Source organism: Erigeron canadensis, chromosome 2 (genome assembly GCF_010389155.1).
Source record: "Erigeron canadensis isolate Cc75 chromosome 2, C_canadensis_v1, whole genome shotgun sequence".
Lineage (NCBI taxonomy): Eukaryota > Viridiplantae > Streptophyta > Magnoliopsida > Asterales > Asteraceae > Erigeron > Erigeron canadensis.
In genome coordinates this window covers 11,695,736-11,767,824 of record NC_057762.1, presented here as the reverse complement: position 1 = coordinate 11,767,824, position 72,089 = coordinate 11,695,736, and the positions used below count along the sequence as shown (strand labels likewise).

General features: G+C 33.9%; 3 protein-coding genes and 1 long non-coding RNA gene across 6 annotated transcripts in view; 3 read left to right on the top strand and 1 right to left on the bottom strand.

Annotated features, from left to right (window-relative positions):
- The window catches only part of LOC122587713, a 2,255-nt gene extending 574 nt beyond the window's left edge, over nt 1–1,681 (top strand). Inside the window, exons 1-2 of the mRNA XM_043759877.1 lie at nt 1–867; nt 963–1,681. The exon at nt 1–867 is cut by the window's left edge and continues 574 nt beyond it. Of these exons, the coding sequence (XP_043615812.1) occupies nt 1–867; nt 963–1,681 (1,586 nt within the window). The remainder of the gene's footprint in view (nt 868–962) is intronic.
- A 22,695-nt stretch (nt 1,682–24,376) lies between these two features.
- Nucleotides 24,377–25,306, top strand: LOC122587711. The gene has a single exon (XM_043759876.1). It carries the CDS (start codon nt 24,377–24,379, stop codon nt 25,304–25,306), a length of 930 nt encoding a protein of 309 aa, XP_043615811.1.
- Nucleotides 25,307–38,096: 12,790 nt separating this feature from the next.
- Nucleotides 38,097–43,978, top strand: LOC122589463. 2 transcript variants are annotated; one of them, XR_006322274.1, is made up of 5 exons: nt 38,097–38,140; nt 41,251–41,491; nt 41,745–41,856; nt 42,045–42,294; nt 43,665–43,978. It is a non-coding gene; the product is annotated as an uncharacterized LOC122589463 (long non-coding RNA). The 2 variants fall into 2 exon arrangements; XR_006322273.1 differs by lacking the exon at nt 38,097–38,140 and having other exon boundaries at nt 41,244–41,491.
- A 562-nt stretch (nt 43,979–44,540) lies between these two features.
- LOC122586553 (protein ZINC INDUCED FACILITATOR-LIKE 1-like) lies at nt 44,541–56,298 on the bottom strand. Of its 2 annotated transcripts, XM_043758538.1 has the most exons (18): nt 55,947–56,298; nt 51,773–51,934; nt 49,725–49,765; nt 49,582–49,642; nt 49,083–49,185; nt 48,889–48,991; nt 48,709–48,762; nt 48,454–48,516; nt 48,168–48,217; nt 47,983–48,061; nt 47,266–47,445; nt 46,725–46,812; nt 46,425–46,510; nt 46,223–46,330; nt 45,649–45,693; nt 45,473–45,561; nt 45,329–45,372; nt 44,541–44,697 (listed from the first exon to the last, which is right to left on the bottom strand). In XM_043758538.1, the coding sequence occupies exons 1-18, from the start codon at nt 56,092–56,094 to the stop codon at nt 44,606–44,608; spliced, it is 1,596 nt and encodes a 531-aa protein (XP_043614473.1). In that variant the 5' UTR covers nt 56,095–56,298; the 3' UTR covers nt 44,541–44,605. The 2 variants fall into 2 exon arrangements, with proteins under 2 accessions (XP_043614473.1, XP_043614474.1); XM_043758539.1 differs by lacking the exon at nt 51,773–51,934 and having other exon boundaries at nt 55,947–56,296.
- Between the last annotated feature and the right edge of the window lie 15,791 nt (nt 56,299–72,089).

The window sequence follows — 72,089 nt, the reverse complement described above, 5'->3', positions numbered from 1 at the left end:
TGAACAATTCTAATAATTTTGCTGGATCTTTTGCTTTTACTAATCCATCGCAGGGACAAGGAGCAAATGATTACATCGCTAGAGAATTTCAGAAGATTAAAGACATGATTTTGAGCGTTCCTGGATTTTGCAATCCAATTCCTGAAGTCAACCCCGCGTCCTATCTAATCAACAGATATGGCGACAGGATTGCGAACGTAGAAATCCCGAAGAAATTCCAAGTTCCAAATATGAAACCATATGATGGAACCACTGACCAACAGGAGCATATCGCGCTATATCTGGAGAAAATGGAAACGGTGCCGATTCCATCAAACTTGAAAGAAGCTTGCTTATGCAGAAGCTTTGGATCGACACTATTTGGATCAGCCTTAAAATGGCTGCAGAGTTTGCCTCCTCTATCTATTAATTCTTTCGCTGATTTAACAAATTTATTTTATAGTCAATTTTCATGCAGTAGGACTTTTGAGAAATTGATTGATGATCTATATAAAATAATTCAAAAACCGCATGAATCACTTAGAGATTTTATGACTAGATTTACAAAAGAATCTCTTAATATTCCTAAATTAGATATGTTGACCGCTATTCAAGCTTTGCAGAGAGGTCTCCATAAAGGATCTAAATTCCAGGAAGATCTCATAATGACGCCATGCAGAAATTTAGATGAAGCAAAAGCAAGGGCAGGAAGATTTATAAGGCTCGAAGAAAATGAACTTACAACTTCGAAATTAGATGCCTTATCATATGATTGTCCAAATCGAAAGGCAGAAACCCCGGTGTTTAAACCGAGACACAAACCTTACTCAAGACATGTAGATGATCAAGTCAATGTCATTGAAGAAGATGATCAAGTCAAGACATGTGGTGTGCTTATCATGAAGACTTTGGCCATATCACCGAAGATTGCAAGATGTTAAGAAGAGAAATATCCACTTTATTAGCAAAAGGATATTTGACAGAACTCCTTGGAAGGAAGAAGGCCAAAGATGTTGAAGGCTTGGACTTTTCCAAACCAAAATCAACACAAAAAGCATATTCCCCACCAGCAAATGCAAAAGTAATTAATACCATCTCTGGGGGATCGGAAGTGTGCGGGATAACATATTCATCAGCAAAAAGACTTGCAAAGCAAAGCAAAGCAGATAAAGGAGAAAGAAGTGTGAAGAAAGCATCAATTTCGGACTCAGACATTATCTCCTTTGAAGAAGATTTTGATGATATCATGGAACCTCATCATGATGGGCTGGTAATTACTTTCTTTATCGCTAACCATTATGTTTGCAGGATTTTGATAGATAATGGGAGCTCAGTTAATATCATCAAGCTGGAGACATTACGAAGAATGGATATCTCGGAAGAAGATATCAATGGAAAGGCTTCTCCATTGTTTGGATTCAGTGGGGAAACTAAATATACAGTGGGTGAAATAAAATTACCAGTTTATGTTGGAGGGATGAATTCGATGCAGAAATTTTGTGTCGTAGATTCTCTCCCAGGATACAACATAATCTTGGGAAGACCCTGGATACACGAAATGAAGGCAATACCTTCAACATATCACCAATGTGTTAAACTTCCAACACCTTGTGGAGTAGTTACTGTCAAGGGAGATCAGCAAGAAGCAAGAGAATGCTACACATCGAGCATGAAGTCAGCTGCAAAGCCAATTTCACAATAGCAATTATAGAAAAGGGTCTTCGATGTAGACGAACCAGAAGAGCAAGATGTAAAGGAATCTGAAGGCATACAGAATCCCGTCTACTACGTAAGTAAAAGTTTAATTGATGTTGAAACCAAGTACTATCATCTCGAAAAACTCATACTTGCATTAGTCATGGCATCTACTAAACTTAGACATTATTTTGAAACGCATGCTATACATGTTAGGACAAATTACCCTATAAAATGTGTGCTTAGAAAACCTGAAGTATCAGGAAGAATGGCTAAATGGTCTGTAAAATTAAGTGCCTTTAACTTAGTATATGAACCTAGAAATGCTATAAAATCTCAAGCTTTAGCTGATTTTGTGGCTGATTTTAGTACTGACTTACAACAAGAAGTGGACTTAGAAGTTAAAATGCTAGAAGAAGCAACTGAAAAATGGATCCTATATACTGATGGTGCTGCTAATGTTAAAGGAATAGGATTAGGTATCGTACTACAATCGCCACAGGGGGATATCATACCCCAAGCAGTAAATTGTCATTTCATAGCTACTAATAATGAAGCAAAATACGAAGCTTTAATTTCTAGTATGCAATTGGCTAAAGATATGAATATTAGGAACCTTAAAGTATATGTAGATTCATTACTTTTAGCAAATCATTTTAATGGATCATACGCTGCGAAAGGAGAAAAAATAAAGCAATATCTAGATATAGTTAAAAAATTAGCTGAAAATTTTGACTTATTCGATATAGAACAAGTACCTAGAGAAGAAAATGTTGAAGCTGATGCCTTAGCAAACCTAGATTCAACATTTAAGATGTCGTCTGAAACTAGTATTCCTATAGTTCATGTTCTATATCCTGCCATAGATAAAGAGTCTCATAAAACTTTAGCTATTCAAGATAGTGAAACTGGAGAATCTGAAAACGATCAAACTTCATGTATGACACCTATAAAGGAATATATAAGCAATGGGACAATTCCTAAGGATGAAAACCCAAAGGCTTTTCGAATGAAAACTGCACATTATTCTATGATAAATGGTATCTTGTATAGAAAGTCTCTTGCAGGACCATATCTTAGGTGTTTAGAGGAACCTGAGATCAAAGAGGTTCTTAAAGATATTCACGAAGGAGAATGTGGGAACCACACAGCTGGAAGATCCTTACATTCGAAAATCTTAAGGACTGGTTATTATTGGCCAACCATGAAACAAGATGCTGAAGATTATGCTAGGAAGTGTGATGCTTGTCAAAGACATAGCAACATTCATCATCAACCAGCTGAACCTATGTATCCAGTTTTGTCACCATGGCCATTCATGAAGTGGGGAATGGATATTGTAGGACCAATGATAGAATATTCAGTAGGGAAGAAATATTTTTTGGCAATGATAGATTATTTTTCAAAATGGATTGAAGCTGAAGCATATTCCAAGATCCAGGAGTCTCATGTTATATCCTTCATCAAAAGGAATATATTGACCAGATTTGGGGTTCCAGCAGAGATACTTTGTGACAATGGTTCACAATTTATTGGAAAGAAAACCACAAATTTCTGTGAAAGATGGGGAATCAAGATGATCACTTCTACGCCTGTTCATCCTCATGCCAATGGTCAAGCGGAGTCAAGTAATAAGATTATTATGAACAATCTAAAGAAAAGACTGGGACAAGCCAAAGGAAAATGGGCTGATCGCACAACCTCTAAAAATGCAACTGGGCAAACCCCATTTTCGCTTGTTTTTGGAGCAGAAGCAGTATTGCCCACTGAAATGGACTTACCAACTGCTAGGATAAGTCTATTGACTTATGATAAAAACAAAGAATTAATGTTTGAAAGCTTGGAAGCTCTAGATGAATTACAAGAAAGAACCAGAATAAGAATAGCAGTTTATCAACAACGAATCGCCAAGTCTTATAATAAGAATTTAAGATTAAGACGATTTCAAGTTGGGGATTTGGTGTTAAAGAAAGCTTTGATCAAGCCTAATGGGAAATTGAACCCGAAATGGGAAGGACCTTATTTGATCGAGGCAGGATCTGGTAAAGGATCTTATTGGTTACAAGATCTAGAAGGTAAATTAGTTCCAAGAGCTTGGAACGCCATCCACCTTAAATTATATCATGTCTAATTAATTTTGTCTCATTGACAAAATCATGTATGATTTCTAAATCCTTTTTTATTTATTCATTTATTTATTTATTTGTTTATTCTTCAAAATGATGATACTGACTTGAGTGTCGTAGTGGCGTTAGCCAAATGGCTAACATCAGTTTCTAAGGATTTCAATTTGTAGGATCTCAAAAGATATTCAGCATCATACATAGCAACGTGGAACAAGGTCTTCACCTTTTGGCTTTCACGCCAACTTTTGGTTGGGGGTTTTCACCCTCTCTTACGATTTGCCCATGTCGCACGTTCATTAATTTCACAGCTGAAGGGTTAAATTCCAAGGTTGTCGAAATTAATTCTACCGATTATCGATGTCAACATCGATCTCCCGAAATGGCTAACCACGCCACCCATTATACAAACACATACGAAAAGGCTAACCACGCCTCCCAAGCATGTTCAAGATATTGAGACACCCTCATTATCTTGGACTCCAATGTCCCTACGAGAATATTAAAATTAAGAATTTCCTTCTTGATTTTAATCCCCTCCAAAGATCATATCGGTCCCATTTATATTTTATTGCTACAGGAATATAGTGGAATTGACAAACAATTAAGACGCTGGATGCTTGAAGATCACAATTTACAAGTGGATCTTAATTACATATCACAAAGCGCATGTATCTTACCCTATAATTATTACATTGATTTGATTTATTACTGTTGATATAGTCAAATAAGTCAAGGGTAATAATTAACTGACATGTGATATCATGCAAACGATTATTTAATTTTCCAATTTTAACCCCATTAACATCATTGATTTTTGGAATCTAAGCAATAAAGATCAAAAGATAAATATTTTTCATTCATAACGAAAATATTTACAAAAGATAAAAAATGCTTGATAGCAGTTACAATCAAAAGAGTTTAAAAATGGGCTCTGGCCTTTGCATCATATCCGTCATCGCCCATCAAAAACTTTACAGAAGAACGTCCCAGTAAAGCTCAGGGTTAATCTCCTTCAACTTATTCAAGATTGACCTAACCCTTTCTAATTCCTCTCGAGCCCCTCGGAGTTCTTCTTACATTGCGCCAAGTTCGCAACAAATGTCTCTCAAAGCATTGTTGAGAATCTTATTTTTTTGCTTCCAAACTCTTTTTCACCTCCAGACCCATTTCTTTTTCGGTCTCGATGGATTCCCTGTAAGATTTGAGTAGGCCTTCCATAGTTTGGATGATCTCATCGTTTATCTTGTCTTTGGTGATCTGTTGTTCTTCGAGATCAGCAAAAGACTGAAATATGAAATAAATAAGTTATAAATAACAAGCAAATAACTTAAGGAAAAAGAAGATTTAAATATACCTTTTAAAGGAAATCCCCAAGAGATTTTAGAGACATATTGAAAGTATGGATTTTAAAGAAAAGAAGATTTTTCGTGACTTCAAAAGACTGAGGGCACTCGCTTATATAATAGGGTAAAAGGACATGAATGAATCGTCGGGTAGTTACCTATCAAGTCAAGACTCTTGGTTATCTTATCTCCACGCGTCTTATCCTCGGGGTGAATTCAAAAGTTAACTCCTTGACTTTGGTCAAAGCGTACTCCGGAAGATTCAAAATTATTTTGAGCAAAGTTAATTTAAACAAAATTGATTTTTTATCAAAATAACTTTGGGAACAATTGTTATGGGTGAAATTTCAGGTTTTATTATCTTGGGACCTCAAGATCATGGACCTTCAGGATCTTGACACGCCTTGACGAATTACTAACGATAAACTTCAAGTATTGTTTCTATGAGAATATTATGCAGGTAACTTGATATTTATCACAAGGGAAATATCTCTAACGGTACAAAAGAGATTCAACACATGTCTTATTCGATCAACACGCAAAGAAGACTTAGTCCAGCATCATAATCGGACTTCAAGAGGAATTCAGCATGAGGAGAATATCTTCAAAAGGCTACAATATCAGTCAAGATATGCTCCAACGTTCACCAGATGAAGACCAGGAAGATCCCTATAATTTCAGAAAATTAGTTACTAGGCTGCTCTATATAAACGAGGACCTGATCGATCATAGGATATACAACGTTACACACACTCACATATTTACATGCTTATTTTCTCTGCTCATACTTGTAAACAACCAACACACTTTTCTTTACGTAGAAAGATCGATCAAGTCGCTCTATCATTGTAACCAATTTACACCATTAATAAAAGAACAAGGCAGGGACGATTGCTTCCTCCCGGGGTTTTTATGCCGGAAATCCATAAAGGATTAAGGGCTTTTCCTCGATAACAAATCTCGGTGTTCTTTGTTCCTTTCTCTTTATTTTCTGCATCTATTTACGTTTATCTTTCTTTATCTTGCTTAACTATCTTATATTTGATTATATAGTTATTTGCAAAATCTTTTGACTACCTTCTTTTGTTTAAGTCGACATAATCTTGATTTATCATATGTTAGAGCACATAAAGTGCACAATCTGTTGTCCGATGCAATAATTCTAAAAGGCTAAGAACTATTAAGTTAATAAGGCCCAGTCTGTTTGTACAGCCTATAAATATAAGTCTTAGGTCACGAATTTAGGTTGATGATTTAGTTGCAACATAGAGTCATTCACTAGGTTCTCGAGGTAGAGATCTATACCTCGAGATACCGCTCAAACTATCACGATTCATCTCAATGATTGTAATCCGTAATCATTGTAGATGTTGTTCATACGGATTCATCTTGTAATCATATGATTAATGATAGTATTTTTGTGTTTATATCCTGTTCTCATTATCTTCGTGTGTGTTTATCATTATAATCATTAATTAACCCTAAAGACGATTATAGATGGATTCCGCACATCTATGATTGTTAGATCTCGTGTTAATCGATCCGGGAACGTGCTAAAACACGTTTTTACATCATACTTATTTTAAACGCATCTTTAAATCTAAACCAATTTTACAAGCCCTTAACCTCACGAACGAAAGTTTGATTACATAATTGATCTAAGTCTTCAAGGTTGATTATCTTGGATAATATTTGACCAAAACAATGTCAAAATCCTTAGCGTCAATATCTTGAGCTTTAAGATCTTGAACTCTAAGATCCTGAGCTTTAAGATCCGGAGCCTTAAAATCCTGAGTGACGTCCTGATTTCGATTTGGTAAGATCTTGAGAGCTCCAAATGGCTTTCTGGTCCTTGATCTTTGCATTTCTGTCATCATTTGTACATGTTCTTTAAATTGAAAAGTCGAAGAAACAAGATCTTGGTTAGAATCAACAACATAATCCAACATAGTTAACCTGGATGTCAATATCTTGGATGAATCGCCATCTTCCTTATGAGATGATAGGATATGAAGAGGAGAGTCATTTGTCCCTGAAATTGAAGATGATAAAAATGAAGAGGAAGATCTGGATTGAAATGACATTTTCGCAATACATTTTGTAAGATAAGAAAATCGCAAAGATAAAGAAAAATTTGAGAAAAGGACCACTTGCCCCACGGTGGGCGCCAAATTGTTTTGGTCAAAAGTTACCTAAGATAATCTACGTTGAAGACCTAGATTAAATATGTAACCAAACTTTTGTTCGTGAGGTTGTGTGCTTAAAGATCTTAAAAGGTCAGTATACTATACTGAGGTGTCAACATAATTTCGAAAATGTAACGTATTTGCTAGATATTGAATAATCACGTAAAATAATGCTTAGAAGAATGTTTTTATCAAGATAGGACTATAAAAGTAAAGATTTACTAGTAAAATCTAATAAATGAACATTTAAAGTGCCAATATCTTAAATAAAAAAAAGTTAAAACGTGATAATTCCTAAGAATTCGTTAAGAAACACTATAAAAGCATAAAATATGATTAATCAAAATACTTGAATGTAAATAAAAAGATTACTTTGTAAAAGTTGATCAGAAGTACGCAAAATGGTAAGATATTAGCGATAATCGTAAGTAAAACGTTATATAAAATATATGTTAGGACCAGCTTGCTGAAAACTGGATCTCTCCAGTTACATCTGGAGAGCATGAAGAATTGTCCGAAATATTTGAAGTCCAGTTGTAATGTACAGTTTATGCAACTGATGACTTCCTCCAATTGAGATCTGAAGACATATACCTGAAGATTCCAATTGAAGTTGAAGACAATAAGTGGAAGAAAGAGAATGGCAATGGCAGCGAAGCCCAGCTGACATTCTACCAGATCAATCAACTGGAGAATCCTCCAGTGTAAATGCCTTTACAAAGCTTTACACTAATTACGAGGAGGACCTTTTACACTACATCCTTTTAACCGGACAATAATCTTGTTTGTGGATAAAAGTGCAAAGATGTAGAGTGGTTGAATAAAGCAACCTTTTGTCTTACTTTATTTAGTACACACAGAGGATTATTTACTAATACTTTTGTGTGCTGTCAACCATATTTGTACGTCGAAGTTGAGATCCCTATGCTCATACTTCGACTATAAATAGAGGTCCTTGCCCAAGCATTTCAACAACTTTGCAAACACATACACTCTGCAATATTGGTGAACTTGTGCAATATTTTCTCAATCATAAAAAGTGAACATTTCACAACTTTAAGTGTTTCGATTGTTAGGAGAATTTCCAAGTATAGATCAATTGTATTTCATAGGTTGTTAGGATATTTACATCTTTGTATTATCTTGGTTCCGCAATATTTTATTTAACTGTCAATAAATAAAATACACTTGAAAAATACATATTGTCTCACCATATTTACTTACTTGTCATTTATATAATTGCATTGTATTTACTTATTCAAACTTGTCACCTTAATAAGTAACATTCCAGTTAACCTGGTACACTACTCAGTCTAAACTGGTCACGTCCAGATTAAGTGATAGTGTTGCAAAGTACACTCACCATTGACATAGAGGTGTCTTCAGCACCCATCTAGTAATAGTTAGGACTTACAATATATATAAAGTAAAATGCATAAAAGGAGTAAGAACACTGTGATTTGTTGATGAGAAAAAGCCCTTAATCCTTCTGGATTGCCGGCATAAAAACCCTGGGAGGAAGCAATCGTCCCTGCATTTGTTCTCTTATTAATTATGTTTAAATTAATTACAATGATGAAGTAGGTTGATCGATCTTTCTAAGTGTAAAAATAAAAGTAACGAAAACTGTGTGTGTTTACAAGTGTTTATGGGCATAAGTGATAATGAGAAAAATTGATTGCCTATGATCGATCAGCCCCTTCGTTTATATAGAGCTAGGAGCTAACTAACTATACAAAAAATCTGGGATCTTGGAGCTGACTATCATGAAAATCTGGGATCCTGAGCAGATTCTTCTCTTTAACTTGATTACTTGGTAAATGGACATTGTGGAGTCATTTCTACACGTTTTCAACCATAAATTCCGACTTTAGGGGCAAGTCTTCCGTTTTACCTGTTCTTATACTACTAAGTCAAAGTAATAACGGTAAGATATCTTAGAGCCCCAAGATCTTGGACCACGAAGATCTTGGAACCTCAAGATCGTGGAAGCTAAAGATCTTGGAACCTGAAGATCTTGGAGGTGAAAATCTCAGGCATAACAGTATAGATGAATTATCATAGTATAGACAATATTGTCTTATATCACTGTTGCATAGAATCCATATATAATCACTGTTTCAATACAAAGACTTGATAATCAAAAAAATAAAACAACTAATCAAATCTACGTTGCTGTTGTCACATCAAGTTGCACTTACAGACTCCCCATTGACATCAACGACTACATTTCTTTAGTCTTCAAGTCTTCACTTAAACTTAAGACTATCATCATGTATGTCTTCTTTTAAGCATAATCTGATCATCTTGAGATATTTCTCCAACTCAAGTCTCATTAAGTCATTACTATAACTTTTAGCTCTTTTCAACCTTCTTAGATCCTTTCTTGAAAAATTAACAAGTTGTAATGGATCATGAATTCTCAGATAATCTTTAAATTTCATAATCTCTTTAGCTTGAATGTACATTTCACTAGTTTTAGCATCAATACCCAATCTTTCATTTCTTTTAACATATTCTGTGGCCATTTCTTCAAAGGAACTCTCTGTAACACTCCCACCTTAGGCCAATATGTTGTCTTTTTGTGATCATCATTGGATCTGACTCCTGGAATCTTGATTGTCTTAACATTTATTGGTTGAAAAAATAATTTCTCATTATTTGGATTTCCCTTTCTTCTCAAATAACGATCATTCCTGATTTCCTTTTCCAAAGTATAAGCATGTGAAAAACCTAAGTAATTCACCAAATCATTAGCTGCTAAGCCATCAAAATCAGCCGGAGGTAAAGCATTAAATCATTCTTTCCTTGGTAGAATGTATTGACATTCATCCTTCCTTTTGATGATAAACAAGTTGAATGCTTCATCATAAAACCAACTTAAGATCAAATGTCCAAGTCTTAGAGAGTTTGGATCTTTTATCTGCAAGAAATATCTGGTTGGTAATGTCCTAGTTCTTTTATACCAACTAGGATTTTTATCATAATTTGGATTAGCTTCTATTCTGGAATCAATATGAGCTTCATCATTATAACCTGAGCCAGAATCGCTCTCAATATCTTCATCTTCTCTAACATCAAAGTCATAACCCTTACCTTCAGCATTATAAATTCTAAAACGCAATCTTAGATCAACTCTAATATTTTCTTTACTTTTCCCAGCTTGATATGCAAAAAGATCTGGATTCAACTTCAATTCAGCTTCATAAGAATATTTAAGTCCATCTCGAACAAAAGCATTCTAATCAAGAGCAGGAATAAATTCCCCATCTTCAAGATCACTAGTGTCATTTTCATCTTCAACAACTTTATCTGCAAATGAACTTGACAAATCTTGATCTTTCATTCCTGAACTGTCATCTGAATCTTCAATACTAGCTTGGTGATCAGCAAAATGCATATCTTGATCAGCATCTTGAGCCCCAAAAGTACTAGCACCAGCTGTACCAGCCTTCTCTGGCTCCCCTGAACTGTAGCACCAGCAGTTGTAAAATTCAATGGCTTACAATTATCTCGAGCTACATCAGAATCATCATTTGGATCATCATCACCCCTATTCTTAGCCAATTGATTTCCCTTGCAGCCATCTTCTGTTAGGTCCCGTTAACCCTTGAACATCGAGATCTGTATGAATCCAGGTGTGCGGAATCCACCTGAATCCATTCTTGAGGCTTTCAATATAATCACACGCATATATATCATAAGAACAGAAGATAGACAATAATAATTCCTTTGTTATTTAAGTGATATGATTACAATTCGTATTGATTACATCAAAATAGGAACGAATTACAACCTATCAAGATGACTCTAATTATAATGAATAATATGGACTTACGGACTGAGGTTTGCGCATACCTCAGCCTGCCGTGAATGAAATCTGTCTAGACTCAAATCATTAACTGAAACCATAGACCTATAAAACATATATATATATACTGACACATAATATGGGCTGGGCTTGGGCTTCAAGGCTGCATGTCACGTACACTAAGATTAGTGTAGTATAGATAACATCTCATAGAGATTAATGTAGTATAGACATCATCTCATACATAATATAGTATAGATAATGTCTCATACACAACATTTCATACAACAGCCTCTTGTCTTGAATTGCATTGCAGCGGACAATAATAAGTGCACAGAAATTGCACCAACAATGTTAACATTGAATAAAATATGATATAGTGAATTTTTTTCCTTTTCATAATTTGAAATTTTGAAGATATTATTTTACTAGTTTGTTATTAAATAAAATTTCAATCTCTTATTCGAATTCAATAAATTAATCTTTACATACTTCCATCTCAAAAACAAGTAAAAAATATTTATATCAAATCATTATCTAATTAAATCTCAAAAGCTAGTTAAAAAGTGTTAACAAATAGTTTTCTATATTTTCTTGCCTTGCCAGCAAAATATCACGAGCAACATCGCCAACCCTGCACTGTGAGTGATAGAAGGATTGTTAGCGTCAACCCAAGTGAGCGGAAATTGATGATTAACGTGTGTTAATGCTTCACCCTAGGAAGTGATCTTATAACAATGTTTGAGTGTTTAGTGACCCGTTGACCGGCACATGAAATTCAAGACTCACCTGAAATACCCAATTAGACCCATTCTTTGAATTCAAAGGATGCCCATGTTTGCCCAAGTTACCCAAATTTATCCATTCTTTTATGTGTGGATAACTTTTGCGAGACCTATATATAATATTTGCTTCGAAACTTCCCATATAGAATCATTATTGATTGTAGCTCCCTCCTTTTGTAGTAAGCCTCTATCAACAGCTGCGCAAAATTTCTCATTTAGACATAGTGTGCTTAGGCGTGATCTACAAATCTTAACTTCATTCATCTTTAAATTTTGGTCTATTTGTAATTACTAATCATATGCCCACGTGATGCAATGATATGGTGATGGTAACAACGGCGGCGGCGGGTGGTGGTGAAGGCGGCTACGACGGTGATCGTAATAGTGTTGTTATTAATGTAATAGTGTTGTTATAAATGTAAAAAGTGATAGTGTATTTATTTTAAAGGTTGATTGATTTATGTCATAATTTAATTTCATTAAGGATATTCCTGATATTTCAAGTAAAAACGTTTAAAATAATGAATAAAAAGAGGAATATTTTAAGGTTAAGAATAACGTAGTTGAAATACTAAAAGAAATAAATGCTTTATCTATACTCCTTTATAAAAATTATCACACCCTCCATTTTTAGAAATAACTACACAATAGTTACATACGAAATTACCAAGTTGCCATTAATAAATACACACTATGGAAACTTTTTTTATAAAACATCAAATTTGTCCTTAATGAATTTACATTTTAAACCTTTATATTAATATTTAATACTCTTAAACCATTATATTTTAAAAAAATTTCTCTATCACATGACACCCCTACCATCACCAATAGTACCATCACTGACACCACTAAACCATCTTCCCTACCACTAGTACAAGTATCATGCTCGTATTATAAATTATAAATATAGATATAGATGGAGATATAGCCCATCACAGTTCTAATAAATCTCTAAGGACCAAAAAGTATAACCAATGCCTAGAGTATAGTAAATGCGTATGGTCTAATAAATCTAAAAAATCTATAGGGACCAAAAAGTGTAATAAATGTATACGCGTTGCTGGTCTCGATTTGTTCACCCCAACAATCATTATGTTAGACCACAAATTATAGTAAATGCGTACGAATAGAACAATTTTGGTGCGCCCACATCAAATTCGAATCTTGAATTCGAATCTTGATAACGTCTTAATACGTTTACTTTTTCATGTGTAAATGAGTATAATATTAACAAAGTTTTGTCACCATATTCATGTTGTATGTGATCAGATAAGCGCATGTCTGAAAATAATTTAAGTCTACATGTTTATACGAAATAACACGGTAACTCTATATTATTAATTAATATATTATGTAATATATTAATTAAAATATAATCACGAATTACTTAATTATGGATTTAACTAATTAAAGAGAGGATAGAAAAATGAAATTAAAAAATTAGTATTGTTTCCTAATATTACTAAAGGGGGCCGAAATTTTAAGGGCTTAAAAGCTTTTGAGATTGTTTGGTCACCAAGTTAAAAACCCTATTAATTAAACGGGCTTAGACTTAACAATTTTACATACAATCTCACAATACATTCTATTGTCTCTCCTCTCTCTAGGTTCGGCCGTAAGAAAAACCAAGAGGTTTTGGTTTTGTGCCATTCGAAAATATCATATGCATCATACATATACATATTTAATACTTGGCATCATATGGCATTAATTATGGGTTTGATTGGTTTAGTCGACAAACAAGGGGTTTACCGTTCATGGGGTTTTCGATATTAGGGAGATAAACAACGAGTTTGTGAGTTCGTGATCGGGTACTAGCATACGGTATATGGGTGTCTAGTGTGTGATCGTAGATGGGTTTTACTTTAAAGCATACAATAATAATAATCTTTTTATTAATAATTATTGGAAGCTTTGCGCAAAGGTACATGTTTCAATTCCTTTCTTTGTTAATTAATGTGATTGCATATTTGATTATTCCGTTGTGCTTACTCGTGAATTGTTACATGTTTATGTGCCCATATTCTAACAATTTACATGTGTCAGGGTTCTAACCTCACAATGTGTATGTGTTGCTTTTCTCAGTTTGCTCACCTCAACAATCATTCTCTTTATCATCACTTGTATGAGTTTAATAAAAAATCAAGAACCGTGACCAATCAACAAGAAATTCATCATGTTAACAATGTCATTTTTTAGTGTAAGGTATAGTACATAATTTCAGGAACCCGAATATACAACAAGCTGATTCAAATCTCTTAAAGAGTATAACTTGAGTTAAATCGCACAACCATATATGGATGTAACATTGATAGGTCCCAAACGATTATCAAGACTTGTTTCTACAAGTCAGTTCAGAGTTGTAGATGGGGTTTAATAAAACCATGTCACTCTTTTGAACATTTTAAGCAATATTGTTTATCTTTGAAAATTTGTTAACAAGTTCTTCAACGGTTTTATAATAAGGCACAGAAACAACAGATGAAAGTAACATTGACATCCAATAACACAAGTTATAATTTTCAAACAGATTCTTTTATAGATTATGAATAATAAAAAAATTACAAACAGTTGTGGAACATAAACGCCTATGGAATCTAACTACTTCATTAAAACAAGTTACAACTATGTTTATCTAATTCTCTTAGCCTAAGCTGAGTATAAGAACACAATTCGGATCTAAGCTGATAGCTTTAATCGTTGTGAGGATTATAGATAGGCATAAAGTAATAAATTCCTTACAGATGAAGAGATATATGAACTTTTTATAAATCTTCATATAAGACAATAATAGTCCATTATTGGAATTATAGAATATCTATCGCTTTAGAAGTATTTAAAAAGGTCTTGTGAGATATATGCTATATTATCCAGACACCTTGTTGTGATAATCATTTAAGAAATCATATCTACGAGACACTTATGACACACTTGAGAGAGAGATCGCTTGGATATTCTAAATGTATCGATACAAGTGATCGATTAAGCAAAGGAAAGACATTTTCTTAGTAAATATAAGATTGACTAAGAATTAGGGCTAATATTTGCTAATTGATCACGTTGTGATTTAGTTTTAGTATTTGAATATTGGACCCAATCAGAATTTTTGAAAAAATAAAAGTAACACGTTATGAGTTCTATATTTGCATGTTTAACACTATCCATGAGTCATACGAATTGTTCTAAAACATTACCCTTTACCGCTCATTGATTACGGGAGTAATAATGAATAAAGGTAATTGTGAAAGATGATTATTTGCATTATGTAAATAATGTGTATAGAGGTACATTCATTTCACAAGTATTCAAGAGAAAGAGTTAAATATTAGGATGAGACTCATCCCTCGAGATATCATGTGGATCATGTTGTCTTACATGAGTCTTGGGTAGTGGTAGCATCTTGTCCTTTGACTTGAGACACATAGGCGCGTCCCGGAGTACGTAGTCTCATGCTTTGATTCAATACCGAATCTGGAACTTACCGATAGTAGTATGAGTTATTTTGGGGTGTGATATAAAATACGGAATGACCTATGTAGTCAATAAAGGATTTGTTCGCCAAAGTATTCGAAAGATATCACGCCGCCCCTCGATGAAAAAACTGAATAAAGTGCATGGCCATGCCCCAAGTGTATTACTAGAATGTGTTTCTAAGTAATTGTATTTTGGATAATATCACTTCATTTTCATAAAATTGGGCAACATGTCGAGCCATATGATCGAGCATCATTTGATTTCTGCCTCATGGTTGATATGATATCGGAAACATATAGGGCCGATATGCCATTGTACCAAAACGTACATTATAAGTTTAGTGTAAAACATCTGGAAGCTGATGTTGGCTCCCGTCACATAAACTATATTCGTACATATTTAGGGCCATCGTTGTGTTGCTAGACGAATGTTGATGTCAGTATTTCTTGTTGTATATTGAGATATCCTCAAGTGGGAGTGTTGAAATTATGAGAACGTTCAAATATATTTATACGACCATTTATCTATGAACTTCGTATAAATAAGAAAAGACTCATTATAAATGAAAATAACTAAAAGTTTCCAAAAATAGATTTTAAAAAACTGAGCTGGTCAAACCGGGCAGGTATCATCGCATTATGGCCAACCCATTTGACCATGGGTCATTCAAGTTGACTCGTGCCCCCCCCCCCCCCCAAAGTCAACGGCGAGAAGAAAGAAAAAGGGGAGAAGAAATTAGAATTTTTTCTTTGTCACACATTGATAGATGTAGAAAAGTTTATGCCTTGTATTCATAATAGATACTATGCACTTTTCTCTATTCCATCTTGCACCAAACCTTATTCTCTTTTCCTCTTTTCTTTCGGAGTTTAACATCTATGTTATGGATGAAGAGTAAATCAACTATTTATTTTTTCGGTGGGTATTTTGTTATAATTTGAAGTTATAGCTAGCACTTAACTAAGTGTCAAAGGTCCGTTCGTGTGTAAGGTACTAATGAGGGGCACAATTTTGGGTTCTATTACGTGACGGGTGGTTCTTGGGTTTTTTACTAAGAGGTTAGTGTTTCCTTTTAAATATTTATCTATTTAGTAGTTGATTTATATTGCATGCATGTAGATTTTGTATTGGGAAATAAGTAGTTTAATTGTTTTATTAACTTGCTTTCGCTTTATATTAATTACGTTAATTATTTAGTTCAATAAGTTAACTAAATTATTTTATTCACTTGTTGACTAATTGGAATAATATATAATGTTCATATTTTTAAGGGTTAAGTCGCTGTATGATCATCGTATTTTCCTTCTTGTACATGGTTGCCCATCAAACCAGAAAACTAAGCCGTATGACTAACATACTTTTCAAATTTGTACACGGTTGACCAAAAGTTGACCGGTTGACCGGTGATAGCTGGTTAAACGTATTTTCTTTTAGGGTTAAGTCACTAGATGACCATCGTACTTTCCTTCTTGTATATGGTTGCCCATCAAACCAGAAAACTAAGTTGTATGACCAACATACTTTTCAAATTTGTACACGGTTGACCAAAAGTTGACCGGTTGACCGGTGATAGCTGGTTAAACGTATTTTCTTTTAGGGTTAAGTCACTAGATGACCATCGTACTTTCCTTCTTGTATATGGTTGCCCATCAAACCAAAAGTTACCTTTTTACCGGCTACATTATTTTTTGATGATGTAGCAATGAAGTGGATTATTTTTAACGATGACTTGGATGTCCAGTCAGCAATTATGTGTATAAAAGCGAATTCCTAATAATAATAATAATAATAATAATAATAATAATAATAATAATAATATATTGAATTAACACCAGCAGATTCCGGGCAGAAGTACCAGACTCTAAAAAAGTTAACCAAACATAAATTCTCATATATTGAAAACGAATTCATACATGCTAATATATGGAAAATGAATTCATTTCGCTAATTGTCAAATAAATCTAGAGTTTTCAAAACCCCCAATTCCAAACTAAATTCAAAACAAATAAATCTGTTATACATGCAACGGATCTGTAAATTTATTTTCTAATTCCAAACTAGGGTTTTCAAAACCCCAAATCCAAACAAAATTCAAATACATGTACAAATTTTGGTCAACCAGTCAACTTTTGGTCAACCGTATACAAATTTGAAAAGTATGTTGGTCATACAACTTAGTTTTCTGGTTTGATGGGCAACCATTATAAGAAGGAAAGTACGATGGTCATCCAATGACTTTTCAAATTGCAACGTCATTACCACGTCATCAAAAATTAATGTAACCGGTAAAAAGGTAAACTTTTGGTCAACCGTGCAAAAATTTGAAAAATATGTTGGTCATACAGCTTAGTTTTCTGGTTTGATGGGCAACCATGTACAAGAAAGAAAATACGATGGTCATCCAGTGACTTAACCCTATTTTTAATTATTCCTATATATAATTAAAGATATTTTTAATTATATACGCTTTCAACCCCTTGAATTTTCAAAAAATATAATACAAACTTTATAAATGATAAACATCCAACTTTGATACAAACTAGTTGTATAGTTAATAAAAACCCAACATGATTTAAGAGCCTCTTCAACTTTTGTTGCTTAATCTTGTTCACAAATTTTTCAAACATGCAAAAATTGCTTCTTGTATTTCTTTTAGTCTGAACTCTTGAAGTGGGATCACCAATGATTTGATTGATTGGGTGACTTCCGGTTCACTTTGTAGCATGAACTGCAACACTTTGAGCTTCTTAGACAGTGTCATCTTTAAAATCATGCTGATCAGCTTGAGAGATTGAATCTAATCAGGGTAATTCCTTTTACCTGAGCTTGAGAGATTGAATGATTAGCCTGATTATTTTTTAAGTCTTGAACTAGTGAGTTTGTTGTAACATCTTAAATGTTTTCTCGATGTTGACATGGCAGTTAGTCAAACTAAGTTTTTCGATAAGTCGTATTATGTGAGTAAATATGTGGGTTAATGTGTGCCAACTAAGTGGAGTAATTGGTTCCATTTACATAGGTTAATGTCGTGTGTATTTCTGTTAGAGTGTGTAGTAGTTAACGGAAATGTATGTGTCATTAAATATGTCTGAGAGGTCTACGTGCGAAGTTAATAAAAGTATAAAACCCTATTCCTAATTATTATTATAAGATATATATATACACTCTATCTTTGTTGCCGTCAAAAACATAACAAAGATATAACAAGAATGGAAGATTGATGGTGTTTTCCATCGCCCATCGGGTTGTTCCAGCCCTCAAGCTAAGCTGGACTCAAGGAGGCTTCAAAGCCAGATCTTCGTCTTTCATATAGAAAGGAGACCTCTAATTCTCATCATTATCAAAACGAATTTGTTTGTATCTTTGCCTTGTGTCGTCTACTCTCAAGAAAAAATAAAGAATAGGGAATCAAGATGGTGCAGCCGTAATACTCAAAAGAAATTGATTTCTTGTTACCAAGATGAGTAAACGAAAATATATATAGTGTGCACTAAACATTACAATAATAATAATAAATAATAATAAAGATCCTTGGATTATTGAGATTGATTGTCGCCTAGATCAAAGAAACATGATCTGTTTCTTTTATTGCTTCATGGTCTGTTACATGATCTAGTACATAATAAATATATCTCTTTGGTTGTTGCAGTTAGTGGATCGAACCAAGGAAACAATAATATAGTTTTCTTTTGTTTCTTGCGAACAAAGAGGAGACAAGTTGTAGGGAATAGCCATTGATCAAACTTACTTTTGTGAGCATATAAATCAATCACGTAATAACCTGTTGTGAGAGAGATACGTGAGCTGCGACGGATCTGAGCGTACAGATATGGTTTTCGTAGTATCTCCAAGTTGCAATCAGTGATCGATGGCGGTAATGAGGCTCTCGAGTTGTAGTAGCGTGGAACTAGGAAGAGCAATCGGCTGGTTCATGTTCGAGTTTCTGGTTATATGCTTTTATCTCCCATGGAAGCCGTAGTGATTATGGAGACACACACCCCGCCGTCACCAAGACAACAAGTGTTGAGCGAGATAGCGGGAGATTTAAAAGGAAAGCTGCGATGGTGTGACATTCTCTAGTTTCGCCGATATGTTTACGGGATGGATCAAATAGATAGATGCATGTGTAAAGGCTGTCGATGTTATGGCGTAGAAGAACAAGTTTTCATTTGAGTTTAGGTGGTGCAACGTATGGGATCAAGCTCAATATAGCTCCTTCATAGTTTCAAAAGTAGATACCGTATTATTGTTGACATTAATTAGGAAGTGCAAGTGGAACTAGGCTGGTCGAGTTTCAAACTAGATATGGCGTTTTCTTTCGGAATTGTATAAATACTTCTAGTAGAGAATAAAATACCTTGTTGAATCTAATGATGATGGAGTAGCCATCAAACATAAATAAAATACCTTGTTAATTGAATCTAATGATGATGGAGTAGCCATCAAACATAAAGCTGCTTGCAAGGACATGGAGACGTACTTTGCACCTAGAGCACAAAAAGCTGGTTGGAATTTACAAGAGCAACAAGTTAGATTAAATTTCATATGGAATAATGTAAAATAACTTACTTTTTACATACGAGGATTAAAAAAAACTTAGTTTTGATAATTACTCCCTTTTATGTTGATATATTATCTTATGCATATGTTGGGTATGAGATACATTTCGGAGGTATTTATGGGTGTTATTTATGTATAGTTTTGTAGATATGCATTTTATAAGTGTGTTGTGGTGTGATTGTTGATTATTGTTGACGGCTTGTACACATAGTACACTAGACTTATTTAAGTTGTCATGTCACAGTCCACGTTAAGGACCCTAATGATGTAAAGCAGAAATATCGTGAGTTAATGTGGATTTAATAAGTGTGCAAAGTCTCGAGCATTACGTGAGCTAAGTAGAAAAGTGTTAATTAAACTTAACCTACTATTAGTCTATTTAGACGGTAGTGCACGTGATATCATATGGGGGTAGTCATGATACCTTTGTGTGAGCAAATCAATGGGAGACACGAGTTGATCCGGGTGGTGTGATTTACCACTTCGAGAGTTTAACAGATTACTCATGGATTTGGTTATGCCTATCCATAACGACGTCGATGAACCACCGAGAGGTTTACCCATCATGTCGGGTGTAAGGTTTCCTGTGAGGTCTTATGACCACCTACACACAAAACCTTTACTTTTGATTTCAATGGCATAACTATACGCAGATTACATGAGATAATAAAGTGTGATAAAGTAGATACAGTGGATGTAGTGTGATATTGTGGGTTGCGGAGGATTGCTAGGCACATTATAGGATTTGATAATCCTTGTGTTGTTTATAATGTGTATGTATGATTAATGCCTTTATGTATGCGTGAGATACTTTATATTAAAATGTTTTAATTGGCAATTCTTGTTTTGTACTAACATGTTATCTTACTCGGCTTTTAAGCTAACACTTGTTTTGTGGAAAAAATGTTGTGCCCTTAGGTTAGGACTTGAAGCTGATCGATAGATGCTGAGATGGGTAGCTACTAATGGAGCTTGAGGATTGTGGCTTTAGTCACCCATAGTTGCATTTACTTACGTAGACATTTGTTTAGCAGTTTGGCCATTATTATGTTGGTTATGTTGTCTTTTAAGTTGATTGTGGATTTCATTTAGGTTATTGTGATAATACTGTTGGTAACACTTTTTAAAACATTTATTATATTTTATTGATTCCGATAGGGATCAAATGGGGTTTAAAACGTCGCTTCCACACTTTACTTAATGGAGGTATGTTTTATGTTGAAAAAAATTTGAAATCCGCGTTTTTACAAAGTAGGGTGTTACAAGAAAGCATACATCCTAATATACAAGGGGGGTCCTGAATATAAGTGACATCATTGGCCTTACATAACACAACGTGTTTTGGGCGTATAGGCTATGGATGAGAGGAGAAATCTACAGTTAAGTGTGCTCTGGTGGCAGTAATGCCAAATGAGTGACCCTTCTGGGAAGGCTACCCGAGCAACAAAAACAAAACCATAACGAATTACTTCATTTTCTTGTTGAGGCTGTGTCTTAGTTGGAACATGAGGCTGACTAGCTTGTCCATCAAGATCATGAATGTAACAACCTCCTTTATAAATATGTAAATTTCAAAAAAATTTCAACATAAACATAACTTTGTTAAATAAAGTGCGGAAACGACCTTTAAAAATCTCATTTGATTCCTAACGGAATCAATAAAACACATTAAATGTTTCAAAAGGGTGTTACCAAAAATATCATCGCAATATTTCTTTATGAAATCCACAATCAACATAAAAATGTCAAACAACTAAATAGTGTCTACTTAAATAAATGCAACTATGGGTAACTAAAGTCAACGTCCATAAGCTCTAGTAAAAGCTACTCATCTCACAAGCAAACTACCAAGCTACTCAACAACCCCTAACCGCTGGGCAACACATTTCGACAATACACAAGTGTCAGCTTAAAAATCCGAGTAAGATAACAGGTTAGTACAACAAAATGATTGTCAATTAAAACAATTTAGCAAAAAGTATCTCACGCATACATATGGGCAATAATCACACATACACATTATAAACAATATAAGGATTATCAAATCCTATAATGTGCCTAGCAATCCTCCACAATCTACAATATCACACTAAATCCACTGCTTATGTCATCTACTTTAACACACTTTATTAGCTCATGTAATTAGTGTATAGTTATGCCATTTTAATCAACAATAAAGGTTTTGTGTGTAGGCAGTCATAAGACCTCACAGGAAACCTCACAGCCGACATGATGGGTAAACCTCTCGGTGGTCCATCGGCGTCGTTATGGATAGGCATAACCAAATCCATGAGTAACCCGTTAAACTTTCGAAGTGGTAAATCACGCCACCCGGATAAACTCTTGTCTCTCATTGTGTAACACCCCATAGATTTTAAGGTGCCAGCCCAGAGCTTGTTTCTCTAGCATTTTCAGCTGGATTAATAAAGTTCATATATCCTTCTCCTAACTTGCTAGAAATTAGCTTACTACCAGAAGGAATGAACAAAGCTATTAAAAACTTTCGAAAAAAGATTGCAGCTGCAAAAGATGCAAACATCTTTATCAAGTGTAATTCTACACTACCAGATTGGTCACATGGAGAATCCTTCCAGAGTTACCATCATCTAGAAATTGGCATTGCCCAAGCAAGAAAAGTTGATTCGTCCAAAGTAATGGATGAAGACTACAATGACCCAGAAAACTGGGTTGATATTAGAGCAAGAGGATTTATAAAAATCCTAAATAATCTACAAGGATTAAAAGCAGGTAGCTTTAACAAAGTGAATTATTGCAGCAACCATTGCATTATCACTAGTTATTGTGGGACCCCACTATCAATGCACGAAAAAGAAGCTTTAGAGAAAATGGAGCAACAAATTGCCTTCAATACAATTGAAGCAAGCCCAATCAGTAAAGAAAAACTTTGCAAAAGGTTAAAGGCTATGACTAAAAATCATAACTGCGATTATTGCAAAGAATCTTCAACAGAAGAAAATAATTCAAGTGGTCCCTCCACTAGTAAAGAATCTCTTTATACGGACGAAGAGAGATAAACCCAGCACATGTAGCTGTCGATCAAGAAACGTCATGGATGACGAAAGAAGAAAACTCAACACATGCGGTTGTCGAGCAAAAAACGTCAGAGATGACGACCTTTTAATTTGTCTTGTAATAAGCCACTTCAATTACATAAGGAAGATGGATCATTTAGTTTAAATCATCCCATCTTGTAATCCCATTCTCAACTTCGTATCCCATCCTTCACACACCTTTCTCTCATTGTATAATATTATGATTATAAGTGAGTAGTTTCTCCATTAAGGAGAAATAATGTAAATTATCAAGAAGTTTCTTATCTTCGGATAAGAGACAGTTATGAAATAAGACTATCTTTTCTAGTTATCTATCTTTTTCTCTAAATAATTGTTATTGTTAAACCTGGAGACCCTGAAGCCATGATGAAGTACCGTTTAGGCAGGAGGCCGCTAGGGAAATATTGGTTGGGTTTGGTCACTAGCAGAAACAGAATTCAGAAGAATCAGAAGATATCAAGAAAAGGTACGTTACTCATAACTGATAAAACAACTTTATATGGTAATTTACTTATTCTCCTTAAGACTAAAAACTTGAAAAAGAAATCAAAACATATAAAATTGATATGCAGACAAACATGTCCATGTTGAATTTGCAACTCATAAATTTGGCTATGCCAATAATTAAAGGTTACCCTCAAGATATGACTAAAAGTCTATCATTAAGTATGTGGTTCACCACAATTACGACTAACTCAATCTTTATGATTGTTTACGTCAAATTAAAGAAAGGCTTTATTGCCAATAAAGACTAGAAATTGTAAGACTTTGATTAAAAATGGTCTTATACTTAAAATTCCTTAAAAAGGAAATATATCGTGTTAATCAAGAGATTATTCGAAAGAAAAATATGATTAAAAGGTTATATGAATCTATTCATAAACAACCAATTGATAGACATGTTGATATATGTCAAATAATTAATTTAAAACTCCATGTAGTTTTATTAAATGAAGAAATGAGACGCTTGTCTCTAAGAGTCTTTTAAAGATCTTTTTATAATCAATTATAATGAGTCCATACATTAATTTCTTGAAACAAGAAATTAAAAGAATTAATCATCAGATTATTCTTAATAAACAACGGATCCGATTGTTATCAAATTCTGTTACCCAACATCCAGCCAACTGGCGTAAAGATGTATCTCAAATACGAGAGTTAAAACTCTATCTAGTCGAACTAGAACTAGAACAAGAACTGAGACTGTTGTCTCTACATATCTTTTAATTAAGACCATTCCGCACTTTCAATGGTATCAGAGCCATTTTGTTTTTTAAAATAAGGGGGAGATGGAGAATAAATCCATTTTAATAAACGATTCTGAATAATCTAAAGAAAGCATGACTGAAATTTTAAATTTCAATGAAAATGAAAAAGGTTTTGTATCAGATTACATGATTAATTCTGATCAACTTACAAAAATTAACAAGCTTAAATTCAAGCTTGATTCAAGACAGGTTTTTAACCAGTCTGAATATTTACAGAGTTTAGTTTCAAAAGCTTTTACTCGAAAAAATAAAATCTTTTACTGTTTTAATACTGAAGAACTTTCAGTAGATATAAAAGATACTTCCGGAGAAGTTTATTTACCACTTTTAACCAAAGGTGAAATAGCAAAAAGGCTATTAAGTGTTAGACCAGATTTAAGAAAGTCTCTCAATATGGTTCATATAGGAGCTGTAAAAATTCTCCTAAAAGCACAATTCAAAGATGGAATTAACTTTCCAATAAAAATGGCACTCATTGACAATAGAATTGTTAACAGACAAGATGCTCTATTAGGGGCAGTACAAGGAAATTTAGCATACGGTAAATTTATGTTTACTGTTTATCCTAAATTCGCATTACATAAAGAGTCTAGAGATTTTGATAAGTCTTTAAGCTTTATACACCAATGTGAAAGAACTGACCTTATGGAACCAGGTAATAAAGTATTTAAGGTTAATTATTTAATCGCATATGCTATTACAAATACTACTCATTCAATAGAGTATAAAGAAAAAGAGAATATCACAATGGAAGATATATTCTCAGAAATTGGAACTGTAGAAGGCAGTAAATTTACTGAACCATCACAGTTACAAGAAAATTGGGCAATGAATATTGCACGAAATAAAAAGGTTTTACACCAAAGGCCTAGATATAATTTCTCTAATTCGTTAAGATTAAGTGAACCTAGTTCATCTGAAATCTCTTCTGATTTAATGAGATCAATGTCCGAAAGGATAGATAAATATGGAGAAATCCTCAAAGAGGCAGTAGGAATTTAATATGTCCTATTATTCCTAAAAAATGAGTTCTATTACTGAGAAGTTAGAAAAAATCTTTTTTGATAACTTAGAAAAAGATGATCTAGATCAAGTCAATGAACTAGTGCAACTTTTATCCTTAAGCGATGAAGAATGTGAACAAAGGTTCTCAGAAAATAAAGAATTGAAAAATAAATATTTTCCCTATCAAGAGAAGATTTTTACTATTCAAAAACCAAAAATCGAAGAACCAGAAACCGAAGACGATTCTTTTGATGACATGGAGGTTGAAGAAGAAGAAGAGCCAATAGAGCACAAAATAAATAGGAATCAAACTCAAGCTAGTAGTAGTAAAAGGTCTTCCTATAGTAATACTAAATCGGAATTCTCTATGCCATATCATAAAGGCATACCAAATTCAAATAACAATGGAAATTCACAACCCATTGACACTATAAAAATTGATTGCATCTTTGACTTCGAAAGAAGAAAAGAAATAATTGATAAATGGAATACTGAAATAAGTTTAATTATTCAGTCAAATCCTAATGAGTTTTCTCATGCAAGAACTGTTTTACTTTGGGTAGAACATAAATCTTCTGGCATAATTCAAAATATGATCAAAGGAACTAATTGGAATATAGATCTACATGGAGGAGATTTATATTATCAAATTATTGGTGCCATATACATGATGTTCTTAGGACTTGATTTTGTTACCAATAGAGATCAAGAAAATGGCAGAATACAAGAAAAGGCAAGACAAGCCTTAACAAAAGCTCAAATTTGCGATATATGTCTTTTAGAAGACTTTACTTGTTTATTTGAACAAAATCTATATAAATTATCCACAAGTGAATATCATAATTGGATAGAGATATATTTAATGAAAATTCCTATCGTTGGAGTAAAAGCCAAAGAAAGATGGAATAAAAGAAAAAATGATTTAACAAAGCACTCCCTTGGATTTGCTACAAAAATTGTTAAAGACGAAATTGCAATTATTTGTGATCTTGCAAATACGCAAAAACAATTAAAAAGGTTTAATAAAAATTGTTGTACAAATTTGATTGATATACCACCATTATCATATGGTTGTAACATAGTTAAAGACAAGAAATATTTCAAAAATAAATATAAAAAGAAATATGATAAACCTACCAATAATAGAAGGTTTTGGAAGCCAAAGAAGAAAACATTTACCCCAGGTAAATACTTTTTAAAACTAAAACCTAAGGTATATCCTCAAGGTAAAAAAGACTGTCGGTGCTGGATATGCTCCGAAGAAGGGCATTATGCAAATGAATGTCCAAATAGGCAAAATTTTCCTAACAAAGTAAAGCTTATTTTAGAAGCAAAAAAAGATGGATATTTTCCCTCAGAAGACAATTTTAAAGGAGTAACAAAGGTATACTCATTAAAAATTGAATACTCTTCGTCAGAAGAATCTAGTGAAGAATAAATATTATTTTAAACAGATGCTTCTAATAAATTTTAAAGTGCAGGTTTTGAAGACAAAAACTGCAGGAAAAGAAGAAATTTACTCATGGTAAAAAAGATTATCTATCCAGATAACAAGTGATGTCTTGTCAAAAGACAAATGCAGATTTCAAGATATTCCATTAAAACATCTTGACAAAAATGATACTGTTTATTGCTTGACCCACTATTTTCATAAACGAAAGCAATAACACAATCAAAAATTTTGCTATAAATAGCATTCAAAGAGTCTTTGAAAAAAGGAAAAAGACATCTAATTTTCCATTTAAAGAAAGGGAATAATGGATGAGCTTAAGGCATTTCGCCTCAAAGAAAAAATTCTTTTGATTGAGTTAAAAGCTATTCAAGAAAATTAGCTCTCTATGACGAAAGTCTAACAACTGTTAATTCAAAACAGGAATCCGCAAGGATAAAATCTGAGTCTATTCCCTCTCAAACGGTAAAGGGTAAAGAAAAAGAAAATCCGTTGACTCCTGTTGCTTTGGAAAAAAGCAAAAAGAAAGTTAATGAAGAACTACAATCTTCATCTAGTCCAGCAGCAAACGGCTCTGGTAAAGACACAAAAAATCCGTTGATGGCTGACAGTTTGCCAGAAATTGAAACGGTCTCTCTCAGACCAAGTTACGCTCAAGTGATACATGAGCCCACAAACACAAATTCCAAATATTTTGTCATTTTCGAAGGCGAAAATAGAGGAATTTACGAAGATTGGGGAGTTGTCTCCAAATATGTAAATGGAAACCCATTTCCATACAAGAAATATAAAACGTTGTTACAAGCACAGCAAGAAGCTTCTCATTATTCAGCACAGGTTGGAAAGAAAGAAATACCTTTAAAGGTAACCTTTTTTACTGAGCCATTGAAAAGCAAGAAGAAAGAAAGAATCATCGAATTCAAGCAACCTTTCTCAAGACCAACAGTTATTGAAGAAAAGGAAGAAAGAGATTTAATCTCTCTAGACGAATTTAGAATGATGTGGTCCAAAGCCAGATCCCTAAGTCAAAAAGACTTTGAGGTCGAACATATCTATTCACAAGATAAAACTACTAAAAGTTTAATTATCTTATGTCCAGGTGCCAGCCCAGAGCTTGTTTCTGTAGCATTTTCAGCTGGATTAATAAAGTTCATATATCCTTCTCCTAACATGCTAGAAATTAGCTTACTACCAGAAGGAATGAACAAAGCTATTAAAAACTTTCGAAAAAAGATTGCAGCTGCAAAAGATGCAAACATCTTTATCAAGTGTAATTCTACACTACCAGATTGGTCACATGGAGAATCCTTCCAGAGTTACCATCATCTAGAAATTGGCATTGCCCAAGCAAGAAAAGTTGATCCGTCCAAAGTAATGGATGAAGACTACAATGACCCAGAAAACTGGGTTGATATTAGAGCAAGAGGATTTATAAAAATCCTAAATAATCTACAAGGATTAAAAGCAGGTAGCTTTAACAAAGTGAATTATTGCAGCAACCATTGCATTATCACTAGTTATTGTGGGACCCCACTATCAATGCACGAAAAAGAAGCTTTAGAGAAAATGGAGCAACAAATTGCCTTCAATACAATTGAAGCAAGCCCAATCAGTAAAGAAAAACTTTGCAAAAGGTTAAAGGCTATGACTAAAAATCATAACTGCGATTATTGCAAAGAATCTTCAACAGAAGAAAATAATTCAAGTGGTCCCTCCACTAGTAAAGAATCTCTTTATACGGACGAAGAGAGATAAACCCAGCACATGTAGCTGTCGATCAAGAAACGTCATGGATGACGAAAGAAGAAAACTCAACACATGCGGTTGTCGAGCAAAAAACGTCAGAGATGACGACCTTTTAATTTGTCTTGTAATAAGCCACTTCAATTACATAAGGAAGATGGATCATTTAGTTTAAATCATCCCATCTTGTAATCCCATTCTCAACTTCGTATCCCATCCTTCACACACCTTTCTCTCATTGTATAATATTATGATTATAAGTGAGTAGTTTCTCCATTAAGGAGAAATAATGTAAATTATCAAGAAGTTTCTTATCTTCGGATAAGAGACAGTTATGAAATAAGACTATCTTTTCTAGTTATCTATCTTTTTCTCTAAATAATTGTTATTGTTAAACCTGGAGACCCTGAAGCCATGATGAAGTACCGTTTAGGCAGGAGGCCGCTAGGGAAATATTGGTTGGGTTTGGTCACTAGCAGAAACAGAATTCAGAAGAATCAGAAGATATCAAGAAAAGGTACGTTACTCATAACTGATAAAACAACTTTATATGGTAATTTACTTATTCTCCTTAAGACTAAAAACTTGAAAAAGAAATCAAAACATATAAAATTGATATGCAGACAAACATGTCCATGTTGAATTTGCAACTCATAAATTTGGCTATGCCAATAATTAAAGGTTACCCTCAAGATATGACTAAAAGTCTATCATTAAGTATGTGGTTCACCACAATTACGACTAACTCAATCTTTATGATTGTTTACGTCAAATTAAAGAAAGGCTTTATTGCCAATAAAGACTAGAAATTGTAAGACTTTGATTAAAAATGGTCTTATACTTAAAATTCCTTAAAAAGGAAATATATCGTGTTAATCAAGAGATTATTCGAAAGAAAAATATGATTAAAAGGTTATATGAATCTATTCATAAACAACCAATTGATAGACATGTTGATATATGTCAAATAATTAATTTAAAACTCCATGTAGTTTTATTAAATGAAGAAATGAGACGCTTGTCTCTAAGAGTCTTTTAAAGATCTTTTTATAATCAATTATAATGAGTCCATACATTAATTTCTTGAAACAAGAAATTAAAAGAATTAATCATCAGATTATTCTTAATAAACAACGGATCCGATTGTTATCAAATTCTGTTACCCAACATCCAGCCAACTGGCGTAAAGATGTATCTCAAATACGAGAGTTAAAACTCTATCTAGTCGAACTAGAACTAGAACAAGAACTGAGACTGTTGTCTCTACATATCTTTTAATTAAGACCATTCCGCACTTTCTATGGAACCCGTTATGGATAGGCATAACCAAATCCATGAGTAACCCGTTAAACTCTCGAAGTGGTAAATCACGCCACCCGGATCAACTCTTGTCTCTCATTGTGTAACACACCATAGATTTTAAGGTAAAAGAAATTAACCCCTTTTCGCAGTTTTGACATTAAATTAATTTCCTAATATTTTATTTTTGGATATGGGGTTAATTTAGTTGGAATTTTAGCGGATAGCGGGTATTTGTACCACCAAAAATAGACAAGGGGCATGGCACTCATAGGAAGTGCCAGCCATTTTCCCATTCTATGACTCATACTCCCACTTTGTTCTCCATCATTTCTCCATGCAATCTTCTTCCCATTTCTTTCAAAATCAAATATTAAACTCCTTCAATCTAAGGACAAAAATCATAATATTAATCATCACCATCAAATAATCTTCATTCAAGAATTGAAAAGCTAGGGTTTATGGGTTTTATGGTGGTGGCTGAATTTCAAAGAGAAAATAAAGGAAGAAGAATTTCCAACTTAAGTCTAGCATTAACTTATTGTTTGTTGAGGTATTGAATTCCCCTAATTTAGTTTTCATCTTTCTTTTGAAATTAGGGTTCATGGAGTGAACCAATTTGGGGGTTTTTGCTAGAATATGAATTATGGTTAATTTTCCCCAATTCCTTAGTTAACCTAGTTGTCATTGAGCTGTATAATGTGTTTGATTATGAAATTGATAAGTTCATGTGAAAATTTTAGTTAATGAGAAAAGATGAATTTTACTAATTATTGAAATGTGGATGAAAATGGTAGGTTGAACTACCTAATGTTGTTGTTAAAGATGAAAGTAACTCAATGACAAATGGGTTGGGTTTTGGGTTTAGAAAAGGCTAGTGATTGAGAATGGCTAGGTTGAGCTAGTCAAGTTGTGAATATAAGCTTATTTACTTTATGTGATGATCATAGGTTGAAGCTTGTTGTGCATTATCATTTTAGCTTTATTTTTCCAAGTTGCAGAGTGGTAAGTATATTTGCATACCTTTATGTATATGTTGGATCAATTGACCGCATCATGTTGAAGCCTTTTGTCCATGTGTGGTGTTGACCACATCATGTTGAAGTTTATTTATCCATGTGTGGTAATTGATGCGGCATAAGCCCATGTGGGGCATTGTGATTATGAGGCGTAAGAACCTCCGGGGCCTAAGAATCCCGATAGATGTGATTGTTGATTGTTTAGCTTATATGGATCCATATATATGTTGTTAGTGTGCAAGGTGAGCATGTAAATGTGGCATGACGGTGTCATAGGCTACATGTGAAAGTCCTTGCACTTCCCCCTCCTTCGTATTCGTAAATGTATGCAAGTATATTCACTAAGTCTTTGCTTATATTTTAGTTGTTTACCATTTTTATAGGTAGTTCCGGAAGAATGAACTAGTGTGATTGAATTGAAAGGGTTGATTAGAGCTTGAAGTTGGTTTTGCAAGACTTGAAGGTATTAGGTCATTTTTGGATGAATGACTAACTTTTGGTTTAGAGGCCTAGAAATCCCCCTCCTCATGGCTCATGGTACATTTTGATTTGATGGTCATACTTTTGTTATAATTATGTAAATGATCAGGTGTAAAGCTTTTAGAAAGTTTGTGAAGTTGCATTTTAGACGAAAATGGTGTCAAAATGAGTAAATGACCCATATGATGGTGTTCATGGGATTTGAAACAAGTTGATGTTGTAATTATGTTAAAATGTGTCTATGTTGTTGTCAATTTCTGGAATGTGTTTTTAGATATTTGTTTTGACCACATCATGTTGAAGTTTATTTATCCATGTTGATGCGGCATTAGCCCATGTGGGGCATTGTGATTATGAGGCCTAAGAACCTCCGGGGCCTAAGAATCCCGATAGATGTGATTGTTATGATTGTTTAGCTTATATGGATCCATATATGTGTGGTTAGTGTGCAAGGTGAGCATGTACATGTGGCATGATGGTGTCATAGGCTACATGTGAAAGTCCTTGCACTTCCCCCTCCTTCGTATTCGTAAATGTATGCAAGTATATTCACTAAGTCTTTGCTTATATTTTAGTTGTTTACCATTTTTATAGGTAGTTCCGGAAGAATGAACTAGTGTGATTGAATTGAAAGGGTTGATTAGAGCTTGAAGTTGGTGTTGCAAGACTTGAAGGTATTAGGTCATTCTTGGATGAATGACTAACTTTTGGTTTAGAGACCTAGAAATCCCCCTCCTCATGGCTCTTGGTACATTTTGATTTTATGGTCATACTTTTGTTATAATTATGTAAATGATCAGGTGTAAAGCTTTTAGAAAGTTTATGAAGTTGCATTTTGGACGAAAATGGTGTCAAAATGGGTAAATGACCCATATGATGGTGTTCATGGGATTTGAAATAAGTTGATGTTGTAATTATGTTAAAATGTGTCTATGTTGTTGTTGTCAATCTCTGGAATGTGTTTTTAGATATTTGTTTTGAAATTTGAAGGTTACAAGTTTGATCATGTGTTGAAATGGTTTTAGGGTTGCTGAACTGATGCTCACTGCGGCGCAGTGGCAACCCACGGCCAAAAATTTTTTTTTCCCACTGCGGCGCAGTGGGAGTGTGTCAAACCCACTGCGGCGCAGTGGGGCTTTTCCAGTCTCGAGCCCGAGATTTCCCACTACGGCGCAGTGGGGAGTGCTCAACCCACTGCGGCGCAATGGGGTATAAAAAAATGTGTCGTGTTTTCGATTATCGAGTCTAGTCCTTTCAAGTTGGTATCAGAGCCGAGGTTTAAGGGATTTAGGTATTCCCTCGTGTAGAGAGTGCCTAGACTTAAACCTTAGTTGAGACTCGACCTTAGGTGACCGAAATTTTATATAGGACCGAAAGATGCGTTTGATGATGCTAGTTTATCCACTTGCTAGTATTTAAAGCACAATAAAAAGCCGGCCTTATTGTGGTTGAAGTACTAACAATTTTATAAACTGACGGCATCAAATCTTAAGACGGTTTAGTATAAAGTTATAGGTTTTGACTTTTAGCTCGTACAGAGATAGGTTGTATATTTAAATCAGTTTGTTACTCTTATTATAGTTGGTCGATCATCATAATGACGAAAATGAGTACCATAGACAAAATGAAGAAGAAGAGCCTGTGTTTGATGAGGATAGCATGGATATATCGGATCAAATAAGGAGAGCGTTAGAAAAGTACACTCCTGTTTTACTCAAAAGGTTGAACGCAACGATGGAAGGGGCTATGAATAACCATATAGCTCAAATGATCAAAGAAGAGGTTGCAATTAACGTGCAACGGTAATTTGAGAAGCGTGATGCCAAAGATAAAGGCAAGAAGAATGAGGTGGAGGTGAAGGGAGAAAGAAATTACAAGAAGAGATTCGCTTTTCGAGACTTTGAAGTGTGCCACCCACCGGAGTATCACGGTGATCGTGATCCCATCGTTTGTACTCGGTGGATATCAGAGATCGAAGGGGCATTCCGTACTAGTCAGTCCCTCACATTTGAAAGTGGTATTCGCAGTTGGGATGTTAAGGAATAGCAGAAAGAGGTGGTGGGATGGATTGTTGGCAATAAAGAAGGGGACTTGGATAATATTGAATGACCCAAGTTCAAAACTTTGTTCTTTAGGGAGTTCCGGTCGGAGGCCGAAGTTACTAAGTTGAGAAGTGAATTCCTCAACGATTGTCAAGGCAATATGAGCTTAAATGAATTCCGAGCTCAATTTTTGAACAAAGCACAACCTTGTCAGGAATTTCTAGAAAATGATCAATTGCTTAAAGAGCAATTCTATTTGAAGTTGAGGAAGAATTTACGAGAGAAGATTAACCTATGCCAAATGGAGTCTTTTTCCATGTTGGCGGATGTGGCTAGGGATCATGAGATTGAGTTGTCAAGGGTGGATGAAGGTGAATTGAAGAGGAAGCACGAAGAAACGAACTCTCCTAACAAGCGGCCTAGACAAGAGGGTAGTTCTGATAATCATTCTAATAGGAGGAATGTTCCTTTTTGCCGTCAATGCAAGAAGAATCATTCGGGGGTATGTAGGGCGGCGAAGAAGGGTTGCTATACATGCGGAAAACCGAGACACACAAGTCAGGAATGTAAGTCGAAACCGCATAAACCAGTTATATGTTTTAAGTGCTATGAAGAGGGGCATATGAAAAGCTCATGCCCTAAGTTGACCGAAGAAAAAAGACTTGAAGAGAGAAGGAGGGAGGCGGAGAGAAAGAATGCCCAAGCTTATGGGAATCAACGGGGGAGATCGTTCCAACTAACGGTGGAACAAGCTAGGAATGCGGATGATGTCGTTACAGGTACATTTCTTGTATATAATGTGCCTATGCGAATTCTCTTTGATTCAGGGGCGAATAGATCATTTGTTGCAACTAGAGTAATTCATGTTATTCCCGTGTCTCAGTCATGTCTATAAAATACTTTGCAAGTGGAGGTTGGTAATGGTAGGATAGAATTAGTGAAGGATGTGTATAAAGGGTGTGCAAAGGCCTTTATATTGCAAAGTGTAAAAAATGCAAAGACTAGTTATTGTGTTGTGCAAAGGCCTCTATTTATAGGCAAAGGTTGACATTGGGAATGTCAACTTTTCCGTACAAATATGGTTGGGAGCATTTAAGGATGTGTGAACTTTTCCTTGAAAATGCTATATAAAGTATGTCAGAGTACATACTTTATCCAACCTGCTTTGTACTTTATACTAACATAATATCTATTATCCGGGTAATAGTACATAAAGCAATAAAGGCAATTTTCTCGTAATCAGTGTAAAGCTTTGTAAGTGTTTTACACTGATGCTCTCCAGTCTTGATCTGGTTAGATGGCCACTGGGCTTCGCTGCCATGGCCAGTCTCTTTCTTCCATTTGATGTCTTCGACTTCAACTGGACCGTTTTCAGGTTTGGTCAGATCTTCAACTGGAGGAAGTCACCAGTTGCATAAACTGTACGATGCAGCTTGACTTCTCATATTTTTGGACAAATCTTAATGTCTCCAGATGCAACTGGAGACTGGCCAGTTTTGCTAAAACTGGATCTAACAAGTTCTGGCCGTGGGTTTCCACTGCGCCGCAGTGGACAAAACCTCCTCCACTACGCCGCAGTGGCCCATAGTTCAGAAACATCAAAGTTTGTCCACTTTAAGATTAAACCAAAACCTTCAAACCTCAAACCAAATAATAGGCAAATTACTTTCCAGAATTGAAAGCAAGGGAGTTAACCTGTAAACAATCATATTGTCAAATTCGTTGTTCCACGATCAACTACACAACCATATGGGTCGATTACCCATTTTGACATTTTACAACCAAACAAACCATCTTTATCAACTCCAAAAAACATGAACATGACCATTTACAAAACATACCAAAACATGACAATTAACAACCAAAATGTACCATGAGCCAAAGTCAAGAGGGACAACTAGGTTTCTAACCAAAAAAAGCTATTCTTCCAAGAATAGCCAAAATACCTTCCAAGTATCTACAATTACTAGCAACTTCAATATCTATTCTTCAAGACAAGCAAACCTAGTTCCTTCTTCCGGAACTACTTATAATCAAAGGGTAAACATCTGAAAGGTAAGCGAATGCTTAGTGAATATGCTTGCATATAATCATATAAACGAAGGAGGGCAATGCTCAAGAGACTGTTGCATATGGACTATGACACTGTCGTGTCATATCCATAATACTCACCCTTGGGCTAGGCATTACATGGATCCATATAAGCAAATGATTACAATAACAATCAATATAAATCCATCCTTGATTGCCATCGATATTTCGTCCAATGCTCCACATGAGCCACGACCACCAATTAGGCTTGTAATCAAACTTAACCACAAAGGTGGGACTTAACGCCAAATCAATTACCACCAATAGACACACTCGACATCGAATGGTAATTGACCCAACGATTATACCAAGATAGCTTTCAACCTATCATATATCATAATGCATACATAAGAAGATCTTCACTTTCCTAGCTATCTTAACATAGCTAAACAACCCTTTCACTAGCATTCTAACCTCTAACCCATTCCATTAAGTCATTGAGTTGCTTACTTAACAAACTTTTCATATAAATTCCAAGATTTCATCATCATCATCATTATTTCAATTACTAGTAAAATCACCATTTTTCATAGTTAGAGCTTTTCTACCAACATTCTCATTTAAATCAAAATTAACATAAGCAACTCAATAACTAACTCATAATATCCAATAACTTGGGGGAAATTCATACTTGGGCTCATCACTAGCAAAAACCCCCAATTCTTATTTTCAAGAACCCTAATTTCTAGTAAGGAAAGGAAATTAAGTTAGGGAGTAATTACCTCAAAGAATGCAAAACAAATTTAATACTTGAAATCACTAAGTTCTTCTTTCCCCTTTTCCCTTGATGAATTCGACTACCACCACAAGCAATTAACCCAAACCTTAACTTTTTAATCTTGAAAGATGGAATGATAAATTGTTCTTGATGATTATTATTATTGATTTTAGCTTTGGATTAAAGATTACAAATTTGATTTTTGATGGAATGCATGGTGAAAGGAGAATAAGGGTGGCAGTGGAATAAGGTGAGTCAATAAGCAAAATGGCTGGCATCCTTAGGTGATGCCACGCCCCATACCTCCTTTTGGGTAAAATTTACCCGCTATCCGCCAAAGTTCCAACTAAATTAACCCCCTTTTCAGAAACAAAATACTAGGAACTTATTTAATGTCAAAACTACAAAAAGGGTTAATTTATTACCTTAAAATTATCGGGGTGTTACATTACCTTTACACGCTTTTATCCGGATAATATTTTGTCCCTTGTTAAAAGTCTTGCATGCGTGTAAAGGTGGTTGATTAAAGTATGAAAGGTCACATCAATGTGACTTTATCGTTATACTTTAATCAATACATTTAAGGTATAAATATTATATCCTTAAATGTATGAAATTTTATTTGTACGACAAAAAGAATATTATATTATTCTTTTTGCCTATAAATACCAAGTCATTTCACTCGTCCAAATCACTTTTGCAATTTGGTGTGTTTGCCTAAATACTTTCGTTCTTAACAGTTATACTTCACAACTTTAAGTATTTCGATCAAGGAGTTTATTTAGCAAATATAGATCACTTGTAGTTCATAGGGTTGTTTAGATACTTACTTTGTAATATCTTGGTTCCGCAACAACCTTGTATTTTATTTAACATCAATAAATAAAATACACTTGAAAATTACATTTGTGTTCCACCATTTACATACTTGTTTACTTATTTATTGTTTAAGTCATTATTGCTTTATTTATATACTTGCATTTGTATTATAAGCAATACTAGTCCAATCTAGTGCATACTTGACCTTGTTATTCTACACTTGTGGGTTAAACCATCGAGTGAGGGACTTCACACCCCTTATTAGGATTTTTGGATAAAAATGTTACCTTTTTATGTATTTTTCCCTAAATTTAATTATTAATTATTATTTAAATTTTTGTATTTTTCATATATTTATTCTCTGCTTGTAACAAACGACGGAATCTATTCTCTTTCCAAATACTTATTCTCTTTCCCACTGTATTCATTCTCTATTATATTTCTATTCTCTTTGATTCACTCCTACCATACACCCCCTAAAGTAAAAGACCCCTTTTTATTTTAGGTAATTCTGTCTTTAAGTTACCAGAATTGCCCTTGACATTTTTTGCTTTTTTATACTACTATATAAAAATTATAATCTCATGTCGAAAGTTTAGAAAAATGTGATATGCGAATTGACCAAAATACCCTTGATGAATTAAATCACAACCCTTAATATTAAATTACACTATTAGTCCATTATATTATAAAATATCTTTACTAACCTTCTTTAAATCAAATACTTTTACCTATACCAATTGATGCCGCCACCACCATCACCATCACCATCTGTCGCCGCATCACACCGCCGTCATTACCGACTCGCCGCCGCGTTGTGTCAGTACCATGCTCGATTATACGTAATTGATTGTATTAAGCTATGTTTCCATATAATTGTGAAGTACCAAGTGTAATACTATCAAATTTTTGTAATCAAATTTTATTTCACAAGAATCTGATGTTTGTTAAAGCAGGTTTGTTTCTTATAGATTATTATTATTTTTTTGATTTATTTTTCATTGATATAGAATTTTATGGGATGTGTTGATTATATTATATTGATTAAAATTGCTGTTAAATTTGTATAGTTGATATAAAAAGGGTACTTAGATAAGATTGTTGTTTTAAGATATAAATATTGATAGAAAGATATTCCATTCAACCCGGTTCGTCTCTACAACTTTGAAGGTAATGCGCACCAAATGTTTGATAAATTGTCTTATTGTGTTTTCTTTTTTAACTTCTGGATATACTTTATCATGTTTATGGTCTTTTGATTCACTCAACTTTTTGAAAATTCTTGATATATTTGATATTTATATAATTAATAGTCTCAAGAATCATTTTTTCTTTCCTTTTTATATCTATGTTTACGTCTTTACTTTTTGTGTAAAGGGGTTCTCATTATTCATGTATCATTTTCTAATTCAGTCATGTTTTGGAGTCATGTTTTTGAAGAAAACTGTAACTTGAATTTTTCTCACCTGTTTACACGATACCGAGTACTCTTTTCGGATTTAGATAACAATATAAACAAATCATGAAATTTGACTTAAAGAATGTGTTTAGAGCATTCGTAGACATAGAAAGGGTTTTACATTAGAGAAACGAACCTACTAGATATGGCATTTGATTTGTTTGGATTGAGGGAGTGGGTATTCCATATATATTTGGCCCACCAGATTGTAAAATCAGTTGACCAGACGGTGCATAGCTATGCAAGGGTGCATAATTATGACCATTTTGAGTAGCTTGACTTATTTGATTGTATGGAAATCCTTGTGTCTTAACTGTGCTCGGTACCCTTTACATGTTTAGATGTCGTTGACCCGCCCGCATGCGGCTTGTAATTACCCTATCAGAAAGGAAATAACTTTTTGTTTAAGGAAAGAATTTCATTTGTGTTTTTACACAATGCTAAACTGGAATTGATATGTAACATGTTTTGTGTTTCAAGGTTAGTAGCAGCAAATTTAGAGCACTATTAACCTGTGGGTGGACATACTTTGGGCAATAGGCTCCATACTTTCATACCTGCACAAATCATATAACTACATGTACACATTAAGACTTGCATAAAACTCAAATAATACAACTTGGGTTTGCAAATTCTTAAAGAAAAACAATGCATTCGTACCATTGTAAACTAGATCTATACCCGGTCGTTGATCGGGTTAGAGACAATATATATAAATCGATCACAAGTGATTATTCGTGCACACGTGATCAAGAATCCAAATCTCCACATAATTGTATAACGGATGATAATCCATGCTCCACACAATTATAAACATCAAAATTACACATAAGTTATTCATAAAACAATTAAAAAACAATTTTCATGTAAAGAACAATCATCGGTTGGGCTTAATTTGAAAAGTTCTCAAAGGTTCTCTCAAAAAAAGGGTTCTCAAAATAACTTTTCACTATATATGGATAATATATATATATAGTTAGGACTTAGGAGTACACAAAACATGTTGAACTTTATATACAAAACTAAAATAAATTAGAAAAAGTGTAAATATCCAATTTTTATTAGTAAAACGTAACATATACCCGATAGGATAACGACGGGTTGAATTTTGTTTCATTGTCGGGTGTCGGGTCTTGCACGGCTCTGGCCGGGTTTTGACCCATGCTCATGCCTAACAACGCTATCGCCACCGCAGCCTTCCGTTATGACGCCACCGCTGCGACCCATTACCAATGCCGCATTGCATGGGTGCCCCGTTAGTATAATAATAACAATGCATATATGACTTAAAATATTTTTACTTTTGATTTGAAATTATATGTTTAAAACCTCATTTTATGAATCTTTCTTTCTTTCTATATGTCTCTACCGGAAATCCCACACGACAAAACTTATTCACACTTGACACAAAGATTTTTAGATGAAAAGTACTTTAAGCTTTTTTGAATTCTTTCCTTTTTATAGGTTCTTCAAATCTAACACCATTTTAATTTCATTAGCTATGTATAATATTTAAATTTAAATTGAAAACAGTAAATACATGTCATAATTAGAAAATGTATATATATATATAACATTAAAAAGTTACCATGTTTAACAAAAGACTGACTTTTAATTTTAAGGGCTAGGATTGTTTTGTGTATTATTTTAAATGACCTAGATCAAAACTTGAATTTAGTAAAATGGTGTTGATATGTTGAGTATGATGATAACAAATACAACGTTGATAATAGATCGACCCATTAACTCATTTGATCCAACAACCTACAACCCATTTAATTTAATCTTAAACTTAAGAGTAAACCTCACTTTTTACACAATGGATGACCAAATAAAAAAAGTTTATATATGTATCACACATTCGACCGGCAAACCCACATTACTCAAAACAATCCATTTGATCCAAAACCAGCCAATTTGACATGTCAACGAAAAATAACTCATTGGCCTAAAACAACTCATTTGACGTGTCAACTCATGTATTAATTGGGTCGAACATATATCATAAATCGCTCAACATATTTAAAAACTAAAAAAAAAAATAAACACAAAAATGTATTCATTCCGTTCCTCTCATGAGGGTCTTGGGCTTGGGAGATCCAAGTTCTAGTCCTGACTCCTAAGTAGGCAAGATTTACTCTCATTAATCGTCGTGTTGTTTGACGAATTAATAGGCGGTTTTTCTCACTATGTGGTTCCCGGAATAAAACTTAATCTGTATTTTTTATAATAAATAAAAAGTTAAAAGTTAAAGTAACATATAAGTATGTACACGAACTTTAAAAAAAATGCTTTAAATTTAGACATCATGACTATCTTGTTCAGTTAATAAAATTACCCTTAAAATATGGGTGTAGATTAATAAAAAGTAATATGCATGGGCTTTTAATTAGTTCTTCTCTATATTAATTAAATAGTATATAAAAAGTAAGTGTTTCATCTTACATTGATTAGTCTATCAATTAATTAAATTAGATTATGCATGAGAGTTTTTGTAAACTCCATATTGTATATGTTATAATTTTAGAAACACATTACGTTCTTAGACTCCTACCCATTTTACTTCTATGTTAGTTGTAGACTTTTATGAAGTATTAATTGTAGTTTGACTTTTAATTTTAAGGGTTAAGATTGTTTTGTTTATGAATTTTAATGGTCTAGATCAATAGTTAAAATTATTTTTTTCTCTTAGTTGTGGTGGCCATATACATATATAATATTACTATTCATAAAATCTTATCCTTTAAATAATTTAGTATGCGTCAAATATGGTACACATGTAGAGGTTATAATGACTAAAGTCGATATTTATAAAATGCAGGGCGGTGGGGCTCTATGATTTTGGGGATCGTCAAGATACATTTTGTCTCTATGTTTGTATACCTCACCCAGGTAACCAAAGTCGATATTCATGAAATGCAGGGCGACTGAGTTTTGTATCTTTTTCAGAAAGTGACGACATTAAGTGCTACCCAGTCGTCTTTTATTTTTCATTGCTATGCTATAAGCTTTATTGAAAAGCTACACATCGTTATCAAATTCATGTGGGAGACATTCAAGAGGTGTGTTGTCTAATATTGTGTTACTCACTTAAGACTGTATCTTTCGTATTTTATAGGTAGATGTGAGTCGAATCTGGTTATCTAAAAATGGTTCTGCTCTTAACGATATCTGTATTTTAATAAGGAATCCTAAATCAGATTAATATGCAATTAACTTGAAGAATTGAATATATATTCTCAGTTTCTTTTGGTTCATGATCTAATTTCTAGAAAGGAGATAGTTAACTAATGGAAGTATTGATGTCCTGCGCAGCCTGAAGGTTGTAAGACGAGTTGAGAAAGATATGCAGAACATCATGAATGGTTGAACAACTCAAAATTATGGTATCTTGCCACATGGTGCAAGCTGCTAAATTTTCCAAATGGTATGCCTATTATCTTCACTATTACTTTAAGTTTTAACGGGTTAGTACGATGTTACATTCACCAGGTTGATCCATAACTTTATAAGCTTATTTATTTGGCCCGTTTAAGATTGACAACAACTCCAATCGACCGTTGATGTAACCGGCTAAAGCTTCTAACGCTAATATCAACTTCATTTAATTGGAAGGTCTTGTGGGTTCCTTCGCAAGTCGCAACTAAATCTGTTCTTCCATGATGATGATTCAGACAATGACAATGATGATGAAGATCTTGAAATTGACAGTGTAGCTACTGAATACAAGAGTTCAATCGACATACATGCTGGAAAGGGAAAGGATGATTTAGATGGAAAGGCTAAAAGTGGATACTAATAAGGTTAGATGTCTTAGCTTAAGTGAACACAATCTTGAGAAGGCAGCACAAACTCATATTGTCAGGTATTAGATACTTTGTCAATCATTGTTGGTACATACATGATACTAGGAGCATTTCGATGTATAGTAACTTCTAAATTTTTATGATTTAAGGAACTATATGATTCAAGTAATACATTCTTTAGTGGTAGAAACTGAAAATTTATTGGTAAGCAAGTAAAAGAACCATGAATCTGTGTTCTATTAAAGTATATTTTCATGTTATGTTGTTACCGTTAGATATGACTGGGGTATGTATAGGGATGCCTTAGGAAAGCCAGAGGTGGTTAAAATAGTTGTGTGTTGGGAATTGGATGTGTTAAAACGTGTAACTTCAACTTTGAGTCTTTTAAATTCTACGATTAAATATTGTGCTAAAGACAATTAAAAATCTCTCCACAAAAAGCAATTTAGGTCATCTCAACCTGACCCGCTTTAACCCATAAACTTTACACCTATTTTTACAAGAACCCCTTTGACCTATATCCTGCCTGGGCCATTTTGCTACCTTTAGATTATCTATGTGTTGTTGTGTTGTGCTTTTTCTATTGTGTTATAATATAATTTCTTTTTTATAGTAAAGTTTAAATCAACAAAAACAGGTTTGTCGAGATTAAAAATGGCTAGATGAATTTGACTAGAGTTTGTTACTGATATAATATGAATTCGATATGCAATGGCCAGGGAAAACCCATGACTGCAAGTATTCACACTTCACAGTGATGTCTGACCCGACCGAGTATTATAGCATAATCCTTCATTTGCCCATTTTGCCACCTTTTACTTTAGTTTAATCTCGGTGGTTCTAAATTGAGTAAGCCTGTATTCTATCAGGTTATTTTAATCTTGGTGTTTCAACTTTATAATTTAGCTAAATGCTAAGAAATAGAGTATGTGCAATTAATAAATCATCGGTCTCATTCTAAGTATATGTAGTATCTTTTAGAGTATGTGCAATTACAATAAAACTGAAAGTTGTGTTTCTTTTGTTAATCAGTGGGTAAATCGTGTTTGGTACATTGGTGTGTTATGGGACAATAAGGATTATGTAAATGATAATAGTCCAAAGTTATTTTTTTTTCTTTCTCTTTTTACTAATTCATGTAATGATTTTGTGTTGTATAAATTTTATGTGAGTCTCAACAGAATGTAATGATTTTGTTTTGTATAAATTTTTATGTGAGTCTCAACAAAAGTTTTTGTTTATATAACGGTATTGATCGTTTTTTTTTCTAGATTGATTTATGCATATTGGTTAGCTTGTGCTATCATATTTTACCAATTGTTATTTATGTTTTAGTGTTTCTTTGAATTTGAAGATATTCAAGTTGAGTTTGTTTAAAGCTTTAAATGAGGTTATATTCATGAAAACATCTACAACAAATCTTGTGCAGGTGATGGAGGAACAGCTGAAAATGCAGTCTCATGTTTGTGGCTATAGACTTTGGGACCTAGCTTACGCCTTTCTATGTAAAAGTCAGATTATTTCCGTATCGACAAATGCATTAAACAAAGTTGTAGCAACAGACTTTGTGTCTTCAATTTAGCTTCCAAAGGTCTCCTGCTCAGTCCTCATGAGCATTAGTAGTGATGCTCATCTTTATTTTTATTTTGTTTATGCAGTTGTATTTATTCTCACGTATAAAGTTGTCAACTGTGTACAAGACACCACTTGAGACATTTGTGAATAGTTGATGATTTTTACCCATGTGTTGTGTAAATTTACACTTATTAAATTTTATTTTGTTAGAGTTATATGAGTTGCCTCATGTCCCACATCATTAAGAGTTATGTCACTAATTTAACCGGAGAAATCTAATTGGTTTTAGAAGTCGTATCAAACATAAAAGAAATTCAAGTGATAAGTTGCTTAGATAATAAGTTATTCTTACTTTGCTATGATTTTTAACTCAAAATAACGATTTATTTAAGGTTGTACGCGCGATGTGCAGGTCTAGACACTAGTTCTATATATATATATATATATAATAGATAATGCCTAGTTGTAAGACTGATTGATAACTATGACAAACTAACTTATTCAATTAATAAAATAAATAATACCGTCTACAACTATAAATCATTTGGTTCCGAGAGTGTTATACTATAAATCATTACAACTTTTAATCATATGAAAGCAGCATGGGGATCAATAAGAAGCCAAAGTAACACATGCATCGATCAATACAAAACTAGAGGCCTTTTTTATCATTACGATATCAACCTATATCATGTCTGCGACTAGAGTATGGACGCATACAATCGTCACATTCACAAAGAATAGGATTTTTAATGAGAATGAATTCGGGTTCAAGCGTGATAATTGTACTGTCTTCTAGTAATGGTTTGAGATCAAAAAGGGCTTGAACGTAAGTAGTACACCAATTCCCTCTATTACATTTAAGAAGAAGAATATCATTTGATCACCTGTGATAAAATAACAAGTAAATCGAATTAGATGCAATACAAGTTAAAGTGGCTTATAGACTTTGCAATCACGATGAATTATCGTTTTATAGTGTGAGACACGGCTTCTTTAGTTGTCCCCTTATTTTATGCTAAAACGCTTTATTCAGTAAAAGACTAATTTATAAGGCTTTATCAGGTTGGGTCATGTACATTTTCCAAAGATGGGCTTCTAGGATGATAGTCCAAAAAAAAAAAAAAAACAATTGTATCCTTACATGGCATAAGCGGGGTAAGTAGAGGTGGAATGTAGAAAATCTTAACTCTACCTCTACCAAAGATAGAATTAGACTATTTTCTATGATGGTAGTGCTTGATATAAAGTGAACAAATACACTTCAAGCAAATAGATATCTCTGAAAAACTGACTAAAAATTATTCATCATACCTCATTCGACATTTATTCCTTAATTTATTCATATTTGACGTCTTAGATTAGGTTGTTTAATGAAAGTAGTATATAAATCCAAGATGTGTTAGATATGTTACAAAGATTTAACAGGTAACACCAGTCCATAAAAAGGCACTCTTATGATATGCAAGCACAGAAAGAAGAGTGAAGAAACAAAAAAGAAACGAACAAGCCACATACCTGGAAGAAAGGCTGCATTCTGTCTCTTTTGGGACCAAGACAATCTACAAAAAGAAAAAATATTGAAATGGGATTGACGATATGACTGTAATCTTTGTTAGCTGATGCCACCAAAAAAATGGTATTTAAGAAATGATTACTCACAGCGCTCCTCCACATGCTGGACCGATTGCTTTGCATATTGACTGCAAAGTCATGGATATACCATTCGCCGCACCTCTTTGGTGTTGTTCCTGGTAGTGATTTACGTTAATTTATATCTGGACAATGGTAAGAAAAAGTAAAGAAAGACCTTAGAAAAGGGAAGCAAAATATATTACCACAGCTTTATTTTGTAACATGAACGTCCCTGTTATGATGGAAACCTGTAAATAAAAATTTGAAATATTGGGTTATGTAATGTGAAGATGACTTAGAACTCTGTTCGAAAATTGAATACTCGGACCATGATTTTGTAATATCGATTCATTCGATTAGACAAAAATTTTGGTAATGAAATGGTATTGCTGGAATCAGTTTGTAGTGATGGCTACTATGAATGGGAACATGATGGACAGGTTGGGATACCATGTTAAAATAGGTAAACTTTTCAGAGTAGGTCAAAAGGATCGGGTAACATTTCTGTTTGTCCATTTTTCTATATAGATATTAGGGCTCCAAGCACTTGACTATACTTTGTTACTAGTGTCTTTGATTCGTAAATGTTCAGTTTCACCCATTATCAGTGAAATATAACTCAAAACGACTCGTTTTCACATATATGGGTTGAACTTACCATTGCATAGTAACAAAAGTGAGTGCCTTATGTGTTTCTTGAGTATAACTCGTGTGTCTATCTCAAACTAAGCATATCAGAATTTAATCAAAAAAATTACATGGAGTAGACAACATTACCGATAGAACATTCTTCACGATTGATACACAATTTAATGTAATAGTAAGTATGACGCCGGATAGCAGGGCTATGTATGGATATGACGTGAGCAGAGGTATGGACAAGATCTACACAAATACTAGTTATGTTAACCTGAGAAAAACAATCAAGTTATCTCATACTTATTTTCTTATCTATTAGTTGGATGCGGTAAGTGCTTACTCCCCCAACGCGAGTCACCATGATGGGGCCAAAAAATCTCTCTGCAACTGGATATAATGTGGTCTGGAAAAGGAGAAGTCCCACCCCTACAAGAAGAATTTAGAGAAAAATGATTATGAAGAGAAGTTTCATAAGACTGTTTATATAGCATTTAAGTTTCCGCTATATGTTTAACATGTGTAGGGCTAAAATAAAATAAATAACCTTTAATTTGTAACCATAAAATTACAACAAATAATTGCATATGTTAATTACTATATAGTCTAATGGCATTAAAGATAGCTTCAAAGAGTTTCTCACCTGTGATAGACAGAACTGTGCCAACATCTTCAGTTGAATAGCTCAGGCCTCCTAAATTCTTGGGACTTACGGCCCACAATGAAAAGATCTATAATCGGTAAAGAAAATTACATTATTATGAGTTGGAATAGGGTAAACTTCTGTTAATGCTAAAAGATGGTAAAACATACGAATATACTAATCATCTATAGCTAGTTATTAGTTTTTCTAGTGATTCTCAAATTGACAATATACTTAAAGTGTAGTGTTATCATGTGTCACAATCATATGAGTAGTATGATTTGTAGAACACAGTTTAAATGGGTCATAAGTACAAAAATTTGACGCACTAATCATCTATAGGAAGTATAAAATTTGGAAAAAAATTGTTCTGGGTCAACCCACCTGATCTGTTTTTACCTATTTACAAACTTGCCCATTTGGACCTGTAACTCAACCCACCCAATTTAGCAACTACTTATTATGTATAATAACTTATTTCTTGCATCAGTGGATTTTATCAATTAAAACGTTGTTTTATGTAATTAGGAATCAGAATTACCTCAGTGTAAGCCATGTCATGAAGTGAAAAAACGCAATAGACAATGATAGAAGACATTAATGGCCAGTTCTTGAGGAGACTCATTATACTAGAATCATTCTTTTCATCTGTCTTATCCACCACATCGGGAACAAAAGAAGCAGACTCTAACTCATTTTTCTTATGAAAGTGTAATGTTTCCTGCAGTTTGAGATGATGAATTAAGAGAAAATTCATGTTATTCAAGATAAAATATAAGAAAGACAATATTAATATTTGTTTCATCTTTTCACTTAGGATCTAGAATTCACTTTCCAAGGGAGTTGGAACTCTAATCAAAATGAGTATCATATAATAAATGCGTTGGTAAACATATGTGCCCAAAATTACAAATAAGAATGCATAATAAACTAGTTAAAAATGTCAAAAACAATGTTCAAGTCTTTCATACTCCAGTGTTTCATATATTATATTTCAAACTTATGCCATTAATTTTCAGGTTTCGTTTAGACCCATATCTACGCATGCATAAGCTCATATTCGGATACTTATGTTTTTACCAAACAATGTGATGTTTTATACTCGATATTATCTTGTTGGATTAAAGATATTCCTGTAACTTTTGAAACTTTCTAATAATCGGTTCAGAATTTATCGTAATATTTACTGTAACATATAATGTTATGATTTAGCCTAAACGGTGCATCAAGAAGATGGGAACTCAATAAGAAACTCTACCGGAAGCCATATTGCGCCGCCAATGGTCACAAAAAGTGCAAAAATGGAGATGCAAAGGCAAGGCAATAAGTATGGAAATCTGCATAACAATAACAAAAATACTTGCAGATATTAACATCACCGTTGTGGGGGGAAAAACATCACTTTTAAGAATCGAGAAGTTAATGAAGGATGGGTAAAATTACCTCCCAAATAAAGAATCAGGTGTTACTAGACCAGGAAACTTCTCTGCAGGCTTAAATCAAATCAAACATACACATATTAAAAAGATAATATAGCAATATAGTATAAGATCTGATAGCATTTGAACTTTTTGCATGATTCTTGATATAAAGATTGCAACTCCTTATAACCAAAGTAGTAAATTAGAAATATACTTTATAATCAATTATTAAGATATTATATGCATAGCCTGTATATGTTAAGGGTGTATGGCCTCTCAATATATAAGTAACAAGTGAGTATATCAACCTGTGCAAGGTAACCTCCCAATGCCGGCCCAACGATCAGTCCTATACCCCATGATGTACTAATCTGAAAAATAAAAATACTGGTTGATATATATCCAGGTGAAAGATCAATGCCACAATGTAAACGAGTTACTATGGCGATTAATCCTAAAATTGATGGGAAAGAGTAGATGCTGATTTGGTTATTTTATAACTTTTAGGAACTCTTGCCCTTGAAATGAAAAGTTAAAGAAAAAAAATGGAGCCAAATGCTTACAGCAGATAATCCTAAAGCTTGATGTTCTTCCCGGAAAAGTTCACATGCATATGCCTGCTTATAGCAATGGTTGGGAACAATCAAATACTATAATAGCAGGAAAGGTATAAAAGGGCTGGATCAACAAATCACATAATCCTATCGACATGAAAGTACAATAAGATATAAGAAACAGAATACCTTTATTGGTCCAAGTAGCCCGTTCAAAAATCCAAGAAGAAACCTTGTAAGGATAGCCATCCAATAGTTGACACTAAAACCGAACAGTGTGTTGAAAATAACCCTGAAGAAGATTACAGTGACAAACTTTATAAGAACAAATACAATCAGCAAATACAGTAGTAGAAAAATACGTAAGGCAAGTGGTTACGAACACTGTTGTAGTGCCTATAATAATAACTGGTTTTCGACCATATCGATCAGCAACAACTCCCCAAAAGACGGATGTCAGCGCCCTCCCAACCATATATGCAGATCCTTCATAAGATTAGAGTTAACATATGGTTACGAACTTTTAGTAAAGGTGATAAATTATCATAAATAAAACAATGTGATTATTTATGGAGCATAAAGGTGACCTTTTCGACCTAATTATGCAATTATGCCTGAATCACTGAATGAGCCAATTCATGCTACAAATAATTTCTAGCATTTCAAATGTGTAGCTGGAAATTTATTTCTAGCATGTCAAATGGGTAAAAAAGGACAGCAAGTCAAATGGTTCGAACTCACCTTAAGAATTATAATAAATATAACATATTCAAACTAATAATGTTTTGGGTCAACCAAACCCGATCGTGACAAAAAAAAAAAGAGCTTGATTTGACAATTTACCAACTCTTAAATTAAATACAAAGGGGAACATTTGCTCACCAACAAAACCTGCATAGTAACTGATGTCCTCCTCTTTATCCGCGATATTGAAATCCCTTATCTACAAGGGTAATCAAGATAATGAATTTTGGACATATAATGAAATCTGAAACAAAGGGGTAAACCCAGCAGGGGAAACTTACCATGAAATAAAGAAATGGAAATAGAGACGATATTGGCAGTGCTGAAACAAAAATGAATGTTAGACATGAACATCAATACTTTGTTACATATAGAATGTATTAAAATGTGTAGCAAGAGTTCTAGCAGTAACGCGAATCAAACTGTTACTTGATTATACTCCAAGTTTATGAAATTCATTTGTCAAACACATTTGTCGTTAAATACTAGTCTTTCCCACAAAAAACTGGATTCAACACACAAGCCAACTTCTTCAAGTCTAAAATACATGATATGTCAAGCAAGGCAGGTAATTCCTACCTTTGAGTTCAAATATAGAAGAAAGATATAGGAAGTTATGTCCGTGGGTAATCATAAATCACCATAAACTTAGTATACTCTACAACACAGTTTTTCACTAGATAAATCAGTTGCAACATTTGGTTAGGTACAGTTGAAATGTTCCTACTGATTCTTACTCTCTTAAGGGCTGAATCATAACAACTATGGCAAACAAGAGTTTCTTCCTTACCCACACAAAGCACGAAAATCCAGATATAACACAATTTCTTTTTCGGTAACCAGCTGGTTTGCAGCTCTAGATACTGATCTTTGTTACACTTACACCCACATCAACCTTTATAATCAAATACTCGTATCTATGGTTTTCTTTTCATAGGATTCTCATGGAGTTTCAGAAATCTTTGAAAAAAAGGGTCGGGGTAATTGATGTAATTATGTTGTAAAGCCTAAAGGTAACTCATTTTTGTGTTTATAACACATACAAAACGAGGTGTTTTGCAAGTAAGGTTAAGAATATAAATTACTAGTGGTGAAAAACACAACTTATTCACCAAACCGAACATATGAACCCTCCAACCTGTTTTACGATCTACAAATAATAGTTTCATTCTAATAGCATGAGGTGTGGCCTCGACGTCAAGAGATACTGCTGTACATTGGTTGGTGATCCACGCAGGCCATATCATTTGGCAAATGCTGGTATGCGTCTAACTAGTGTTTACGGTTAGTTAAGTAACAAGGAAATGATAAACATAGCCCAAGATGTTATTTCAAAGTTAACTACCATATTAATCTGTAAATATAGGACGTGGTTATGTTTAATGTGCAAATGATTTATACATGCATGTGATAACACATTAAACCTGGCCCCCTAATAACGCATCCAGGTTTAACTTAGGTTGGGGGTTCAAACCTTGACCGGGACCTCATGGGGCCCTTCAATTCCTAGAATGGGGTGGTACAAGCATTTAGGTTTGGGGTATCCAAGCGCTGTCTTTGTTCACGCGCGGGCGTATAAAGTCACCTTTCGCCATTGGGTTACCCTATGCGTTGTCCATTAAAATTAAAAATAAAAACTAATAAATATTGGTCAAAGGCTAGATAGAACAATAAGTCAATAACAAAGTGAACAATAATGTGTGGGGCATTAATGTGATATGACGCTTTCGACATAGTGAACAATAAGTCAATAACAAGAGAGACTTCTCAATAAGTAATTGATACTCTATAGAATACTTGTCTGCATATATAGCAGGTCACTTGTAACACCAAAAATAAGCAGCATGGTTGGATTAGTGGTAAACACCCTTGTCTCTGGAGACAGAGATCATGGGTTCTATCCTCATCTCATGCAAAGGTTGGAGGGCCTTTTCTACCATTTAGGTAGAAACTGGAAGCAGCCTCTCTACTTAGGTAGAGGTAAGGTCTGTCTACATCTTAACCTCCCCCATACACCGTCGAGGTATTGGGGCTCAAAACCCGCGGAAGACGGCACTGAGCAGTTACTTACTTACTTTTACTTGTAACACCAAAATTTGCTTATTCGATCTCCTGAGTTTTTGTGGCCATCCAAAATTAGAAAATGTGGCAATTAGTATTAAATTCGGTACGTAGATGATACCGACCAAAGTACTAACTTGTGTTACCGATTCTAACATTTACAAGGACATTAAGACAGACTAATTTAACTAAGTAACGATAAAGGCTGGACGATTAAGTTTGGTCTAATAAAAGAAATCAAAACCAAGAGTACGCCATGCGAGCTTACCAACAGAGAGTCCTATAAACCATATAAATAACACTTCCTTTAATGGCACACCGGTTTGTGCCTCTTTTGTTTGATCTACATGACACCCTGGACAATTTTCATAATACTCTTCCTTCAAAAGTGGCTTTGTAAACTCATTCCCATTCGTTATTATATCAGTGCCTGGGTGATCGCAACTACTCATTATTATATATCACCAACACCCAACAATTATTCGAATCAAACCCACTTCTAAATATCACAATTGACTCTTAAACAAGCACAATATTAGTTTTTATTATGTAGCTAAAAAATAAAGAATGAAAAGGAAGAAAACACTTTATGAGATTATGACAAATCAAATTACAGATGTTACTTATTGTTATATATGATTTTGTTTTTATTGTATAATCTTGCAGTTTGATATTGATTGAATTAATATAATGGGTTTGGAGGATTCATTTTCCTTAACATAATTATGGCGATTCACGAATTTTATATATGTCTATATCATTATCACAACATGACAAATAGGAGGGTATCATTTGGTCCAAAGTAATTTGCCTTTAATGTTTCATTCGTCGCCTTTATTTCAAAAACATTCTCAGTATATACTGAGATAGTGAGATGTACGTATTGTTGTAAACAATTCGAGAGCTATATATTCTCGAGCTACTCTAGTTCGACTCATTAATCTATGTCAATTTAATCTAATATTTTCTCTTTTATATACTGTAATACTTAATTATTATTATTTACAAAATCTTAATCTCTTTTCATGGAAAATTATAGCAGTTAAACTCTTACGAATCACGAGTCGAGTTGACTTACAACAAAAACGAGTTGATTCGTTCGATGACTCGTTTTTGTCCAGACTCTTACGAGTCACTATGTGACTTGGACCTAGTTTGATATATTATGGTGATAAATTTATATATTATATTTATTGCTACGTTTGTGTGTTATCTATGTAGTACGATACGAGATTCGCCTTAACCACTTGGTCTTAGTTCAAGTGGCCTGTTGGGGCACTCTTTGGGGAACCGACGAAGAGGATGTTGTCTTGGAGACTGATGATCGAATTTTGATTCTCTTTGGTTGTGTGAGCATACATGTTATCACTCTTGTTCTACAAAAGTGCGCAGGTTTCAGCTTACAACATAATGCTTACCTTGGATGTTACTACTAGGGTTCGAACTATTAACATTTAACAAGGGGTAGTTGCTAGAAAAACATTAAGACGATAAACAAGGGGTTGATCGGTGATCGGGTAAGCTACCTAAAGGGCTTCGCCCTTAGCCCTCGTGACTCTGTTATAGACTGACAGACTTTGCATGTAGCTTACTGGATACGCCATTTAAAAAAATTAAAATATTTTTATTTTTTGAAATGGTTTACTTCAAAAAAGAATGGAAAAAATTTATTAAAATAAATTTTAAAAAAACCAAAAATAAGCATTCATTAATTCTTCACTTTAATTTATGTTATCTTCTAATTCTACCTTATATAGGATTGGATAAAAATCATATGAGAAAGTTGGGTTAAAAAAAAGGGGGTACATGTGGTGGATTTATTTTATTTTTTTCTTCATTTTTTATTTACAATTTTTTAAAATTATTTTTAGTAAAAATCCATTTTTTTAAAAAATAGCTAAGAATAGTATGTTGGAAATTATATTGGCTCGTATACAACTTCATTACTTTATGACTATTTTAATTTTTATACGTAACCTCCAAATTAAATTTCGACAAATTCAGCTACATACGTACACCACTTTCCATATCTTCATTATTTACCTTTTTTCGAAAAGTATCTTCATTATTTAATTACCTAACAATTGTTTTTCTCCAAACATATAAAATTTACTGAGCCTGTTGGAGCAGGAATTTATTGTTATTTAGTATTATAAAAATGGGCATACCGATCAATTATTAAAGGCCCCAATGGTACTAGAGAGCCGTAGTCATTAGGGATGTGTAAATATGATCGTGATATGAACATACGAGTACAATGTTAGGTGGTGGTTAAATACTTGCATCAATCAATTATCACAAACACACCACTTCTATTTCTCCACAAAAAAGTAGTTAGTATATATATATATAGTAATTGTTACGTGATTCATATCGTTATATGATTCCACAATTCAAATTTTAATTAACACATGTCGATCATGTGTCGTGTATAGCGAAAACCATGTCGAGAGCATGCTCATACGTTGTTGTCTATTTCTGATTTAAAACCCATATATCCAGCTGAAATATGGGTATGAACTTCTCCGTCAAGAACAATGTAGATTGATTCGTATTATAATCGTTTTTAACTTATTTTTAAGGTATACGCTAAGGAAAATGATTTATATTCCTAAAAAATTAACCTAAAAGTCCTCCAAGTATCTTTAGATAGTGACATATGGATACCACTAATTTTCTTTCCTAATCTCACCCCTGATTTTCTAACAAATATTTTTAGATGGTGACATGTTGATATCACTAATTCTCTTTCCTAATCTCACATTGATTTTCCACATTTTCCAATCTTACTAATTAAAAGGATTTTTATTTAACCAATTAAAAAGATTAATTATTACCCATCAAATATCATAATAAGTGCAGGATGTTACTTCCGTGGCTCAAATATTTAACATGACCCCCTTGCAATAAAATAAATAAATAATAATAATAATAAAATAGTACAGTAGTAGTAATAATAATAATATAATGATAACAATTTCCAAAACTCTATAGAAGTAATAATCGAAATCTTCTTTTAAAATACTAAAATACAATTGTTGGAATAATTTATTGACCAATCATATCTTTCGATTTCTTAAAATTTACTTTTATTTTAATATTAATTTATATTTTTTTTTCATCATAAATTTATATTTTTTGATCAATAATTTTAAAATAATAAATAAAGAATAATTATTAAAAGATAGATAGGTTTACACATTTTGTCAATTGAAAATATATTATATCAATATTTCACGTCAATAAAAATACATTAAATTATCATCAATATTTAAGTTGTTCTAGACTTTTGTGATAATCAAATTATTTAAGCATTTATCCGTTATTTTCTTTAAAAAAAAAAAAAAAAAGCCTTTTAAAAATAATAAAAGCTAGCTTCCTCTCGCATTAAAAGTACTCTCTTTTATAATTGTTATTTATGTAACGTTATGTTCATCGCTAACGAGTAACATGCAACTGTGACGTTCAACGTATAACAAATTAAATTGATATTAAAGACACAAATATATTCAAATTTATGTACCAGACAAATGTTTGAGTGATGGGTTACAATGGGTTATATATAGAGTCGTGAAGATATTTTAAAGCTTAAGTATAGCAAAAGATATATTTTACGATTATTAAATTAACTATTTAAACTAAAAAGAAAAAATATAGATATAAATACAGATACAGATGAATGTGTATCCAAGTCCGATATTATTATCCAATTTCAATAAACATTAAAGCAACATACGCAACATTTTCCGTTTTGCAAACGTAGAATTTCTCTGCGAACATATTTTTCACGTCACCAGGGACGGCCACCTAAAATGTTGACTTTAATTGTCCGGTTGACTTAAAAAAAAGCTTTTAAGACTAAAAACTGAAATGTAATATTTGTTTTATACACTCTTGTACTATGCATTGATAGGTCACATGGGAAACGAAAGATAGCCACTATTCATCCACAACAATGCTTATAAAACTCCTTTTTTCTACTATTATTGTTATATATTAAGTTAGTTTCTTGTTCGATCGACCTCTTAAACCTCTCAATCCAAGCTAAGTCATTAACGTTACACCATGTATATATCTAAGACATATATAGAACTTTCTAGTTGTCAAACAAAAATATTCAGGTAGTAATTAATAGTAATCGACTACGTATACTAATACATGGGTGGATTTCTGTATAATAATTAATTCACATGTATTTTAAAACACATACATACAATATTACTCGTATATATATACGTAATGGAAAATGATTAATCAACCTAATTGGTGTGTCTAAAGATATACCTAAAACCTTAGGAATTTGATATGTGGAATGCACTAATTTTCTTTCCTAATCTTGCCCCCTGATTTTTTCACATGTCATCATCTTACAATTAGTTACAACTTTAGACATATCAATTAGGTTGATTTATCATTATCCATACGTAATACAGCAAACTTACCAACACATAAGACGACGACCCATATAATAAAGAGCTGCTTGATGGGTAACCCGGTCTGTGCTTGCTTTTGACGATCTACTTTACAACCGGGGCAATTCTCATGTTCTTCCAAAAGCTTTTCTTTTAGTTCCTCGTTGTTGCTCATCATTATATATGTATATATATGGCGTAGCTAGCTAGCTAGCTAACTTTCCAAGTTATGATCCTGCCAAATATGAATGAATGTGATCGATATCAAATGGAGTTTTTTCTCCTCCTTTCTCCTATCTATAGAGACGAGAGTTAGAAAACGAGTTGGATGGATCGAGGAGGAGGAGGAGTAGAAATTGAGTTTTGCAACAAGACAAAAAAACCTTCAAAGTTCATCGAATCAAATCAATCAAATACCGTAATATATAGCTACATAGGTAATTAATTACCATAATGATCCATCAAATATTGCCACATATTCAACTTCTGTCCTTCTGAGTCAATAGGACCAATAACAATAATATTTAATTTCATCAAATTCATCCATATGATATAACTTAATGAAGTAGTTACAAAATATATTTGATACCATCAAAACCATTTGAAAGGTTATAAATGATTAAAAATTAAATCGAATATAAAACAATTATGGTTTTAATTTGGGTAAGATTTATTTTTATGTATATTTTGATTATATATTCATTTTTTAATATTGATTGCAATATATGTATTCAAAGTGATATTTTTCATGTATGTATATGTCCACCGAGTGAGACTGGTTCTATAGATAAAGACGATACTTTACACTCCTAAAACTACTTTTTCCCTCTGTCTTTGTTTTAGTTTTCTTATTCTTTTTGTTTTTCATCCTAAATACTAGCATTTTACCAACGCAATACGACGACAGCGGTGATTGGTAGCGGTGGTGGCGTGACAGGTAGTGGCGGTGTTGTTTAGTATTTTAAAAATAACTAATCAAAAAGGAGTAGTGTAGTTATTTTAGGAGTTGGTGAGTTTATGTTGTGAATTATTTTATTAAGGCTATTATATGGGTTTTAAATGAATAAAAAGAAACAAAAAATTAATTAAATTCATTAAGGGTAGATGGTCATTTTGCATGGGAACATTTTTATGAGAGGTGTTGAAAAATATTATAAAAAAGAGTATGGTAATTTTTATAAAGTAGTAGAAATTATTAAAAATTTACTTGAAACTAATTCTATATTAATTTATTATGACAAAAGCATTATGAATATTGTTTTTGAAATAAATTTTATAAAACACATATTTGAATGTCACTTATTCATTAATCAGTGATACGTAAACTGTACTTATGTTTCTACCTAATGTGAAAATATTAAATATCTTTGAAAAGAAAATATGTGTTATAGGCATATGTATATGTTACCAAAGTCAACTATTTTAATTTTGTAATTTGAGAGGATCAACATATATTAAGAGCATGATACAAAGTTATCATAGTTTCTCTCTTAAATTTTTCTTTACAATATATTAACATCTGTACTTATTTTTTTCAAAAATACATATTAAAAAAATATTATAATTAAAAGAAAATAAAAAGAGATATAGAAAATACATATGAGAAAGATATAAAATAAATATTGAATAAAATAAGTCTTATTTAAATAGGTTGAAGAATAAATAACAAAAACTTTTAATTTCAATGTTAAAAGAAAATTCGACTTTTATTCCAAGTAGTTAATAAACCTGGGTTCAACCCGAACATATTAATTAAAATTTTTAAATCATAAAATATGTTAAAAAACATATGTAATGTTTGTTACTGATATATAATAATTACTTGATACAAAACTAATAATTCAACTAACACAATAAACACAATCATAATATTTAAAACAAGAATAACTATTGAGTTAAATAAATAAATACAGTCAAGCCCATCTAATGGATGGGTAGTCTCAAAATATATTAATCAAAACTAAAAAATTAGAATTTAAGTATATTAAATCCATACGACCAAATATCACAATTTAATCTATACGAAAACTAAAGAAGGAAACATATGAAAATTAACTCCATATAAATATTGATTTCAGTTTACCATTTTTTTTCAACTTTGGTTAAATAAAAAATTTGTAGTTTGTTACAATTAAACTTACTACAAACACAAACAACAATATTAGACTAAACAATTTAGAGTTAACATAAACAAAAAGAGAAAACAAAAAGTGTACAGTATATAATTTGAAAAATACATACCAATTCATTAACAAAGACCATCTCGAATGTTTTGATTTTCTTCAGGTTGTTCCACTATTTCGTTCCACTCCGAAACAGTCTATACATGCACAACATGAAGTCGTAGATGTAATAATTCAAAAAATAATTAAAAAAATAGAGATAAAATAATTTTAGTTGTATTATTCATCTTTTAGTTATATTATTCATCTTTTAGTTGTATTATGTACAACATGCACAACCTCTACTTTTATTTGTATTATTCATCTTTTAGTTATATTATAAATAAAATAATTTTTTTTTTTTAATAATTAATTAATATTTTTATTCAATATATAAAGGACTATCTTTATAGTCTTCATAATATAATTATATGACATCATAATTCAATAAAAATCTTTTTAAAATAAAATATAGAGACTTGCCACATCAAAAATTTTCTTAAAATATTTGTAGAAAACAATCTTGTTTTATTAAAAAACAATCTTGTTTTATTAATAATAGAGATGAGTCGAAAAAATAAAATATATATTTTTTTAAATAAGTTTGTCCCCTCCGTGTTTCTCATAAATGCGTAGCAGTGATTTAGATTGGAGGAAAGTTCAGAAGAAATAATATAATATATAAGAGCTATGTCGACCACAAATGCAAAATGTATTAATTAGGGGAATTAATAATGGTACCATAAATCTACTACTATGCATTATATATTTGTATTGTCTGTTATATCATATATACTTGTATTGTCTGTTATATCAATTGTACAGTATGGTGTATTAATAAAAAATATGTGGTACAAATATGTGTTCCCATTAATTAGGTTCATTGTCAAGTTCTTTTAATGTCTTTTTATTTTCCGCTTAAAATTTCGTGTCGCGATTTGACAGCACGTTATCTTAATTGGGTCCGCATTAGATAACTCACTCGAAATAAAAATATCTATTTCAAATACTTAATGGGGATAAACCCCCTACTAATCTGTCCGAAGGCACGACAGTTAATAGGGGTAAATCCTTGCCCCCTCAAACTTGAACATAGGCATACCAAAGTCAAGCCTTTATAAAAAGGACTTAAATCCTATGTCCTTCCTAAGACTTGAACACAAGACCTCATGCAAAGGGGGGGGGGGGATGGTTTTTCAACCATTGAGATAAAGATCAAAGACTCTTTTAGTGACTATTTTATTTTACTTTTGAACGTCATAACGATTCGAACTTTAAGAGTGACATTTAAACGAGTAGTATACTATTTGGCACGAGTAGTGGCTCCACCCGCAAACGCAAATGAAGAAAATGGATCCCACGTTACCACCCCTAGGGAAACCCCGGGGATTAACACGAAAAAGAAAACTCTGAAGTAAGACTCGAACGCAAGACCTTGCCTATAGGGAAATGTGGAAAACTCCTTTACACTGGGCTATCAATTCAATATATATGTAACATCTTAAATCTTTTTTTATTTATGTTGATGTCAAGTTTAACCTATTCTGTTGAGTTGTTATATGTGTTTTAATTAAACTAGTAAATTTGTGGATATATATAATTATGTGTAGTAATGTAAGTTATATGCGTAACAATTAAGTAAAACAAGGGGTGTCATTGATGTGGATAAAGCCGGATATATATTCCTATTTTGTGTTGTATCGATAAATATTTACCATGCATTAATGGTTGTTAAGGTGATATATTCCACATAGTGTCGAATCTATGTTAGTGATTGTGTACCGAATCGCGTAAGCCTGATGAACGGGATTGTTGGTAAGATTGGTAAATGATATAAGGGGTCCTTAAGTGTTCTTAGGGGTTTGTTGAAGATTCCTCGTGGTCGTCGGGTTGTATTCGACTTAGGGATTTATGTTCGATCGGTGATCGTTTGTGTTTAGGGTTTATTCGGTGTATATTTCGAATGTATGTGATGATCTCGAATGAAGGAGTCCTCCTCCTTTTATAGGAGGAGGTTCCTTGGTAAAGAAGGTTAGGGTTTCCCTATTCCTTCTTTGATATAAACTCTAGTTGTCATGTTTATCCTATCTAGTTTCCGTAAGAGGATATCCTAGAATATTCCGGACTAGGCAAGTGTTGTATTTATTTTATATTAATCCTTCGGTCGTTCGTTTTAAGTATCTTCGTGAGGTTGCTCTTCGTAAATGTGTTTTGCTATTGGTTATCCTTCGTATAGTGATTCGGAGGGGTACATCATCAAGCCTCCAGTCTAATATTAGATAATATCTTGAAGTATTTCAGAAACATAAACATGAAGTTTTTGAAATATTCAAAGAATTTAAAAGTGAAGTAGAAAATCAACTCAGCAAAACCATCAAGATTTTTCATTCAGATTGAGGTGGTGAATACTTAAGCCAAGAGTTTAAGGATTATCTGAAAGCGTGTGGAATTGTCCAACAGCTTACTCCTCCATACACTCCTCAACATAATGGAGTGTCTGAAAGGGGAAATCGAACATTGCTAGACATGGTGAGATCTATGATGAACCTTACGACTTTCCCATTTTCGTTTTGGGATTATGCTTTAGAGACTGCTGTACGCATTCTTAATATGTGTAACACCCATCATTTAAAAACATGGATTTCCAAAAAATTTCACCTAACGGTGTCAAAGAAAACGGAATAAACATTTAAAAGTCCAAACCAATAATTTCAGTTTGGTTTATTCATTAAAGTCGTGTTACTTGTCTTATCATTGAAACGAGTCTAAATGGAAATCCATTGGTTGCCCAACATAAAACAACCGATCGCAAGTCATTACAAATCATAAACGTCTTAACATAATTCAAGGTTTAAAGGAGCAGCCACTATGGGTAAACTATGATTGTCTCCAAGCATTCTACCCATGCATCGCTCTTTATTCATCAACATTCAAAGCTTGCTAAACCTGAGGGAGCAACACATTTCAAGAAACAAGTGTTAGCTAACGAATTAGCTAAGTAAGATAACACAAGCTTATAAAAACATTTGTCCAATTAAAAGTTATTAAAGTCATATTTCGTCATTAAGGCACATATCATCATAAAACATCTCGTATAGCCATAAACATCATTCATATAGGATCCTTCGCCTTAGTTGTGCCTAATCATCTTTTCATCATCACATATTTCATCATTTCAGGTGTGAAGTAAGTCACTCATATTATATAAGGTGTAAGTTTGTGTGTAGGCGGTCATAAAACCTAACGGGAACCTCACACCCGACTGGATGGATAAGCCTTTCAGCGGTCCATTAGTGTCGTTAAGGAATGACAAGCCAATCCAGGAGTAGTCCGTATGTTCAAAGACATTGGTGGGTAATCACTCCACCCGGAGATACTCAAACCACGTAATTATGTTGCAAGGAGCCACCCAAGCAACTACATATACGCACTCACCGGGCAAGGGCAAGTACGGGTTAAGCTTAACACTTTCATATCATATACGAGCTTGATTTACATCACATATAGTTCAGGTATCCACATTTCCTAAACATAACACATATTCATCTTCTACGTTTGGGCCCTTAAACGTGCACGTGATATGGCAACTTAAAGAGTCTAGTGAACTAGATGAACAAGCCATACATTTATGCATATTTCAACAATCATCAACATGTGTCACATTTCATTACATATCATTATATCACATATCATTGGGACTGCATATCAGGTCTTAATGGTCAATTACATAGCCCATATAACCTCCCGTGTAATCCTGATTACCCATAAGCAACAAGATATCGTTAGGGAAGTTTAATTATAAAAACCATGCTTTTGTTGAACCCTCAACGTGTCAAAGTAGTGTATCTTACCTCGTAGAAACACACAACAAATGATAACGTAAGTTACCGAGCTTTGCAAGTATTCCTAACTACCTATAATCATTAAACGACATAATGAGCTAAGCAAGTACCTACTTACTTATGTTCATGAATCAAGCCTAAATATCTATAAACATGACCCATGACAAGGCTTGATGCCTCGGACATTCGATTAATACTTTAAAGCTTACATAACTCGACGAAACTCGACATACACACACTAAATTAACCTTTCTAGAAACTTAAAGTCACAATCCTCTTTCAACAACATTACCATTAGAAAGTAGACTATCTCACGATTCCGTGGATAGCTTATTTGTCAAAAACGAAGTTACGGTTCAAAAGTTATGGCCATTTAGAAATTCTGTCGCAAATGCGTCGCAGTAGGCCAAGACTGCATAGCAGTTAAAGTCACTGGATTTACATTGTGTCGCAGTTTAGTGACTGCGATGCATCAGACCCTGTTTCTGCACAAATCACCTTGTTTAACCTCCAAAACTTAACCAAACACACCCCAAACGATCCCTAACCTTATTGATATGTCGTATTTTATGCCCATTTCCCATAGCTTAAGTAGTCGATTATCGATGTTTAAGATTCGTTTTTCGTATACATTTGGTGCGTTTATGGTATTTGCTAGTGTTTCAGGTTGATAACAGGTACCTAAGCAATAATCTGAAGAAAACGAAGTTTCTGGAGTAAAACAAGTGCTTACGGACGTTTTACGAGCTAAGAGAGTGTAGATTAGAAGAAAGTCAAAGAAGTCAACGCAAGTCAACGCAAACTGCGACGCAGTTTGGTTATGCGTCGCAGTAATTTTTGTCGAGGTTAAAACTGCTTCGCAGTTACACGAAACGTCGACGCAGTTAGACCATATATGACAGAGCACCAGTCAACGAAAGTCAAGTCAACAGAAAAGTCAAAGGCAGGATTGCGACGCAGTTTAGCACCGAATCTGCAGATTTTGGGCAGCAAATAAATAGCTTGCAAAAACATTCTTGAAACCCTATCTTCACTTTCCAGACGATTTTTAAGTGCTTTTTAAGGCTTTTTCTTGTATTCAACCATTTGAAAGGATCTTAAGCTCGATTGGAATCATTTCGTTAATCGTTTTCAATTCCTTGTATTCGGTAACGATTAATTCTTCTATTTTGATTTGTTCTTTCATATTTAATATGATTGGCTAATCGCCTTTTCATCCATCTTGATGGAGTAAGACAATATGTAAGGATTGCACAATATTTTATAATTCAAGTGATTTGATTTAACGTTGTGTCGTGATCTTAATCTATTAATTCTTTGTTATTTAATTATTGTTTGCGGATAATTTGTATTCAAGCTTAGTGGCAACTAGGGTTGGGTAGAAGTTATTTTGATTGCTTGGTTAGGAGAAGTTGGTTCTATGACGGGTACGGTAGAAGGTAATTAATAATTAATAAGAATTAACGGGTTGATGGTTGGGTACAATCAATAGACACAATTGTTATCTGAAATGATCAAAACCATTGTTGAACTAGAGAAGTTATAAAAAGGAGTCTCGGGGTACCGGTCTTAATAATGAAACTAGTTTATACAAGAGAGTCAAATAAGTTGTAAACCTGACGGGTACGGGGTTGAAGATTAATTTGAGTCTCGGTCATTTAATCACTAAATTGAATTTGAACTTCATCAAATGTGCAATCTTAACATGTTGTCGAGCAAAATCAAGATGGATGACCTTTAATTTATTGTTTTAAACAACAAAATCCTCTTTCGATTAATCCTGAGGGATTACTAACCAATTTTACTAACTACTTGCAAAGTGGCAATTAGGCCACAAAACCCCCCATTTTACTTGAATCAATTAATAGTTACAATTGCTTATAAAAGTCCTTGTGAACGATCTTGGCTTACCAGTTTTTACTATACTGCATGCGATCAGGTACACTGCCTGTGAGTGTGTAGTAGTCAGTCTTTTGGTAATCCGTGTTTATAAATTTTATTACTACATTTCACACATCAAGTTTTTGGCGCCGCTGCCGGGGACTTAAATTAAGTAGTCGTTCGTTTTGTGATTCGATCCTTCCTTGCATTCATTTGTGAGGAAGTTGTCAGTTTTAATAGATAGATTTTATTTTTATTTTAGTTTTATTGTGTTAGTTTCTGATGCGGTTAACGGTATTTCTTGTGGTGCGTGTGCAGGTGCTTTGTAGTTGATGAACACAAGAGCCTCTGGTAGACCTTTGCTTAGTCCTCAATCTAATTCTGGGAAAGCCAGAAGACGCTTACTTAGATCAAACAACACGGAGCCCTCAAACACCGACAACAAAGATTCAGGTACCGAAAACTGTGGTCACCTGGACGTAGACTTGGATCAACATTACTCAAAGAAAGGTTCAACGTCCGAGGTGCACTTAAGTTCTAAATTCTCCGAAGGTAGTGGTTTGTTCAAAACTGGTGACAGCTCAGGGGGAGAAGATAATCAGGATAAAACTCATCAACCGAATTCAACAGAAATTCCTAGAGCAAATCTTCAAGTAACTCAACCAGTTAGAGCAAGGAGAATGGGTGATCAAGAACCGGTAAACCCCAATAACTGTCTTTACGGTGACCATAGGAGGAATGTACCCACTAATAGGGGTACTCCTATTCGCATTCCAACCTCCGGAGTTAACTTTTCTCTCAAAGGAAGTCATTTGAAAAGTGTGGAGAAAGAGAAGTTTGATGGGGTAACTAACAATGATCCGTATGGCCATTTAGAGAGGTTTGAGAAGATTTGTAGGTTTTACCACTATGGCGCAAACCAAGATGATAATGTGAAGCTTGAGCTTTTTCCACTCACTTTATGTGGAGGAGTTAAGGCGTGGCTCAAAGAACAACCAGATGATTTGTATACCACTTGGAATGAGCTTCAAAATGTGAGATTCAAAATGTTAGGTCCAGTTTTGCTGAAAACTGGATCTCTCCAGTTACATCTGGAGAGCATGAAGAATTGTCCGAAATATTTGAAGTCCAGTTGCAATGTACAGTTTATGCAACTGACGACTTCCTCCAGTTGAGATATAAAGACATATACCTGAAGTCATTCCAATTGAAGTCAAAGACAACAAATGGAAGAAAGAGAATGACAATGACAGCGAAGCCCAGTTGACATTCTGCCAGATCAATCAACTGGAGAATCCTCCAGTGTAAATGCCTTTACAAAGCTTTACACTGATTACGAGGGGGACCTTTTACACTACATCCTTTTAACCGGACAATAATCTTGTCTGTGGATAAAAGTGCAAAGATGTAGAGTGGTTGAATAAAGTAACCTTTTGTCTTACTTTATTTAGCACATACAAAGGATTATTTACTAATACTTTTGTGTGCTGTCAACCATATTTGTACGTCGAAGTTGAGATCCTAATGCTCATACTTCGACTATAAATAGAGGTGCTTGCCCAAGCATTTCAACAACTTTGCAAACACATACATTCTGCAATATTGGTGAACTTGTGCAATATTCTCTCAATCGTGAAAAGGAACATTTCACAACTTTAAGTGTTACGATTGTTAGGAGAATTTCTAAGTATAGATCAATTGTATTTCATAGGTTGTTAGGATATTTACATCTTTGTATTATCTTGGTTCCGCAACAACCTTGTATTTTATTTAACAATAAATAAATAAAATACACTTGAAAATTACATATTGTCTCACCATACTTTCTTACTTGTCAGTTACATTATTGCATTTTATTTACTTATTTTGCCTGTCACCTTAATAAGTAACATTCCAGTTAACCTGGTACACTACTCACTCTAAACTGGTCACGTCCAAATTAAGTGATAGTGTTGCAAAGTACTCTCACCATTGACATAGAGGTGTTTTCAGCACCCATCTAGTATTAGTTGGGACTTACAAGTGGTAATAGAGCAGGCAGGTTGAGTTGTTTCAATTTTATAACCTAGGTCTGCTTGATGGCTGCTGAAGGTGAGATTGGTTCTGGTCCCCAAAATGAAACTAATCCTAATCCTAACATTAATGTTACAACTCCTTTGAACACCAATCCTCCTCCTCCTCCTCCTACACCTGGAGCCAGCCATGTCCATGTACACTATTCCAATACTCCATTTGCCAAATACGATGGTGAGACCTTCGGTACATGGAAAGCTAGAATGCTCTTGCATTTTGGTGGGATAGAGAGGTATATGTTGAAAATCCTCAAGGATGGACCATATATACCCATGTCCAGTGGTGTTAGTCCTCTTCTAGACCCAACTGGGAGAAGAGGTACCAGGGAAAAGTTTGAGGAACATTGGCCAGACGAGGATCACAGACTGGTTGATCTTGATACCAGACTAAAAAACATGATCCTTGTTGCTGTCCCTGAGGAACTAATTCCAACACTTGTATTGTTTCCCAGTGCTAAATCCATGTCGGATGAATTAGTTCTCCAGTTTGAAGGAGGAAATTACACCATTGTCACCAGAAAGGTTGCACTAAACAAGAAGTATGAATCCTTCTTTGCTCTTCCCAATGAAAGTTTAACTGGTACGTACACCAGATTTACCGGCCTAATTAATCAACTTAAAGGCTTGGGAGTGGAGAAGGATAAGGATATTCTTCTTGAGAAATTTTGTGATGTATTGCCATCCAAATGGGCACACATGGTTCTTGTCTTAAGACAAGGTAAGACCTTGCACAACCATACTCTTGCTTCCCTTTATGGAGCCTTCAGATTCACTGAAGATAATGATGCTGCAAGGATATTGGCTGAGCAAGATGCTTTAAATCATGCTCAGAGTTCCAAGGTCGCCAGCCTTACTGGGCAACCTTGTTCTGCTTTAATGTCTGCTGAGAATGTCCAGTTACATTCAATGAAGGAGATGTTAAACAACTTACTGAACTCTGGCCTTACCACAAATCTAAGTAATGGTTGTGAGGAAACTGACGATGATGATCTGGTAGCCATGATTGCTAAAACCTTCAACAGGTTTAAGCATAAATCTAATAGATTTAATGGGTCCAATAATGCTTCCAGTTCAAATTCTTTGGATAAGGCCAATCTTATCTGCTATAAGTGTGGTAAGAAAGGTCATTTCATGAAGGAATGCAGATCTAGTCAGATGAACAACCAAACTGGTCCCGTTGTCCCAAATTTTGTCAAAACTGATGATTATAAGGCCAAATACAAGAAACTTAAGGCCCAAATTGCTCTCATGTCTCTTGAACAAGAAAAAGAGAAAGAAAAGAACAAGTGCATGATGGCTCAAACTGAAGGGAAATGGGAACTCTCTGATGACTCATCTGATGATGATGAAGAGATTAGAGATGTGTGTTTCATGGCATTAGAAAATCAACAACCAGTGGTAAAAGATGATGTTGTTTCTGGAAGATGGGTGGACATCATTTTAAAGAAGGTAAGAGATTATGATGTTGAGTTGGATACAGAACTAAAACTGGATATTGCTGAATCATTAAATGAGGACTTGTTATTTGTTGAAACTATGAGAACTGACTGTGAAAGATACTTGGAAACAGTTTTAATTGAGTTTAATAACATGAAAAGTCAAATTAATGATTTGCAAAGTGTCCAGTTGGCTCTCAAAGAGTCAGATTTGAAAAATGAGGCATTGGAAAGAGATAACCAAAAATTAAAATTTGATCTTGAAAAGGAACACATGGTTATCAAATCTTGGGTACAAGCATCTGGTAAAATATATGACGCTTTTTCAAAAACCATTGATGCTCAAAAAACTGCCTGGAAATCTGGTGATCTCCAGATGGTAGCTGTTTTACCCTCAGTTCACCAAATGCCTGAATCAGTTAGAGTTGAGACTCCATATGACTCCTCTAACATTGCCAAATCTGAATACATTGAGACCACCCCTGTTGAGGTCAAAACTGGAGCCAAAAAGGCTAAAGCTCCAGTTAAAAAGGAAGCTGGTGATAATCCTTTACCTCAAAAGTCCAAAGAACCGAAGACTCCAAAGACTCAGAATTCAGCCGAACCCAAGTCCATGGTTCAGCAGCCTGAAGAAAACAATTTTTTTGTTGAAACTGGAGAGTTAACTCCAAAATTTGTCAAGGCAAGTACAAAGTTGTACTGCCAGAATAAAAAATCTGGAAGGAGCTTCGTCTTCTTCAGTTGAAAAACAAATTGTTAAAACTCCTCCTTTGAAGCAAAAGCAAAAACAAAATCAATCTGCTCAAAAAGGAGCAAAATCTGGAAAGAAAAAGGAGGATGTTGTTGTTCCCATCAAACCAATTGTTTTTACTCCTGAAGCTTGAAATAATCCTCCAGTTCCAGCCTCCAGTTCCAATCCAAGTAAATCTGCTGAGACTTCTCAAGAGAAGTCTAGTGGACCCATCAAGAAAAGATGGGTTCACAAAAATAACTAATTATCTACTTGGGTGTGCAGGGCGATCGAAAGAAGAATATCTGGTATTTGGACAGCGCTGCTGGACGGACAATGACCGGATGTAAGCCCCTGCTGGAAGATTTCACTGTCCAAGATGGACCGGCAATGACATTTGGTAATGATAGATGTGGGAAAACTGAAGGATATGGTGTCATTGACAATGGACAGGTCCAGTTCACAAAAGTTGCATTTGTTAATGGTTTGAAATATAACCTGATAATTGTCAGTCAACTTTGTGATGATGGATATAAGGTGTTGTTCGATATTGCTCAAGGTACCATATTTAACAAGGATTGGAAAGTGGTGATGATTGCACCAAGGAAAGGGAATGTGTACATAATGGACATGGAACCAGCTCCAAAAGAGCATTGTTTCTATGCCAAAGCTGATGAGGACACCAACTAGTTGTGGCATAAAAAGGTTATCCCATCTTAATTTCAAGAATATCAATACGTTATCTAGAAAACAACTGGTGGAAGGGATTCCTTTAATTTCCTTTAAAAAGGAAAAGCCATGTCCAGGGTGTGAGATGAGCAAAAAGAAAAGGGCCAGTTTCAAGACCAGGCAAAACTTCAGTATCACTGAACCTCTTCACATGTTGCATATGGACCTCTTTGGTCCAGTGAATGTTCAAACTAAAGCTGGTAAACGATATACTTTAGTTGTTGTTGATGAATACACCAGGTATTGTTGGGTGGTATTCATCAGATCAAAAAGTGATGCACCTGGTGAAATCATCTCACTCATCAAAAGAATTGAACTCAAATATACCAAGAAAGTGTGTCAGTTGCAAAGTGATAATGGTACTGAATTCATCAATAAAGAATTAGAGTCATTTTGCACTGACACTTTCATTTCTCAAAACTTCTCTTCAGCTCGTTCTCCAGAGCATAATGGTGTGGTTGAAAGGAAAAATCGCACATTGATTGAAGCTGCAAGAAGTATGTTGTCTGAATCAGGTCTTCCTACCAGTGGCAGAAGCAGTGTCTACAGCTTGTCATACCCAAAATCGGTCAGTTTATGACAAGAGACATAGGAAGACTGCCTACGAAGTCCTCAGGAATCGTAAACCAAACATTGGATATTTTCATGTATTTGGTTTTCTAGTTTATATTTTGAACGATTCCAGTCAGTTGGGAAAATTTGATGCAAAAGCTGACAAAGGTGTTTTCGTGGGGTATTCAGATATAAGAAAGGCCTATAGAGTTTACAATTATAGACTGCAAAAGGTACATGAGACAATTCATGTCACATTCGATGAATCAAATGAGGCAATCAATGAAAGACCAAGCCTTGATTTCTCTCCAGTTGACCCAGTTGATTTTGGTGTATCTGATCAAGTTCATCAATCAGTTTCTACACCAGAAGATGTTTCCAGTCATCAAGACTTGGAACCAGTTGCACAGAAGAAAATCTCCAGTGACACTCCATTTTATCCCTCCATTAGTTTCAATTTACCACAAAAACTGGTGATTGGATCAGATGTTCGTGCCACAACAACATCAGAACCAGTTCAGACTTTTCCAGTTCTTCAAAATATGCCTTTATTTGAAGATGATCATGTCAACATGCCAACTGACACTGATGATGAAGTTGAAGTAGTTTGGACTGATCCTTCTCCAGTTGCCACAACTGTTGAAGATCGTCAGGTGTCTTGCACTGATGTTGTGCAATATCAACCTAGTTAATACACTAAATGGACAGTTGCTCATCCCATTGAGCAAATTATTGGAAATCCAGATAGTGGGTTCAGACTAGAAGAGCCACAAGTGAACAATGCTTGAACGTCACCTTCTTGTCACTGATTGAACCGAAGAAGATTGACGAGGCTTTGGCAGATCCAAGCTGGGTTGAGGCTATGCAAGAAGAGCTTAACCAGTTCGAAAGGAACAATGTTTGAGAACTTGTTCCTTGTCCTCCAGGGTTAAAGAAAGAACCCATTGGAACGAGGTGGGTCTACTGAAACAAGATGGATGAAGACGGCAATGTTGTCAGGAACAAAGCAAGATTGGTTGCCAAGGGTTATTATCAAGCAGAAGGTGTTGATTTCGATGAAACTTTTGCTCCAGTTGCAAGACTTGAAGCCATTAGAATTTTCTTGGCTTATGCTGCTCATTTGCAATTCAAAGTCTTCCAGATGGATGTCAAAAGTGCGTTCCTGAATGGAAAATTGGAAGAAGAAGTGTATGTTAAGCAGACTCCAGGCTTCTTGAACGAAAAGCATCCTTACTGGGCATATAGACTAAACAAAGCTTTGTATGGTCTTCGTCAAGCCCCAAGAGCCTGGTATGACACTCTAACTAAACATCTTCTTAATAATGGTTTTCAAAGAGGTGCAATAGATAATACCTTGTTTATCTTGAAAGAAAATGAGATGAGTTTAATGGGTGAATTAACATTTTTCTTAGGTTTACAACTTAAACAAACCATGGATGGTATTTTTATTAACCAAGAAAAATATGTCAGAGATTTGTTACGAAAATACAAATATGATTCTATCCCATCGAAAACCACACCTATTTCAGCTCCATTAAATTTGGATTCTGACCCAAATGGTAAACCAGTGGACCAAAAGGAATATCGTGGAATGGTTGGTTCACTGATGTATTTAACTACCAGTCGACCAGATATAATGTTTGCAACATGTCTATGTGCCAGATTTCAGGCTAATCCAAAAGAATCACATTTGCAAGCTGTTAAGCGCATTTTCAGGTACCTGAAAGGGTGCCCTGCCTTGGTCTTTGGTATCCCAAAGGCTCAGGTTAGATCTAATGGGTTATTCAGATTCAGGTCATGCAGGTTGTAAGATTGATAGAAAGTCTACAACTGGTGGTTATTCAGACTTCGGTCTCAATGTCAACTGCTGAGGCAGAGTACATTTCTGCGGCCAGTTGTTGTGCCCAGATTCTTTGGATCAAAAACCAGTTACTTGATTATGGTATGAAATACACAAGAACCCCAATCTTTTGTGACAACACCAGTGCAATTGCTATATCTCACAACCCAGTGATTCACTCAAAGACAAAGCATATTGACATTAGGTATCACTTCATTCGTGATCATGTTATGAAAGGAGACATTGAAATACATTTCATCCCCACTGATAAACAGTTAGCTGATGTTTTTACAAAACCTCTTGATGAGAAAACTTTTAAACATCTCATCAGTGAACTGGGTATGTTAAATCCTTATTAAACTGGAGAGGCCCTCTAGTTGAGGATGGTCCAGGTGATCCTTGATTGGTTGGAGATTGAACGCCTTGATGTACTCAAAGACCAGTCATTAATCAAATGGATCACATTTTTTGGGGGAAAGACTCAAAATATTTTTCCAATTAAAATTCGTTTTATTTTGAAAAATGCAACTGGTGAATTTCTCAGTTGAAACTGGCATCTGGAAAATCTCTCCAGTTTGTTAGTTTGGTCTTGTCTTAAACTGGTGGTCAACCAGATTTCATAACGTTATGTTTTATTTGGTCAATACTTGTGACACGTGATGATACTCGAGTGTTTGTATCGCACTCACAAACGTCACCTGACATGTCTTACGTATCAAGACTTTTTGCTAAAAATTATTGCACTTTTTGTGGGAACTGTTGAAGTTAATGGGTGAGTGGGAATACCAGCTATCATAGCATTAAATGCTTGATGGGAGGTATTAAATATTTTTGATTTCTCAAAATTACTAAAAAAAAAAGTTTGAAATTGTTTGTAAAATTTGGGGATTAAAATATCTTTTCGTATACATATTGGTAATATTTTATTG

Bases quoted from the DNA above. Each gene is read 5' to 3' on its own strand.
- LOC122586553 (XM_043758538.1), bottom strand. From the start codon at position 56,094: ATGATGAGCAACAACGAGGAACTAAAAGAAAAGCTTTTGGAAGAACAT. The intron at 51,935-55,946 runs GTAAGTTTGCTG...GCGATCACCCAG, and splicing joins GGTCGTCGTCTTATGTGTTG to GCACTGATATAATAACGAAT. The intron at 48,517-48,708 runs GTAAGCATTTGG...TTTATTTTTCAG, and splicing joins AAGCTTTAGGATTATCTGCT to ATTAGTACATCATGGGGTAT.
- LOC122587711 (XM_043759876.1), top strand. From the start codon at position 24,377: ATGACTGAAATTTTAAATTTCAATGAAAATGAAAAAGGTTTTGTATCA.